This window comes from Nuphar pumila, chromosome 3 (assembly GCF_984573655.1).
Source record: "Nuphar pumila chromosome 3, dmNupPumi1.hap1.1, whole genome shotgun sequence".
Classification (NCBI taxonomy): Eukaryota; Viridiplantae; Streptophyta; class Magnoliopsida; order Nymphaeales; family Nymphaeaceae; genus Nuphar; species Nuphar pumila.
This window is the reverse complement of record NC_143251.1, coordinates 118,092,745-118,161,540: the sequence shown is the minus strand read 5'-3', so window position 1 is coordinate 118,161,540 and position 68,796 is coordinate 118,092,745. Positions and strand designations below refer to the sequence as shown.

At 40.0% G+C, this 68,796-nt stretch overlaps 2 protein-coding genes and 1 pseudogene across 2 annotated transcripts; 2 read left to right on the top strand and 1 right to left on the bottom strand.

Moving 5' to 3' along the window:
• Positions 1–29,356: 29,356 nt before the first annotated feature.
• Positions 29,357–39,156, top strand: LOC149843442 (wax ester synthase/diacylglycerol acyltransferase 11-like). Its single transcript, XM_090001835.1, has 8 exons — positions 29,357–29,667; positions 34,252–34,647; positions 35,220–35,393; positions 35,934–36,000; positions 36,879–36,982; positions 37,672–37,881; positions 37,989–38,126; positions 38,787–39,156. The coding sequence occupies exons 1-8, from the start codon at positions 29,482–29,484 to the stop codon at positions 38,952–38,954; spliced, it is 1,443 nt and encodes a 480-aa protein (XP_089857961.1). The 5' UTR covers positions 29,357–29,481; the 3' UTR covers positions 38,955–39,156.
• A 15,166-nt stretch (positions 39,157–54,322) lies between these two features.
• LOC149843441 (pathogenesis-related protein PR-1 pseudogene) lies at positions 54,323–54,892 on the top strand (annotated as a pseudogene).
• A 5,335-nt stretch (positions 54,893–60,227) lies between these two features.
• On the bottom strand, positions 60,228–60,770 carry LOC149843440 (uncharacterized). Its single transcript, XM_090001834.1, has one exon. The coding sequence runs from the start codon at positions 60,768–60,770 to the stop codon at positions 60,228–60,230; it is 543 nt and encodes a 180-aa protein (XP_089857960.1).
• Positions 60,771–68,796: the final 8,026 nt, after the last annotated feature.

Sequence of the window (68,796 nt, the reverse complement as noted above, 5' to 3'; positions counted from 1 at the left end):
TTAAATGAAAATGCAACGGTAAGTGCACAGTGACCCAATGATGGACTCGTTTCGTGCCAAGATGCACGAGTATGCAAACATGTGTATGAAATTGAAAATATCCATCACATGTTATTAGAAATGTGATATGCATGCAAAAGAAATACATGAATGAATGATATGATAATACATAATGTTGAAACATGCATATAAATGTTGTTTGATTATGCTTAGGCATGATAAGGTGGTATGTATGACATGGTTGAATAATGAAATGCATATTGAATGATGTATGCATGTATTGCATAATGTTTATGATGAAAATCATGTTAAGCAATTGTTATTTTGTGATGATCGAGCCCAAACAGGTGGGTGGCTTATGACCTTGAGTATGTTCAACTGAACTGTGATATGTTTAGTGCCCCAAATGGGTGGCCAAAAACCTTTTTGCAAGGTTAATTAAAAAGTATGTGTGCTTAGTCCTGGTGAAAGCTATTGAATTTATAAAAAATCAATTATGATTTAAAAGCATGTATGCTAAGAGAATTAATCAAATGATAAAGAATGTATATGGTAATTCTCTTATAGCTTATAATCAGAAAGTAAGTGGTACATAAAGCTCTGCGAGATATTGTTAAACACGGATGGCTCTAGGGTTGCAGTGGACTATGGTGTTGGGAGAGACTCTTATTTCTCCAATGAAGTTTTATCTAAATGTGATTTATGTTTAATCTCGTCGAGTGGTGAAGCAATCTTGAAGGAGGAACACACATGTCCTGGTGTAATAACCGAAAAAAAAATAATCATCTCGGACCCAGGTCGGATCCGGATCCGACCCGGATCCGAGCCCCATGAGGGGACGGCTATCGGTAGATCGTTAGGGCCTACCGAGCGGCGCCTGCTCCCCCTTTTCCTGCTTATAAATGAAGTAGGCGGGAGGAGAGGAAAGCATCGAAGGCTTTCCCCTCCCTATCGCCTCTCCCCGACGGCCCTTTTCCCCCCTTCCTTCCCCATCGCCTCTCCTCTCCCCGACGCACCTGCCATCGCCGACACCCGCTACCCACCTTCGTCTAGCACCGTCTCCCTCCGCCGGCGACCTCCAGGTGAGTCCCCCTCTCCCTCTTTTTCCTGTTTTTGCGTGAAAGCAGAGAGCACACCCCTCCGCCTGCGGCATCGACAGGAGGGGGTGGTGCGTTCCGGCAGGGGGCGAGCCCCCTTCCTTTTGGTGGGTTCCGGCAGGAGGCGAGCCCCCCTGCCTTTTTGTGGGTTTCGGCAGGGGGCGAGTCGCCCTACCTTTTTGTGGTTTTCGGCAAGGGGGCTTCGCCCCCCCCTACTCTGCTTTTTTCGGCAGGGGGCGTACCCCCTGCCTGTTGGCGGTTCTCGACAGCGGGTTTCGCCTCCCCTGCCTTGCGTTTTCCGGCAGGGGGCGAGCCCTCTACCCTTTGGTGTCCTTCGGCGGGGGGTTCCGCCGCCTGCCTTGTGTCTTCCAGCAGGGGGCGAACCCCCTGCCTTGTGTTTTTTGGCAGGGGGCGAGCCCCCCTGCCTTTTGGTGATGTCCTGCAGGGGGTTTCCCCCCCTGCCTTGCGAGTTTTTGGCATGGAACAAGCCCCCTGCCTTTTGGTGGTTTCCGGCAGGGGGGTCGCCCTCCTGCCTTGCGTTTTCCGGCAGGGGGCGAGCCCCCTGCCCTCTCATGTTTTCAACAAAGGGCGAGCCCCTGCCTTCTTGGGTTTCTGGCAGGGGGCGTGCCCCCCCTGCCTTATGTTTTTTTGGCAGGGGGGCGAGCCCCTGCCTTCTTGGGTTTCTGGCAGGGGGCGTGCCCCCCCTGCCTTATGTTTTTTTGGCAGGGGGGCGAGCCCCTGCCTTCTTATGTGCTTCGGCAAGGGGCAAGCCCCCTGACTTGTGTTTTCCGGCAAGGGGCGAGCTCCCCCTGCCTTCTTGCGTTTCTGGTAGGGGGCAAGCCCACCCTGCCTTCTTGGGTTTCCTGGCAGGGGGCGAGCCCCCCTGGCTTATGTTTTTCGGCAGGTGGGCGAGCCCCTCTGCCTTACATTCTCTGGCAAGGGAGCGAGGCCCCTGCCTTGCTGCCTCTATCTTTCCTGTGCAGAAAGCTGAGCTCCCTGCCTCCCTTAGTTTTAGGGGTCCGGTACCATTGTAGGTCTTACCGGACCCATTCCTTGAGGTATTATGGTGTTTTGACCTGTTTAGCCTTGCAGGTTGCACCACAGAGCCTTCTCGTGCTACGCGGCTCGAGACAATGATCACTTATGCTCGCAAGCGTATAGGCCCTCGCACACCTGCTAGGTAGGGGTTTGCGTAAAAAGAAACATGAACAATGAACTTCTAAAAACAAAGGACTTAACTAATAAATTAAAACATTCATATATAGTATATATGTACGTCTTTTCCTGCACTTTACTTTTCCTGAACTTTACTTTTCCTGCACTTTACTTTTCGTTGCCGTCGCGCTATATGTGCCAAGGCTTTCCTTTTTGTGTACCTTTCTTTATTGTTTTTTACTTCCAGGACGCAGTTTCGCGATCATGGTCCCGTTTCATTTCTGCACTTTACTTTTCGTTGTCGTCGCGCTATATGTGCCAAGGCTTTTCTTTTTGCACTTTAATGTCTTGTCTTTTACTTCCAGGATGCGGTTTCGCGATCCTGATCCCTGTTAATTTTATTTGTTGTTGTTTCTGCTATTTTATACACATATATGTCACTCTTCTTTTTATTGTCGTGGTTTCAACCCTGTCATGGATTGGTAGAGATTCGACAGCAGAGCTTAGCCTTGCGGGAGAACGCAAGTATCAACGTTCGAACTCTGCAGTGAGTTACGAAATAAAATACTGGATTTCCTAACTCGAGACAAGACCCTCGTTGCACGAAGGGGTGCTGTTTCCTGAGTTTGGGCAAACGTTTGGTTTTTGGGTACTATTGCAGTGCTAACATAGTTGGCACGGTGCAAGGAGTACCGCGAGGCAGATTAGGCCTCGATTGTGCAATGATACTGATTAAGAATACATCTAAAAGGGTCTCAGTCGCCTTCACAGGCAAGATGCTCATTTGGGTTCAATGGATCAGGGCATGAAGCATGAGGCGGCGGTTAAGAAACCCCCATCGCGCTCGATTCGACTTAGCTTCGCCAAGAGAGAGGACGAAGGGTACCAACTCCGATGGACAAGCCATTAATGGCTATTTACGGGCAAAAGACTCGGATTCCCCAGTCATCGAAGGTTAGGGGAAAGAGGCTGCACTAGATAGCCTAACACTTCTGCAAAAGTTGGATACATCCCTTCTGGGCCTTTGAGGGCTTGATCTCTCGACCACCGGTCCTCCCCTTAGGATAGGATTCAGTGAGCCAACCGAGGTATTTTAAGATACATGACTTAATGAACTCTCGGATTGGTCTCGACTGTTTCGGCTCGTGTGACATGTACGTACCCACATGGTCGGTTAACAAGTGATAACCAAATTAAGCATGATCACCCTTCAGTTGTTGTTTTTGCATACTTGTGGTATTACGTGCTAGCATACGGGTGAGTTTTCCTGTGCAATATATCTTTTCTCATTATTGTTGTTATGATATGCTTAATTGCTTTACCTGCTAGTTGTTCTTGTTCTTTTTACACTCCTACTAGTTTTTCGCGAGACTGACCCATTTTTATGGGCAGGTGTTGAGTAGCGGCGACAGGAAGTCAACGGTGTATGCGACGTGGCTCGAGGCTATACTTTTCCTTCCAGACTTCTGGCTGTCGTTGCAGGGTTTTGAGTTTTGGGTTTTTGTTTTAAAACTGGGGGGGCTGGGTCTACTGTTGATTTTCCTTGTACAATGACTGTTTATCAAGGATTTAGTACTCTTTTCAACTGTCTGCTATTCATCGCCGTAGTCATGTTTGGATTGTCGAGCTAACGTGCTTGGGATTTGTAAAAAACTTGATTTTCAAAATAGAAAGATACTTTTGAAGGGTTTTCGGAACAACAAAGTTCAAACTTTCAGTGATTTTCCTCAAAAAAAAAAACTTTAATTGTCAAGTTAAGAAATTTCGGGGCGTTACAAAACTGGTATCAGAGCCAGAGGTTGTGAAGAGTAAAGTCTCGACTACCGAGCATCATGTTGCACTGTGAGTAGTTGTGCCCTTTTTCCTTATTATTGTAGTTTTTGCCTAATTGGGGTAAGTTTTTATTCTTTGTGCTAGTTGTAAGATGGACGCATCCGGTAACCCTACTAGTAGTCCTGGCGGGTCCTCGTGTACATCTCACACTCACTTTTCTTCGGAGGGTGGCCCCTCTTTGAGTCAGAGTCGACCCGAGGGTTTTGCGACCGAGTTTGGGTCCTGTTGCTCTTCGTTGCTTGCTTTCACGGATGAGTGGTGCACCCCGCTACCTTTGGCCTTCCATGTTCCATTAGTGACAGCTTGGGCCGAGGTTTTTTCACGGGTATGCGGGAGGGTGCCTTCCTTCGTCCAGGTTCATCAGCGGGTTGTTGTGGTGGATTCTGGGGAGCCTAACCCTCGGGAGACAGAGTATAGTTGCGATCATTGCGGCGTGCTCAGGCACCTCTCAAATCAGTGCTTTCGTCAGATTGAGCATATAGTCGCTCAAGGTTTAGTCGATCCCGTTCCTCCTGCTGCTGCCGCTGTGGCCTTCCCCACCCCAGCAAACAGAGGAGCGTCTCCTCCTCCATCGCCTCAGGTCGAGCCAACAGTTTTAGGCAAGACCCCAACTTCGTTAGAGTTTCATGCACCAGCCTCTGTAATGTCGATTGTTGTGCCCGAGTCTCCGACCATTTATGTTTCAGACTCGGATGTGTTGTATTCTCCAGAATACACACCTGCTACTCCTCTTTACGGGGAATATCCTTCGAAGGATGACGATGATCTCCCATTTACCCCCAAGCGCAGATTTAGACGCACATGAAATAAGAGGGAATATCTTCGTCAATTCTTTGGTCCCGTCTGAAGGGAGTCTTGGATGTTAAGAGTTGGTCTGGGTCTATATACTTTTTGTATTAGACTACTCTCATTTTGATGTTTTTGTATCGGCATTGCCGAAATTTTTGGATACCTTGTATAAAAAGGGACAATGAAATATAATATGTTGCTTGTTGTTTTAGTCCTAAGCTTAACTTACTTGGTTGTATTATTTTCAAGGATGAGGAGAAGTTCGAATAAAGATTCCGCCGACGAATGGTCTGAGCAAAGGGGATTCATGATAGATACCCTCAGCACTTTGGCCGAGGCGATCAAAAGTCAGGTCGCCACACAAAGAGAGTGTGTTCCTACAGATTCGGGGGTCACTTATGAGAAATTCTTAAAGCTAGACCCTCCAACTTTCTCCGGCAAGGTAGATCCCGACGCCGCAGAGCAGTGGATCCAAGAAATCGAAAGGGTGTTTCTGGTCCTTTCGGTTTCCGATGAAAAGAAAACTTTATTTGGGTCCTTCCGATTGAAGGACAATGCTAGAGTTTGGTGGGACGCGACTCGAAAAAGGCATTTTCTGAATGCAGATGTCATCCCATGGGACATTTTTAGGCATGTGTTTTACGAAAATTACTTTCCTCCTCATGCGAGGGAAAAGAAAAAGGTGGAATTCTTGGAGCTGTGTCAAAGCAGCTTATCGTTGGGCGATTACATTGCCACGTTTCAGCAATTGGAATAGTACTACCCTACCCTTTTTTAAAATTAACGTGAGCGAGCAGGCAAATTTGTCTGTGGCCTAAAGGAAGGACTCAGGTACCTGGTTCTTTCAAGCATGCTCGTGACCTTCTCAGCAGCAGTTGAAGCAGCGACCCTCTTAAACGAGGATTGGGAACGTTCGAGAGTGGCACAGGTTAAAAATCCACCTGTATCTGGAAGTGACTAGAAGAAAGCACAGTCTCATGGTCAGGTGCGGCGACCACCTTTTCCCGTTAAGTCCAAAGGAGGGAAGCAACAAGGACCACCTGAAAAGAGGCAACGCCAGCAAAATCGCCCACCGCCTCGACGACCCGCAGAGAATGGATGTACTAGGTGCAAGAGATCTCACGTCGGACAGCTATGCCCCTTGGATACAGGGGTTGTTTGTATTGCAATAAGATGGGTCACTACACTCGTGATTGTCGCAAAAAGGCGACCGATGAATTCAGGCAGTCGGGTGGAGTACCTTAGCCTCCTCATCAGCAACTGCCCCAACCAACGTACCACCAGCAGCAACAACTGCAGAGCAACAGAGTGAATAAAGTCTCAGGGCTAGTCTACACCACTACCGTCGAGCAGTTGACCAAGGGAGAACTCGTACAAGGTACTCTCTTAGTTGTCGACCATGTTTCTTTCATTTTTTTTTATTGTGGTGCTATGCACACCTTCATTTCGGCAAAATTTGCGGCCCAGTTGCAATCGTCTGTTCTGCGCTTGCATACAACTTTAGAAGTATATAATCCGTTGTGGGAGAATGCTAGTTGTGCGACGTTTATTCCTGATCTCGATGTGGTAATTGTGGATCGCCTTTTGCCTGCATGCGCCATCTTGTTGAATATGTCAGAATTTGACCTCATTTTGGGCATGGATTGGTTGTCCCAGCATCATGCCAAGATCGTTTGTCGCCAGGGCAAGATCACCTTCTTCCCTCCGGATTCTCCGAAGGTGTAATTTCAAATTCCTCGACCCATGCAAGCAAGCCAGATGATTTCAGCCCTTAAGGCTCATAGCTTCATTCGCAAGGGTTGTCCAGCTTTCCTCATCAGTGTCATTAAGTCGGACCCTACGTCTACGCTTATTGATACCCTAGATGTGGTTAGAGAGTTTTCAAATATCTTTTCTCAAAAGTTGCATGGCCTTCCTCTGCCTCGCGAGGTGGAGTTCGACATCGAATTGTTGCCTGGAACTATCGCCATATCCAAGGCCCCATATCAGATGGCACCTGCCGAGCTCGAAGAACTCAAAAGGCAGTTACAGGAGCTTTTAGATCAAGGATTCATTCGTCCAAGCGTATCACCCTGGGGAGCTTCTGTACTCTTTGTGAAGAAGAAGGATGGAACCTTGAGGTTGTGCATAGATTATAGAATGCTCAATCAGGTGACGATTAAAAATAAGTACCCTTTGTCGCGTATTGAAGACCTTTTTGACCAATTGCAGAAGGACAAGATCTTCTCCAAGATGGATTTGAGATCCGGATACCATCAGCTCAGGATCAAGGACAACGATATCTCCAAAACAGCTTTTCGCACCCGGTATGGGCATTATAAGTTTACAGTTATGCCCTTCGGTCTTACGAATGCTCCTGCTGCATTCATGGACCTTATGAATCAAGTGTTTAGACCGTTCTTGGACATTTTCGTGAGTGTTCATTGATGATATTCTCGTCTACTCAGAAAGTCAGGAGCAGCATCGTGGGCACTTGTGTATCGTTTTAGAGACCTTAAGGGAAGAGCAACTCTTTGCGAAGTTTTCCAAGTGCGAGTTTTGGCTCGAGGAAGTAATGTTCTTGGGCCACATCATTTCTAGCAAGGGTGTTTTTGTAGACCCTTTAAAGGTTGAAGTTGTGCTAGACTAGTCGCAGTCGCGGAATGTCCGTGACATTTGAGGTTTTCTTGGGTTAGCAAGATATTATAGGCGTTTTATCCAGGTTTTTTCAAAAATCGCTTTGCCTATGACTCGGTTGCTGAAAAAGGAAGCCAAATTTATATGGGATGATCGTTGTGAGGCCAGTTTTCAACTATTGAAGGAGCGCCTTATGACTGCCCCTATCTTGGCTTTGCCGTCCGGTAAGGGCGGCTTCGTAATTTATACCAACACTTGCGGATCGGACTTGGGAGACGTTCTTATGCAGAATGGAAGGGTAATCGCGTATGCCTCTCGCCAGCTTAAGCTTCACGAGAAGAACTACCCGACGCATGATCTCGAATTAGCCGCCGTTGTTTTTGCTTTAAAGATTTGGCGTCATTATCTATATGGAGAACAATTCGAAGCATTTACCGACCACAAGAGCCTTAAGTACCGCTTCTCCCAAAAAGAATTGAATATGCGACAACGTTGCTAACTTGAATTTTTGAAGGACTACGATTTTTCCCTTTCTTACCACTCGGGCAAGACAAATGTGCTTGCTGACGCCCTCAGTCGCAAGTCGTCAGGGGTTCTCGCCAATGTATTATCGACAGGTTGGAAGTTGCTCGAAGACCTTGTATCCTGGAATCTGTTTTCTATAGCACCCAGTTCGGTGAGGTTGTCGAATTTGGTAATTCGACCTGACATGTTCCTCAGGATCGTTGCCAGCCAAAAGGGCGACTCTCGCTTTGAAGAATTGAGATCGCAAGCTTTGTGTGATGGTTCTTTCCGCATGGGGGAAGGCGACAATGTTTGGCTTGAGCAGCACCTTTGGGTCCCAAATGACCCCACTCTAAGGAGTGAAATTTTAACCGAAGCCCATAAGTCGAGATATACTGTGCACCCTGGGAGCACAAAGATGCTGAAAGCCCTACAAAGGAATTTTTGGTGGAATGACATGAAGAAGGATGTGGCTGATTTCGTCTCAAGATGCCTCACCTATCAGCAGGTAAAGATCGAGCATCAATGGCCAGGAGGAATGTTGCAACCCTTGGATATCCCAGAATGGAAGTGGGAGGGAATCACCATGGACTTTGTAGTTGGCCTTCCTAGGACTCGACACAAGCACGACGCAATTTGGGTGATCGTAGATAGACTCACCAAATCAGTGCATTTTCTACCTATCCGCCTCGACCAGTCTCTTGACAGCCTGTCCAATCTTTATATCCGCAAGATTGTAAGTCTACACGGTGTTTCGGTTTCTATTGTTTTTGACCGTGATCTCAGATTCACGTCGAGATTCTGGGGGCAGCTTCAGCAGGCTCTAGGCACCAAGCTGAGTTTTAGCTCGACTTTCCACCGTCAAACTGATGGTCAGTCTGAGCGGACTATTCAAACCCTGGAGGATATGTTGCAGGCCTGCATGTTGGAGTGGAAGGGTGAATGGGATTCCCATCTCAGTTTAGCGGAGTTTGCGTATAATAATAGTTTTCACGCTAGTATCAGCATGGATCCCTATGAAGCTTTATACGGAAGGTTGTGCCGATCGCCCGTGTATTGGGATGAAGTAGGAGAAAGAAGACAGAAGGATCCTCTTGTGCTTCAGCATTATTCGGAACAGGTGCGAATGATTCAGGATCGTCTCTATTCAGCTCAGAGCCGACAGAAAAATTATGTCGATCGTCGTCGTCGAGAGCCCATTTTTCTAATAAGAGACATGGTGTTCATCAATGTTTCTCAAAACCAAAGGGGTTTTTCGTTTTGGAAAGAAAGAGAAGCTAAGTCCCCTGTTCGTTGGCCCTTTTGAGATTTTGGATCGCATCGGCGAAGCGGCTTATCGCGTAGCGTTGCCTCCCCAATATGCACAGATTCATAATGTCTTAAATGTATCTATGTTAAGAAAGTACGTTCACGATCCTTCCCACATCACCAAGTTTGACGATATTCAGATTAATGAGGATATGAATTTCGAGAAAAGACCGATAGAAGTCATCGATCGTCGTGATCGGGTGTTGAGATCGAGGACAATACCTTTTGTAAAGATCCAATGGCAACATCATGGAATCGACGAATGTACTTGGGAACCTAAAGCAGATATCCGGGAAAAATACCCAGAGTTGTATATTAAAAAATCATATTAATGAAAATTTCGCGGACGAAATTTGTTTAAGGGGATTAGGATTTAATAACTGAAAAAAAAATTAATCATCCCAGACCCGGGTCGGATCCGGATCCGACCCGAATCCCAGCCCCGTGAGGGGACGGCTATCGGTAGGCCGTAACGGCCTACCAAGCGGCGCTCGCTCCCGCTTTTCCTGCTTATAAATGAAGCAGGCGGGAGGGGGGGGGGGGGGGGGGTGGGGGGGGAAGCATCGAAGGCTTTCCCCTCCCCGTTGCCTCCCCTCTCCCCGACGCCCCTTTTCCCCCCTTCCTTCCCCATCGCCTCTCCTCTCCCCGACGCACCTGCCATTGTCGTCACCCGTCGTCGTCGACACCCGCTACCCACCTCCGTCCGGCATCGTCTGCCTCCGCTGGTGACCTGTAGGTGAGTCCCCCTCTCCCTCTTTTTCCTGTTTCCATGCGAAAGCAGGGAGCACACCCCTCCGCCTGCGGCATCGGCAGGAGGGGGTGGTGCGTTCAGGTAGGGGGCGAGCCCCCCTCCTTTTTGTGGGTTCCGACAAGGAGTGAGCCTCTCTGCCTTTTGTGGTTTCCAGTAGGGGGCGAGCCCTCAGCCCTTTGGTGTCCTTCGGCAGGGGGTTCTGCCCCCTGCCTTGTGTTTTTCGGCACGGGGCGAGCCCCCCTGCCTTTTGGTGATGTTCGACAGGGGGATTTCAGCCCCCCCCCCCTTACCTTGCGAGTTTTCGGCAAAGGGGTTTCGCCCCCCTGCCTTGTGTTTTCCGGCAGGGGGCGAGCCCCTGCCTTCTTGGGTTTCTGGCAGGGGGCGAGCCCCCCTGCCTTATGTTTTTCCGGCAAGGGGGTGAGCCGCTGCCTTCTTATGTGCTTCGGCAAGGGGCGATCCCCCTGCCTTGTGTTTTCCGGCAGGGGGTGAGCCCCCCTGCCTTCTTGCGTTTCTGGCAGGGGGGCAAGCCCCCCCTGCCTTACGTGATCTGGCAAGGGAGCGAGGCCCCTACCTTGCTGCCTCTGTCCTTCCTGTGCAGAGAGCTGAGCTCCCTGCCTCCCTTAGTTTTAGGGGTCCGGTACCACTGTAGGTCTTACTGGACCCATTCCTCGAGGTTTTATGGCGTTTTGACCTGTTTAGCCTTGCAGGTTGCATCACAGAGCCTTCTCGTGCTACGCGGCCCGAGACAGTGATCACTTACGCTCGCAAGCGTATAGGCCCTCGCACCCCTGCTAGGTAGGGGTTTGCGTAAAAAAAACAGGAACAATGAACTGCTAAAAACAAAGGACTTAACTAATAAATTAAAACATTCATATATAGTATATATGTACGTCTTTTCTTGCACTTTACTTTTCCTTAACTTTACTTTTCCTACACTTTACTTTTCATTACCGTCACGCTATATGTGCTAAGACTTTCCTTTTTTTGTACCTTTTTTTATTGTCTTTTACTTTCAAGACGCGGTTTTGCGATCCTGGTCCCGTTTCTTTTTTGCACTTTACTTTTCGTTGTCGTCGCGCTATATGTGTCAAGGCTTTTCTTTTTGCACTTTTCTTTCTTGTCTTTTACTTTCCGGACGCGGTTTCGCGATCCTGGTCTCTGTTGATTTCATTTGTTGTTGTTTCTTCTATTTCATACATATATATGTCACTCTTCTTTTTATTGTCGTGGTCTCAACCCTGCCATGGATTGGTAGAGATTCGACAGCAGAGCTTAGCCTTACGGGAGAACGCAAGTATCAACGTTCAAACTCTGCAGTGAGTTACGAAATAAGATACTGGATTTCCTAACTCGAGACAAGACCCTCGTTGCACGAAGGGCTACTGTTTCTTGAGTTTGGGCAAACGTTTGGTTTTTGGGTACTATTGCAGTGCTAACACAGTTGGCACGATGCAAGGAGTACCGCGAGGCAAATTAGGCCTCGATTGTGCAATGATACTGATTAAGAATACACCTAAAAGGGTCTCAGGTGCCTTCACAGACAAGATGCTCATTTGGGTCCAATGAACCAGGGCATGAAGAATGAAGCGGCGGTTAAGAAACCTCCGTCGCGCTCGATTCGATTTAGCTTCGCCAAGAGAGAGGACGAAGGGTACCAACTCCGATGGACAAGCCATTAATGGCTATTTATGGGCAAAAGACTCGGTTTCCCCGGTCATCGGAGGTTAGGGGAAAGAGGCTGCACTAGATAGCCTAACACTTCTGCAGAAGTTGGATGCATCCCTACTGGGCCTTTGGGGGCTTGCTCTCTCGACCATCGGTCGTCCCCTTATGATAAAATTCAGTCAGCCAACCGAGGTATTTTAAGATACATGACATAATGAACCCTCGGATTGGTCTCGACTGTTTCGGCTCGTGTGCCATGTACGTACCCACATGGCTGGTTAACAAGTGATAACCAAATTAAGCATGTTCACCCTTCAGCTGTTGTTTTTGCATACTTGTGGTATTACGTGCTAGCATACGGGTGAGTTTTCCTGTGCAATATATCTTTTCTCATTATTGTTGTTATGATATGCTTAATTGCTTTACCTGCTAGTTGTTCTTGTTCTTTTTACACTCCTACTAGTTTTTCGCGAGACTGACCCATTTTTATGGGCAGGTGTTGAGTAGCGGCGACAGGAAGTCAACGATGTATGCGACGTGGCTCGAGGCTATACTTTTCCTTCCAGACTTCTGGCTGTCGTTGCAGGGTTTTGAGTTTTGGGTTTTTGTTTTAAATCTAGGGGGGGACTGGGCTTTCTGTTGATTTTTCTTGTACAGTGACTTTTTGTTAAGGATTTAGTACTCTTTTCAGCTGTCTGCTATTCATCGCCGTGGTCATGTTTGGATTGTCGAGCTAACGTGCCTGAGATTTGCAAAAAACTTGATTTTCAAAATAAAAAGATACTTTTGAAGGGTTTTCAGAACAACAAAGTTCAAACTTTCAAGGATTTTCCTAAAAAAAAAAACTTCAATTGTCAAGTTAAGAAATTTCGGGGCGTTACACCTGGTCGTGCAGATGACAACATATGTTGATTTAATGAAAACAATATTATATCATACTACAATATATAGAATTGAATCCTACAAGAATATTCATATTTAACGACCACATATATCATCGTTAAAGATAATTTATAACAATGACATTTATTAATCGTCGTTAGAGACATATCTTTAATGATGATATATAAAATTACCATTATTGCGGCAATTCAACTCCACCAATCGCGGCAACTTTTTGTGTCGCCTCTATTGACCCTCATTCTAGTAGTGGTAATTTAGATTGTTTGTCCACCGATTGGGGTGTTATAACGTAACTGATGACCTCAAGAATGGGATTTAGTCTTTCTTTGTTTTCTATGAATGAAAGATTTAATATTTTGATTCAAACGATTGGGGATCGAGGGTTGCAATTTAGATCGTTCTATTAGTTGAGATCTTGGACATACTGTTATAATCAATTTAGAATGCTGAATTATTTGAAATGCATTTGGACCATTAGTATAAACCTGAAAAGGCTATGTTTGTGTCAGCATACCTGTGGGCCGTGCCTACAAGTAGGGGTGGCAATCGGGTCGGGTTGGCGGGTTGGCGTGTCAGCATACCTCAACCCGAACCCGAACCCGACCCGTTTAATAAACGGGTAACCCGACACGACCTGCCAACCCATTTAATAAATGGGTTGGGTCGGGTAAACAGGTTTTCAGGTTCGCGGGTCAGGTTGGCGGGTTGACCCACCCGCCTAACCCGTTTATTAAACGGGTCAGCCGGGTTGGCGAGTTGGCATACCCCCAACCCGAACCCGACCTGTTTAATAAATGGGTTACGCGGGTCGACCCATTTATTAAACGGGTTGGCTTAAGCCCAACCCGAACCCGCCTAAGAGGCGGGTTGGCGGGTCGGGTTGGCGGGTCGTGTCAGAAATTGCCACCCCTACCTACAGGTAACCTACCCGACCTTAGACCTGCTTTATTAGTGGCGGTGATGTCAACGGCTCTGATCTAATCCAACATCTGCACCGAATTATCGGATTTGATAGGCAAATTAGAATTCGATTAATAATCAGATCTGGATTCGGTATTTACTTTTACATCCGAATCCGACAAATATGTGTAAATATCTGATTTTAGTCTAATTGGATTCAGATTTGGTTTTATCTGATCCAAATCTAAATCAGATCGGTAATGGCTAAATTGGGCTTGTTCACATCCCTACTTGAAAATCACTGTACATTTGAGTGTTGTGGATCTTTGAGGAGATCTATAGTCATGCAGCCAGACAGCCACTGCACTCCCTCCCTCATCAAATCTAGTGATTTAAAGTCCGATGCAACAGGGTAGAGGGGAGTAGAGGCACAATATTAAGGTAAGGGTAAACACAGTACACCCTGACCCAAACCCTCTTATTGGGGCCCACCCTGGCATCCACCTATGACCACTAGGGAGCACACCAGCTTCGACCTTGCGGCAAGGTGGGTTTTGAACTTGTGACATCAGGTCAACTTGATGACTTTCATAAATTGCCCCTATCAGATGAGTGAGAATTGCCCTTGTGAGCCCTCCAAATAGCTGTATCGATTTTTCTTTTGAGTTTTACATGGAGAAGCTGCCCCAGGCGCATAGACCTAGCCGCACTGGCTCAGCCTGCCATACTACGGTCTCTGTCCATGTCGGCGTAAAACTCCAAGGGCTTACCCCTCGACCCCAGGGAGTTTTCAAGCTTCCGCTTATGCAGGGGGGTGACGCCCATGGGATTTGAACCTAGACTGCCCGTCTAACAGTTTAGGTCCCATCCCATTAAGCCAAAACCCATGGGTCTAAATAGCTGTATGGATTTGGTTAAACCATACAAACTGTAAATTCCTCATTTGCATCCCAGCTACCAATTCCCAAACAGAGCTTAGTGTCGGCAAAGCCAAATCCGTTATAGTTTCCAGATTTCAACTACACCCTTTGATATTATTGCATCCCATCGCTCTCTACGCATTACCGTTTTCTTCTTCTCATGTCCTCAAAACCAGCTGTTAATTCAAGGTTTCAAACGGTTTGCTTTTCGCCAGAATATGGGTGGTTTTATTTCATTTTCAAGACTTTTTTTTTATATGCAAGTTGGAGTTAGGCAGACCCCACCAGTTACCCAACATACCATTGGGTTTTGAACTTGCAACGTCCCGACACATGGTGACTTGCACTAACCCTCCTATCAAACAAGTTGAGCCCTTGGTGTTGGGAAAAGGCTTTTCCCATCTTTGAATGAAACAAATAGAAATACAAAGAAAACGGAATGGAATGAGCTAATTGCTTTTTCTTAGCCACCCTTTTTTTTGTCATTTTTCAGCCATACCTCCATCTAGGGGTGGCAATAGGGTCGGGTTGGCGGGTCAGCATACCTCAACACGAACCCGACCCATTTATTAAATGGGTCGGCTGTGGCAAACACGAACCCGACCCAATTATTAAACGAGTAACCCAAATGGGTCGGGTTGGGTAAACGGGTTGGCGGATTAGCGGGCGGTTCGGGTAAACGGGTTGGCATATCTGGTTCGGGTAAACGGGTTGACCTGCCTGCCTAACCAGTTTATTAACGGGTCAGCCAGGTTGGCGGGTTGGCATACCCCTAACACGAACCCGACCCGTTTTAATAAACGGGTTAGGCGGGTCAACCCATTTACGACACGATCCCATTTAAGCCAAACCTGAACCCGGCTAAGAAGCGGGTTGGCGGGTCGTGTCAGATTTTGCCACCCCTACCTCCATCCCATGAGAAAACATTTACTCATCTCTGCTTCATTGTGACAGTTGTGTGGGCGAGGCTGGTAAATGAACCAATTGAACATGTTTAGGCTTGGCTCATTTACCAGTGGATTGAGCTGGTAGCTCAGCTCACATTCGTATTTAGCCAAGCTGAGCTCAAGCTCGGCTAGTCCCTGAATGAGACAAGTTGAACACTAGCTGGCTCCTGTAAAAACGTTCAATGTAGTTTATACATGGAATATATACATATATATATATATTTATGTATTATAATTAATATATATATATATATATATATTCATATATTTTACTTAATAGTTCATATTTTATGTATATAATTTTCATTCATGCTTCTTTTTTTATATATATTTTATGCATTTTTTTATATATTACACTTAAAATATATGTTATATATATAAAAATGGTATGGTGCTCCTGGAGCATCTACTCCCTCTTATTACCCCTTAGATCTTTTGAGATCCAACGGCTATGATGCATGCAAAAATATGACTGCATGCACTTTAATTATAAAGTGCATGCTTTCCAAATTTCAAACAGCTACCTTAAATAATTCTCTCTCTCTCTCTCTCTCTCTCATACACACACAAATAAATGCATACGTGATTTTTTTTCTCTCTCTCACGCGCATAAATGATGGCATGTGAGCACATGCATCCATATCTAACGACCGTTTTTTTTTTTGGTTTTAACCTTAGTTGTTCAATGATCTCTCTTTTGTGCATCATTGTTTTCAAGAAACCGAGTGAGTCACCACTTGGGTCATGTTGTTGAAGACTGGGGTTCCCTAACCCTAAAAAAAAAGAAAGCAAATCAGGTCTACTGAACATGAGCTTTTTGCTCATCGTGGCTGTCTGTTTGCATTTTGGATGAATGCCACATAGCATATAATTATTCTGTTGACAATTTAACTTTTCAAAATGCAAAACAAACGGACACTATGTTGGCATGAGCCAAAAAGCTCATGTTCATCTGCTTTCTTTTTTTTCTAGTCACTATAAGAAAAATGCGAATTAACGACAGACGTTATCCATCGCTAACGTGTTTAACGATGGATTAGCGACGAAAAGGGTTCGTCACAAAATCCTGATCGCTAAAAAGTGACAAAACTAATATGTCGCTATTTCATCGCTAATTAAATATGAATTATGGCCATCGCTAATCTATCGCTAAATAATGTCTGATTTCGTTTTGCGACGGAATGTAATCCGTCGTTAAACTTTAACGATGAATACGTATCTGCCGCTAATGTTCGTCACCAATTTAACGAGGGATTAGCGACAGATTAAATTATGTAGCAAAATATCGGCCGATTTAAATTGGCGACGGATATTAACGATGGATAATATCTGTCATAATTTTTTAAAAAAATTTTAAAAAAAAATTTAAAATATGAATATCGAGAAAAATTTCGTATTATACAATTTATATAACCTGTGTATAAAAAACAAAGTACACAAAAAAATACATATATAAAGCAGGTGAAACAAATTTAACATAAGTTATAAGTGAAACAAATTTAACACAAGTTATAAGTGAAACAAATTTAACACAAGTTATAAGTGAAACAAATTTAACAACCCAGTACAATCCTTGCCAAGTTCTAATTAGTTACAAGTATGTGAAACAAATTAAACACATGAAGCTAATCCTCACCAAGATTCGAGGCATCATCCTCCTCATTTTCTCAATCGGCCCCTCTATTCATGCCTCTATCAGCTCCTCTACGTTGATCATCTCCATCATCCTACAAGAGAACCGAATGTCAGTATTGATAAACAAAATATAATATAATAAATTATATACAATGCACCTAATCTAATGCAATCAAAGTAAATGGCTAAATGACACATAAACTAGCAATAAAGTGAAGGACAATAACAGAATTCACATATGTCTTCTAAGACTAACAAAAAAAATTCATAGTGATTCAATCATGCAGATATGTGTACTAAGGTTGTAAAAAAATGTCACAGTAATTCACACATGCATATATGGTTTATAAGGCTGTCAAATAAATGTGTTATGTATCACAATCATGCATATATGTGTTCTAAGGTTGTAAAAAAACCTTCATAGTGATGAAATCATGCTTATATGTATTTTAAGGTTGTAAAAAAAAATTCATAGTGATTCAATCATGCATATATGTGTTCTAAGGCAATCAAATTTTTTTGTAGTGATTCAATCATGCATATATGTGTTATAAGCCAGTAAAACAATTTCATAGTGATGAAATCATGCTTATATGTGTTCTAAGGTTGTAAAAAAACTTTCATAGTGATTCAATCATGCATATATGTGTTCTAAGGTTGTTAAAAAACTTTTATATTGATTCAATCATGCATATATATGTTATAAGTCAGTTAAAAAACTTTCATATATGTTAATATCATGCTCATATGTGTTCTAAGGATGTTAAAAAACTTTTATAGTGATTCAATCATGCATATATATGTTCTAAGGCAGTCAAAAAACTTTCAGAGTGATTCAATCATGCATATATGTGTTCTAAGATTGTCAAAAGACTTTCATATTGATTCAATCATGCATATATGTGTTATAAAGCAGTAAAAAAACTTTCATATATGCTAATATCATGCTCATATATGTTCTAAGGTTGTTGTAGTGATGAAAGAATGCATGTATGTGTTCTAAGGTTGTCAAAAAACTTTCATAGTGATTCAATCATGCATATATGTGTTATAAGGCATTCAAAAAATTTTATAGTGATGAAATCATGCTTATATGTGTTGTAAGGTTGTCAAAAAACTTTCACAGTGATTCAATCATGCGTATATGTGTTATCAGAGTGTCATAAAAATTGTATAGTGATTCGATCATGCATATATGTATTCTAAAGGTTTTAAAAAAATCATAGTGATTCAATCTTGTATATATGTATTCATTCATGCATATACTAGCTTGAAATCTAACGACATGAAACAAATTACACAACCCATTATGGACAAGGTTGGGAATGACTTCATGTAAAAATTCATGCATTTTATCCTCAAGACGCTCACAGACACCATCTCAATACATAGCAGGGTCAATTAGACGGTGGAAGTTGATGCTGGCGGGAGAACTCTGAGAGTCTTGGCTGCAGGAAGCAATGACTGGTGTGGTATTCATGTTACTCTCAAATCTGAACACACGACCCTTTTTGGGTTCACCGGTTGCAGAATCAAAAGGCGGATGCTGAGTGAAGTCATCGCCATATCGCCCTACCATCTGATGCTCGTATGACTCCTACAAAGTAATGATTACATTATGGATTAATAATTAAGAATTACAATATTCATGGTAACTTGTCTATTATAATATTTATTAATATAATAAATATATATTGTTGTCGCTCTTGCCTTCTTTGATATGAACTCTCTCGTGCTCTTACGTTTATGTGTTTCAACAAACACATCCTTGTAAGGCACAATGCCTCCTTTTTTTGCTTCCTGCGAGGTTAAATAAAAAAAATCAATTAAAAAGTATGCAACAATACTTATAAATTTGATAATATATATTAATGAGTTACCATTTTCTTCTAGTGGCTCTCAAAAGTCTTAGATCCACCTGTGTGTACATTGACATCGGTCATCTTCGCTCAGTTTTGTGCAGTCTTTGCTGAGCAATTTTGAAATTCATTGCTCGCTCACTTATCGTACATTCCCTCCCAATAGTCTCTCATAATAGTAGAAGGGTCATGGCCCTTCCACTACAGTGGATCATCTATCCCACCAGCTGCTTTTATTGCTGCAGTCTTCATATTGTGTAGCATGTCAGCAAATCGATTGGCAGCCACCTTCTGCCACACTATCCTCGCATCCTTCTTCTTGTTCGCAGTTGCGAAGTGATGCGAAGCTTACAAATACTTTCAGAAAGTTAGCACACATGACTATACAAAAATTTTAATATGAAACATATTAGTTATGATAAACGATTGCATACCATGAATGAGGACAATAATCTGTCCAACACCTCCTTCGAGTACTCTTTCCATTAAGCGATTGGTCCTAGGAGATGCTAAAGTAGTAACTTCCTAATTTCTCATATTATTTCTTGTGGCTCGAACCTCGCACTGTACATGAATTGATACACATTAACAATCGACTGCCAATATACATTATTTATAAGATAAGTATTAGACAAGTGACAATGAAATGTTTACGGTCGACTATCAATATACACTATTTGAATGAGTCATCATGTATCAGACTAAGAAGATCCTGCATCCGGTGTTGTCTCGTGATGTGTATGACTAGCTGGTGTAGGTGGGTCATGTGTAGGTGAAACATCACTTACATAACAATGAGTTAAAAATTCACACAATGCATATTTAAACTAATCAAGTATATAATTATTTAAATGATATACCTATCGAAGCATTACGTGAAGACGATGGCTGAGACTGGCTATCACTGAGCTGGAATCCTATAAAGATGATTAACAAGTAACAATTTTTATATCAACATATAAGCAAAAACATAATGAATGCCTATATTTAAATATAACACAAAGACATTTGTCTAATGATGTCCCACGACCTCCACTTGGTTCTCGACCACTAGGTACTCGACCACTGTTACCTCCATGAACCATATTCTAACAAATAAAAATGTTATTTGGATCAGTTACATGATACGCAATTCCATGGATACATAATCAAATCGAAAACAACTTCTTGCAAGCATGAATACAATCACATCAAACATGACAATATATTCAAATCATTCATAACACATCAATATCATACATTACAAGAAAAATGCATATTAGCGATGGACGTTATCCGTCGCTAATACGTCACAAAATTCGTCGCTAACGTGTTTAGCGATGGATAGCATCCGTCGCATAATCCTAGTCGCTAAACTGTGACAAAATTTATCTATCATTAATTAGTGATAGATTAGGGGCGGATCATGTCTGCCGCTAATCTGCCACTAAATAGAGACTGATTTGGTTATGCGACAGAATTTAATCTGTCGCTAAACTGTAACGAGGGATACGTATCCGTCGCCAAATTGGCGATGGACATTAGCGATGACTTAAATTCCATCATAAACCATTGAATGATTTAAATTGGCAACGGATAATATCTATCTCTAATTCGTTGCTAATTTAAAAAAAATTTAATTTTTTTTTGAAATATGAAACTCGAGAAAAATTTCTCGTTATACAATTCATATAACCTCTTGTAAAAAACAAAGTACACATAAAAAATACATATATAAGTGAAACAAATTTAACACAAATTCTAAGTTAAACAACTTTAACAACCAAATACAGTCCTTGCCAAGTTATAATTAGTTACAAGTACGTCAACAAAATTAAACACAAGAATCTAATCCTCGCCAAGATTCGGGGCATCATCCTCTTCATTTTTTCGATCTGCTCCTCCCTCCATGCCTCCATCAACTCTTCTATACTAATCATCTCCAACATCCAACAAGAGAACCAAAATGTTAGTATTTATAAACAAAATATAATGAAATAAATTATATGCAATGGACCTAATCTAATGCAACAAAATAAATAGTTGAATGACATATAGACTAGCAATAAACTGAGGAACATTAACATAATTCAGATATGTGTTCTAAGACTGAAAAAAAATTATATTGATTCAATCATGTAAATATTGTTCTAAGGTTGTCAAAGAATGTCACAGTGATTCATGCATGCATATATGGTTTATAAGGCTGTCAAATTAATGTGTTATGTATCACAATCATGCATATATGTGTTACAAGGCAGTAAAAAAACTTTCATAGTGATGAAATCATGCTTATATATGTTCTATGGTTGTCAAAAAACTTTTATAGTGATTCAATCATGCTCATATGTGTTCTAAGGCAATAAAAAAACTTTCATATTAATTCAATCATGCATATATATGTTCTAAGGAAAATTTTATAGTAATTCAATCATGCATATGCGTGTTCTAAGGCAGTAAAATAATTTCATAGTAATAAAAGCATGCTTGTATGTGTTCTAAGGTTGTCAAAAAACTTTCATAGTGATTCAATCATGCATATATGTGTTTTATGGTTGCCAAAAAACTTTCATATTGATTCAATCATGCATATATGTGTTATAAGGTTGTCAAAAAACTTTCATATATGTGTTATAAGGCAGTCAAAAAACTTTCATAGTGATTCAATCATGCTCATATGTGTTTTAAGGCAGTAAAAAAACTTTATATGTGATTTAATCATGCATATCATGTTCTAAGGCAGTCAATTTTTTTTATAGTGATTCAATCATGCATATATGTGTTATAAGGAATTAAAAAACTTTCATATATGCTAATATCAAGTTCATATTTGTTCTAAAGTTGTCATAGTGATGAAAGCATGCTTGTATGTGTTTTAAGGTTGTCAAAAAACTTTCATAGTAATTCAATCATGCATATATGTGTTATAAGGCACTAAAAAATTTTTATAGTGATGAAATCTTGCATATATGTGTTGTAAGGTTGTAAAAAAATATTCATAGTGATTCAACCATGAGTATATGTGTTATAAGGGTGTCATAAAAATTGTATAGTGAATCAATCATGCATATATATGTTCTAGAGGTGTCAAAAAAATTCATAGTGAGGCAATCAGGCATATATGTATTCAATTATGCATATACTAGCTTGAAATCTAATGACATGAAACAAATGACATTAATCTTTCTACCTAACGGGCACCAGAGCTCATGTTGAATGCAGACGAAGTTCTTCTGTCCCGAAAAAAGTTGCACAACTTATTATGGACAAGGTTGTGAATGACTTCATTTAAAAAGTACTGCATTTTGTCCTCAAGATGTTGACATACACTATCCCAAGACATAGCCGGGTCAATCGAACGTTGGGAGTTGATGCTAGTGAGAGAACTCTGAGAGTCATGGCTAAAAGAGGCAACGACTGCTGTGGTGTTCATGTTACTCCCAAGTTCGAACATACAACCCTTTTTGGTTCACTGGTTGTAGTCACCCATGTTGCAGGATAAAAAAGCGAATGCTGAATGGAGTCATCGCCATATCGCTCTATCATTTGTTGCTCGTATGACTTTTACAAAGTAACGATTACAATATAAATTAATAATTAAGAATTACAATGTTTATGATAGCGTAATTCATAGTAACTTATATATTACAATATTTATTAATACAATAAATACATACCGATATCGCTCTTGCCTTCTCTGATACAAAATCTCCCGTGCTCTTACGTTTATGTGTTTCAATAAATACATCCTTGTAAGGCACAATGTGTCTTTTTTCTGCTTCCTGTAATGTTAAATGATAAAAAATCAATTAATAAGTATGCATAAATACTTACAAATTTGACAATATATATATATATATATTGATGAGTTACCATTTTTTTTTGGTGGCTCCCAAAAGTCCTAGATCCACTTGTGTGTAGATGGGCAGCGGCCTCTTCGCTCGATTTTGTGCAGCCTTTGCTGAGTAGTTTCAAAATTTATTACTCGCCCACTTGTCGCACATGCCCTCCCATAAATCTCTCCTGATAGTAGATGGCCCATGACTCTTCCACTACAGCGGATTATCTATCCTACTAGTTGTTTTTTTTTATACAGTCTTAATATTGTGCAGTATGTTGGCAAATCGATTGGCAACCACCTTCTGCCACACTACCCTCGAGTCTTTCTCCTCGTTCGCAGTCGCGAAGCAATGAAAAGCCTACAAATACTTTTAGATGGTTAGCACACACGAGTATAACAAAAAATTAAATATGAAACACATTAGTTATGATAAACGATTGCATACCATGAATGAGGACATTAATCTATCCTATACCTCTATCGGGTACTCTTTCCATTGCCCGACCGGTTCTGAAAGATGCTGGAGTAGTGACTTTCTAATTTCTTGTATTACTTCTTACTGCTCGAACCTCACACTGCATATGAATTGGTACACATTAACAATCGACTGTCGATATACATTATTTATAAGATAAGTATTAGACAAGTGACAATAAAATACTTACGGTCGACTATCGATATACACTATTTGAATAAGTCATCGTGTGTCACTCATAGAAGACCCTGCATCCAGCATTGTCTCGTGATGTGTATGAGTAGCTGGTGTAGGTGGGTCATGTGTAGGTGAAACATGACCTACAGAACAATGAGTTAAAAATTCACACAATGCACATGTAAACTAATCAAGTATACAATTATTTAAATGATATACCTATCGAAGCATTGCGTGAAGGCGAAGGCTGAGACTGCCTATCACTGAGTTGGGATCCTATAAAGACGATTATCAAGTAACAATGTTTATATCAACATATAAGCAAAAATATAATGAATGCCTATATTTAAATATAACACAAAGACATTTACCTAATGATGTCCCACGACCTCCACTTGGTTCTCGACCACTGTGACCTCCACGAACCATATTCTAACAAATAAAAATGTTTTTTTGTTTTAGATAATGCTTAAATTTTCTTTGCCTCTATACCACAAACATGCTTAACATAAAATGCAATTTCTTGAACTATTATGCATGCATTGATAATTCAATATTTTCATGTGTAACACCATCACATCATATTTATACACATCACGAGGATATTTAGAAATATGAAATCACATTCCATAAAATGATACATTCATTTGAAGCATGTTTTCATGATACAATTTCACATGGAAGACATAATCAAATGGAAAATAACTTCATGCAAGTATGTATACAGACACATCAAACATTGCAATACATTTAAGTCATTCATATCAAAACAATGCCAAACATGTACCTACAACAAACACACTCTAATATCTCGCTAACTACTACCATGCCTCGCAAGAAATCTGAACTCAAAAAATAAAAACACTTCTATTTTCATATATTAAAATCATGCCCAGCATGATCTCCAAACTCCATCAAAGCAGTCCTAGATATAAACAGCTAAGTGAGTGTGTAAACAAAAAAATGTTGCATCTAAGAAATTAATCAACATGTGATGCACTTGCATCACTTACTCACCACGGGTATTTACCCGATTTGCATTGCTTTTGCCTTTGCATTTTTTTTTATTTCTTTTTGCATTGCATTTTTAGCCGCATGCGATGCTTAGCACTAAGCATCGCGTAATTAGCTAAGCAACGTACCTATAAAGCATAAATAAACAAAACAATACAGGGAGGAGGCTCGACCCCTCCCTGGCGAAAAAAAAGCAGGGAGAGGTCAGAGTCCCTCCCTCGCATCCCGTAAGACAGGGAGGGGACTCAGCCTCTCCCTGGCGAAAAAAATAGGGAGGGGGCTCGGCCTCTCCCTGGCGAAAAAAAAACAAGGAGGGGGCTCGACCCCTCCCTGGCAAAAAAAAAAAACAGGGGATGGAGGCCGAGCCCCTCCCTCGCATCCCGTAAGATAGGGAGAGAGGGAGGGGGCTCGACCCCTTTCTAGAGAAAAAAAATAGGTAGGGGGCTCAGACCCTCCCTGGCAAAAAAAAAAAAAAAAATAGAGGAGGGGGGTGAGCCCCTCCCGCGCATCCCGTAAGACAGGGAGACAGGGAGGGGTCTCGGCCCCTCCTCGGCCAAAAAAGCACAAGAAGGGGGTCGAGCCCCTCTCTCGCATCCCGTAAGACAGGGAGGCTTGGCCCCTCCCTGGCGAAAAAGGAAACGGTCGACAAAAAAGGAAAGAGAGAGGGGATTCAGGGGTTACTTGAGCCGAAGGGGGAGGTCGGCGGGCATCAAGCGACGGGCGTCGAGTGGTGGGCGATGGGTGACAGGCGTCGGGTGGTGGGAAATGGGCGATGTGCGGCGGAGACGAAACAGAAAGGGAAAGAAAGGGACTCGAATTAGGAATTTACGGGAAAATTAGCGACAGAAAAATTCTGTTGTTACTTGGCGACGGGGTAACGATAGAAAATTTCTACCATTGATCTGTCGCTAAGTTACGACAGATCGTGAGACAAAATAAATTTCATCGCTAATCTGTCACTAATTTCATAAATAAGTAAAATTTTTGTGATGAATAGCTTTCTCTCGCCAATTCATCATAAATTTGCAAACAGAAAAATACGTCACAAATTTTCGTCGCTAATTAGCATTTTTCTTGTAGTGCTATGATGTTACATATATTATCCTAACTAGTTAAAAGAGAATCATAAGAATGTTATGGTGAAGAAAATATCTATTTTATCATGCATTCATAGTGGATGTAATGATTTGATATATCACACACACACACACACACACATATATATATATATATATATATATATATATATATATATATATATATATATATATATATATAATGTCATTCAATCACAAGAACTATGATGCATGTATTGATAACTTAATATTTTTATGTGCAAAACCATTCATTTGAAGCATTGATAACTTATCATTCATTTTCATGTGCAAACCCATTCATAACATGATACATTCATTTGAAGCATGTTTTCATGATATAATTTCACATGGAAGGCATAATCAAATTGAAAATAACTTCATGCAAGCATGGATACAGTCACATCAAACATTATAATACATTAAAATCATTTATATCAAAACAATGTCAAACATGTACCTGCAACAAATACACTCTAATATCCCGCTAACTACTACCATGACTAGCATGAAATCCGAACTCCAAAAATAAGAACACTTCTATTTTCATATATTAAAACCATGCTCAGCATGATCTTCGAACTCCATCAAAGCAGTCCTAGATATCCACAACCAAGTGAGTGTGTGAACCGAAAAGTACTGCATCCAAAAAATTAAATAACCTGTGATGCACTTGCATCACTTACTCACCACAGGTATTTACCCAATTTGCATTGCTTTTGCCTTTGTATTTTTTTCTTATTTTTTTTTTTTGCATTGCATTTTTAACCGCATGCGATGCTTAGCACTAAGCATCGTGCAATTAGCTAAACTACGTACCTGCAAAGTATAAATATACAAAACAATACAATACAATGCAATCCACTGGCGAGAGGGAGACGGTAAGACAGGCAAACAGAGAGAGAGGGCTCGACCCCTCCCTGGCGAAAAAAGAACAGGGAGGAGGCCGAGCCGACAGGGAGGGGGCTCGGCCTCTCCCTGGCGAAAAAAGAATAAGGAGGGGGCCGAGCCCCTCCCTCGCATCCCGTAAAACAAGGAGACAGGGAGGGGGCTCAGCCCCTCCCTGGCAAAAAAATCCCAGGGAGGGGGCCGAGCCCTTCCATCACATTCTGTAAGATAGGGAGACAGGGAGGGGACTCAATCCCCCTTGGCGAAAATAGAACAGGGAGGGGGCTGAGCCCCTGCCTCGCATCCCGTAAGACAGGGAGACAGGGAGGAGGCTCAGCCATTCCTTGGCGAAAAAAGAACAGAGAGGGGGCTGAGCCTCTCCCTCGCATCACGTAGGGGGCGAGCTCCTCCCTCGCATCTCGTAAGACCGAGAGTCGGGGAAGGGGATCATCCTCTCTCTGACGAAAAAGGAAACGGAGGGAAAGAAAGGGGCTCGCCAACCGACAAAAAAGGAAAGAGAGAGGGGAGTCGGGGGTTACCTGAAAGGAGTCTACGTTGGTGTCGGCAGACAAGAGAGACCAGAGTCGGGAGAGGAAGACATGGTGCGATTGGAAGGGGGTTGCCGAACCGGGCTCACCGACCGAAAAATGATGAGAGCGAAAGAGAGGGGGATTGAGTCAAAGAGGGAGGTCGACAGGTGGCGGGTGACAAACGACGAGCGACCGACGACAGGCGAGGGATGAAACAGAAAGAAAAAGAAAGGGGCTCACATTAGGGTTTTACGGGAAAAATTAGCGTCGAAAAAAATTTCATCGCGAATCCGTCGCCAAGTAGCGATGGAGTAGCGATGAAAAATTTCTGCCGCTGATCCGTCGCTAAGTTGCGACAGAGTCCTTTGGTAAGTTTGGATTCAATAAATGTGTGGCCCCCGACTTTCTCTTTCTTGAGAAGTTGCATTCTTGCAACATTGACAAAAATGCCTTAAAATTTAGAAGGTGTTTGCTTTGGTCGCAGGTGGTGACTAACAATCACAGCTGAGAAAGTAGTTGTGATTGTTGGTGGCAAGCTCAATCTTGTGACCAACTTTCACAAGACTCAAGGCAAAAACAATCACAACTTATAGTTTTCTCATATAAGTTTATAAAAAAGTTTCAATTTTTTTTTTACAATTTTGTTGGGTTATCATAAAATTCTTTTAAAATTATCATTTGATAAGTGACAACATGGTCGGGTTTCAACATATGTTCATGAGATGACTCAATGTGTGTGGTTATGTATCCTACAAGAATGAATTAAAGTGGATCGTGTAACCTATGAACCAATCTTCACAGAAGGGCCAAGAACAAGTTATAATGGATCTACTTAGGATCATCCACTTTCATATCCATCCTGGATCCTAATGGGATGCAAATGGAAATGATTCAGTGAAAGGATAATCACATTTATCTTCACTCGTATCCATTTTCAATGCATAATCAGATCAAAACCTATGTATGATATATTTTGGAACATTTATTCATCTTAATAAGATCAATCCATATACCACTTATATTTTGGAGCATTTATTTGCTTAATCGTGTGCATCTTAATTTACGTTTGGCCATTTTGTTCGAGAACTGTATCAACATTAATTTGGAATTGGATACTGCACCAAATATACCTCTATAAAAATGCTGGTATGATAATCATATTCATAGAAACAAGGACCACAACCATTTATGATAGCTATTTGTGATAGAATGCAAAGAAACAAGACTCGCAACCAAAAGAGATCCACGCATGCATCTATTTGTGTGTGAGAGGGAGAGTCATTTAAGGTGTCAGTTGAGAATTAGGAAAGGTAGTTGCATTCTTATTTAAAGTGCATGCCACCATATTTCTGAATGCATCACAGCCATTAGATCTCAAAAGATCCAAGGACTAATAAAAAGGAGTCCGAGAATGTATCAAAATTTCATGACTTAAAAAGATCTTATTTTTATATCAACAAACATAATCCAAAACATAATTTCTATCAAATAAACTATATTGATTACATGGATAACGTTTGCCTGAGAAGATACAACCTACCACCATAATTTCTAGCATGTGGGAGTAGGTACTTGCGGAGCACCGTATCAATACTATATATATATACTCTCTCTCGAACCAAGCCGACCTGAACACCTTGTATTTGGACTCGACTCGTTTAAGCTAAACGAGCTGCTCATGGATCTGTTGGTTACCAGCTAAACCAAAGCTAGTCACGAGCTGGTCAGTTTGTTTTAGCAGCCTCAGTTATGACAACACATGAAATGGTAAATAACACAACAGCTGAAAAGTAAAACTTCAAAAGTATTGCCATTCACGATTTCTCTCTATATTAACATGAAGAAGTATAGTTATTTAAAAAGGCAAAGCCTTTACACGAAAATAGAAAACCTAAGCTAAAAGTTAGGAAACAAACAACTCACATATACCATTTTTGGAGACTCTACCAACAAAAACAAATCCCTATAAACTAGGATACTACAATGAGTGGGCTTTGAGTGCTCAAGTCAGACATGGGCATTGGATGCTCTACTCACTTTCTTTTACCTTGAGCACTAAGTCAAACCTTGGCATTGGATGCTCTTGCCCACGACCTTGAACATTAACCAAAAAGTTAAGCCCCAAAGATGGGAAAAATGCCTTTTTTTCATTCCCATCCTCAACGTAAAATAAATGGAGCACCAGGAATCCTGTTGTAGGGGAAAATCTGGGGAACGGGCTATGCATGGTTCTTGCAAGTTCTACCTAGAATTCCAGGGAAATCACTTTCCGACGTTCCATAAGGGGTCCAGTGCAGGTCTCGGCGAGCGATGACGCACATGACACGTACACCATCAACGTGAGCGACGTGTTTTCCTCAGAATCCAACCAAACAAAGAAAAATAAATCGCTCCATCTGATTGACCAGCAAGCGGGCATTCTCTCTCTCCCTCTCTCTCAAATATCTAAATCAAGACCCCGGGTCATCACTCAGAGGCTAGTACGTAGCAACCAAACAGGACCCTCTCTCTCTCTCTCTCTCTCTCTGTAATTCATTTGAGGAGGACACCAAAGTGTCCGAACCGGCCTCTCAGGGAAGAGTTCCCCGCCAGAAGAAGAAGATGGGAGAGAGGGAAGTGGAGGTGGAAGATCAGCCGCTGAGCCCAGCCGCCCGCCTTTTCACCCAACCCAACTTCGACACCTACATTCTCACTATCGTCGGCGCCGGGTGCCCCATCGACGTCGACGCCGTCCGCTCCGGCCTCCTCCGCACCTTCGTTCGCCACCCACGCTTCTCAAGCATCCTGGTTCCTCACTTACTATCTAGTTCCTGATTCTCCCTTTTGCTTTTTTTTTTTTACTTTTTTGAGATGCCACATACTATGTGTTTCGGGGCAGGCCGCAGATCAGGTCATGCTGAACATGAGCGTTTTTGCTCATGCGGACATCGTGGCCGTCTGTTTGCATTTTGGATGAATGCCACGTCGTTTTGTTGACTTTTAAGCTTTTTAGAATGCAAATCGGACGGCCATGATGTCAGCATGAGCAAAAACGCTCATATTCAGCATGACCTGATCCGCTTCCTGTGTTTCGTGTAAAACCAGTAAAACAAACGTCATTTTGTTTGTTCCTCTGTGTCCGCTCTTCAGAAATTGTTGCTATTATTATTTTAGTGATGTTATTATATTATTACTGTTAACATTTTTTGAAATGAGGTTTAGTGAAGTGCTTATTTTTTGATTAGGGGTGGGCAAGGGCCAGGGCGGCCCCCATGGGCTAAGCCGACCCTGCCCGTCGTGGTTCAGGTTTGAGTTAAGGTTTTAGGCTTGAGCGGGGTACCGGGCTGACTTGACCAACTTGAGCTAAGTATTTATTTTTAATGATATAAAATTTTTAATTACTTAATGATTATTATTATTTACCTAATTAACAGTATACAACAACAACTGCGCCTTCATTCCAAAACAATTGGGGTCGGCGATATGAACAAAAAAAGAAAATCATTCTGGGTCTTCCACATGAATCCTTCTCCTCCAGTCATTTCTATCCAATGCCATGTCCTCGGTGAGGTTCAAAGCATTCATATCCTTTCCTATCACCTCCATCCATGTCTTCTTAGGCCTACCCGGACCTCTTTTAACTAATATATTTTATGAAAATTAAAAAGATAATTAGTTTGGTACTCAAGAACTTGTTAATTATTTATTATTTACCTAACTAGTTGGGTTTTGGCCGGGCAAAGCCGGGTCAGACCAGCTTCACATTGACGCATTGGGCTGGGTTATGGGCTGCTCTTCAAAACTAAACCCGTTAAGAACCAGGCCAGCCCGTTGTTCACCCTTAATTTTGACTGACATCACTGGATTTTTTTTCTTTTTTTTTAATTGGAAAAGTTTTGTTATACCATTGGTGTTGCGTGGAAATGCCTTATGTGTCCACCTAGTTCGGTTTGACCAGCTAGCCCACCGGTCAAAGGATGGTGTCTATCATAGTGCCAAATATCGGTGATGTTTTTGAAAATACAATGAAAAAAATGTTGATATTTTGGTCACCGTTTTAAAAACGGCTAAATTATCGTGTTACTTGTTTTTACAAAAATTCCATGATTCTATTAATTTGTACTTTTTTGTTTCTTTTTAAAAAAATTTAATTAATATATTTTTGTATTTTGCTGATAAAAACACAAGAAATTAAATATTCCATTTTCTTTAGAGAATTTCCCTGCCACTTTTCTGATTTAAACTTTTGTCATTGTGTTTTCTGCCTATAGATGGTGGACCTAGCTGGTACACCCAAATAGACAATATGGACCAGGCTGAGTATAACTAGGACGCAAACGGGCCAGAATTCCAATCCGGTTCCAACTCATATTGTTGGATCTAGATAATCCACATCTCAGTCCCGGTTGGATTAGGAACAGAGAATGCAGGGTTTAGTCAGATCTTGAATGGAATTAGATGAATAAACAGGTTTAGAACCGGATTGAAAATGTACCTGAACAGACCCGCTTTATCCATTTCACATAAAAAGTAATATACTTGACCCATTTTCTATGGATTCAGTAGCTGAAGGGTCATGGTCTTATCAGCTTTGGGAATTCTGTAATGTGTTGTGAGTCAGATCGGGATCTAGAACCAGACACACTTATTGTAAGTCGGATCTAGTGTTGGATCGATCCTATATCATATCCGACTCATTTACAATCTTACCCTAGTAGGTAAGTGCTCATTGTCAATTAGATAGAAAATAATCACAATTTTAAATTAAAAAGACTGAAACCTATATAAAAAAGGCTGAGTGGTCGTGTCCTCAATTAACCCAAAGTTTTGCTTTGCATGTAGGTGAGCTGACCCGATTCTCTCTAAGGGTTACATCGTCATAAACAACAAGAAACTATAACGAAATTGCATGACAATCAAATATTTTTTGTTTTGACATATTTGCTTGACTTTGTTTATGATTGTTGGTTATGATTAGATGTTTGTTCTTATTTGTAATTGTCTATTGTTTAAAATTTGATTTATTTAGATAAATTTAGATATTTTAATTGATTATTTATGATCATATATATTAATTTAAAATATTATTTTGATCATGACAATTTTATATTTACATTGACATGTATATCTAAAAAATAGATTTATTTATTTTTTATAAAAATAAAGTAATAACATTTTATACTTAATTGCAAACATATAATACTCTTATTGATACTCGATTGATAATATTCTTTATAATATTTAATTTTTATAAAGCTTATAGGTTATTTTGTAGATCTTGTCCTACCATATTTTTCAACAACCCCAACTTGCAAAAAAAAAATATAAAACTGTTCATACGAGACAATAGGAAACAATTTGTAGAGCCCATCTAAGAATCAACCTATCCATCCATGGTGTTCTGGCTTCTTTTTATCGTATGAATGAACGGCATCCAAAGCAGCATCTGATGTGATGCGCTCTGACTGAAATCACCAACATTGGTCAGCTGATCTTGGTCACCAATGTTGGATTCGAGAAAAGATGACATTTGTTGGACACCAACTTGGTCAGCTGATCTTGACTGAGTTCTTAAACTAAAGATTTTTACCAATAGATATAGTTAGTGATTTTAGTCAGCTTTTCAAGCCTCAAGACACGCAAAAACCGGATCCAAAATAAATGTTTCATTAATTTAAAAGTTTTTTTTTTGTAATTATCAACTAAAAATGACCAAGAAAAAAATTCTATTTTTTTTTACAATAATTATTCCTTGCGTCCAGCCTCGTCTTTCCTTTGTTTCTTTTCAATTTTCAATCTCGTCATCCCTTAAGATCATAAATTCTTTCTGTTTCGTGCTGCCAAATGACGCTGGTGGGGAGTGGGATCCACAGAGTAAAGATCTTAAAAAATAGTTAATTTATTTTCTTTCCTAATCTTTGGCCGGCCGTTGGGTGAGAGTGAGACCCCCCCCCATTTAATGTTGTCTATTTACTTTTAAGTTGTGAGAGATCTATTTTGGGCACTTTTGGAAGCAAGAAAACTTTTCATAGGAAAAATAAAAATTGTCTATGAAAGTTTTGATATGATAATCTTTTAAAATGAATTTTTTTCACTTGTTTGTATGCACGAGAAAAATAAAATAAAAACAAATTTAGAAAAATGAGAGAGAGGAGGAGGGTGGAGCTGTCGCCCACCGACTAAGGCATGGAGAAGGCGATCCTAGTGGAAACAGTCGCAAAAAGGGTAGCACCATTGATGACAGAAAGGGTGCCGGTGATGCCTGGTACCCTTCCAAAATCGAAAGCCTTATGAATGGGTGGGAGGAAGATGAAGATGAGCGAGTGAGTGTGGTGAGAAGGTGGGTGGTGGTGGTGGTGGTGGTGAGTGAAAGGGAGGGTCTCAAACAAAAGAGAGAAAAAGATGATAGTGATGGTCACAAAATTTTCTTTTTCTTGAAAATATCAAAATACATACTTTAAAAAAAAAAAAAAACTCTCCTAGAGAGAAATTTTCTCGCGTTGAGAAGAGTTGAAAAATCCATTTTGATTCTCATTTTGCATCACTTTTTTGCCATTTATGTCGAATGTCCATTATATCAAATATCAATAGTATTAATCAGCCGGGTGCGCCGAATGTCCATTATATAAAAAGTGATGGCCTAGCTATAAAGTCGGTTGAGGGAAGTTGCAATAACTCCTCATCACCAACTTCACATGGGCTGATCTCTGGTTGGTAAAACCCTTGAGGTCCCCCTATCAACCAGGGAGTGAGCCTAGCCTCGACCCGACGGCAAGGGCAGTCACTGTGAGTTTCAAACTTGTGACGTCCTGTTAACTTGGTGACATTCACAATTCACCCTTACCAGATGAGCGGAGCCTTTTGTAGGCAGGAATTTGTGAGATGAACCTGACAGTTGAATTAATCCTCACCGTTGAATCTCGAATCATCCTCTAAGTGAAATGGAACAGGAACTGATTTGGGTATTTAGAAAATGGGCCTTTTGCCATTCAGTCGGTGTTGGAGTCCTTCCCCGATCAGGTTAGTTAGATGGATAGTTTTGCCATTTAAGTGCGGCTCACAAACAATTTCGGTTCCAACATAGACACTACTTGGATCTGAGTTTATCTGATCTGGCTTAATTGGATTTGGAGTCAGATTCGGATGCGGACGGGAAGAGGTTATTAGTTATACTGAATCTGGATCTGTTTAGCTATTTAAGCTAATTGGATACACTTCTAACCCTAAACCTGAATCTGACCCGTTAAGTTCATTGGATATGGAATCCTCTTCCGAGTCTGATCAAATAGTTAATAGAGCATTTGAATCCGAACCAAACCCCAATACTTAAAAAAAAAGAAAAAAAAAAAGGAAAATCCCAATACCGAGATTTATGACGTTGCATTTGCTCAGGTTGAAGGGGAAGTGGGCCCACCGAAGTGGGTCCGGACCCGAGTATCCATCGACGACCATATCGTGATACCGCAGTTGGAGGAGGGAGAGGAATTGCCGGAGGACTTCCTGGAGAGGTACGTTGCGAGACTCACCGGAATACCGCTCGACAGATCGAAACCGCTGTGGGAAATCCACCTTCTCAACGTCAAAACCAAAGAAGCCGAGTCCACGGCGGTTTTTCGAATCCACCATTCCCTGGGCGACGGCATCTCGCTCATGTCGCTCTTCCTTGCCTGCACCAGGAAGGTCTCCGATCCCGAGTCGCTCCCCACCTTACCGGAAGCCAAACCCAGAGTCTCGGAGAAGAAACCCGGTTTCTTCTCATTCCTGGCGACTCTGCGGATGTTTCTGCTGGTACGTTCTGTTTATTTATTTTAATGCAGTTTTTCTTTGTGCACAACCTTGACCCAACACCGGATCCGATGTTTGTGGAGTTTGTGTCCCAGTGCATTGGGATCCAACTTCGATCTAGTATTGGAAATTCTGGATCTAGTTATGGTTTGAGTCTAGGAATGAAAACGTGGGTTGGATATGTAATTGGCCATGTTTGATCCAATAATAGATCCAGATTTGAATAACTCTTTTATTTTTGGATCCGGATCTGACCCAGTTCTCATGCTATGATTCTGGATCTGGATATGATGCGAGGATTCAGTAAAAGCTAATATTCAGCCGATATATAATGCTAAAAAAATGTGTTATTTTCATTGTGCCTTCTGTTTCCAAAATATCAAGTTTTTATCACGGTGATGAGTCAAATAAAAAAAAAAACTTTTGCAATGATTTTTATGTTGCTAATATTTGTATTTATATTTTTGTTTTATAATTTATGCTGATATTTTCCCTGAAAAATAAATTATTGCAAAATATCACGAGAATTTCTGAGAACGATATTTGGGTGACTTGGTTTTGGTTGGTGATTGCAGGTGATATGGTATAGCTTGATTGATATATTGCTATTTGGAGCAACCGCTCTGTTTTATAAGGACTGTGAGAGCCCAATCAAAGGCTCAAGTGGAGTAGGACGCAGGCCAAAGCGTATAGTCCATACAACACTCAGTTTGGATGACATCAAGCTGGTGAAGAATGCTGTCTCTGGGGTAATAAATAACTTGAAAATTTTCAATAAAAAAAAATGTGAAAAAGATAGCCGTATCTAGGGGTGGCAATCGTGTCGGGTTGTCGGGTTAGCGGGTCGACCTGACGGGTTGGCAGGTCAGCATACCTCAACCCGAACCCGACCTGTTTATTAAACGGGTCGGCTGTGGCAAACACGAACCCGGCCCGTTTAATAAACGGGTAACCCGACATGACCCGTCAATCGGGTAAACGGGTTCTCAGGTTCACGGGTCAGGTTGGTGGGTCGGGTTGACGGGTTGACCCGCCCACCTAACCCGTTTATTAAATGGGTCAGCCGGGTTGGCATACCCCCAACCCGAACCCGACCCGTTTAATAAACGGGTTACGTGGGTCGACCCGTTTATTAAACGGGTTGGCTTAAGCCCAACCCGAACCTGCCTAAGAGGCGGGTTGGCGGGTCCTGTCAGGTTTTGCCACCCCTAGCCGTATCTTATGATAAGGCATGTATCGTTATGATACAGTACAAACCTGATTTCTTTGCTTCTGATTGGTTTATGCAGACGGTTAATGACGTCATGTTAGGAATAACTTCTGCAGGACTTGTTCGGTACTTAAGTAGAAGATATGGTGAGTATAGACAATAAGGAAGCTTGAATGCACTAGGACTGGCCCGGGGCTCAACCCAATTTGGCCAAGGTTTTAGTATTTGAGCCATGGTTCCAAGCTTGGATATGGGGAAATTGGAATATGTAAACCAGCAAAATATGTAAACTAGTATAAACCGAGATTTTCATAGTTTTTTTTTTTGCAAATCTAACCCTGCAGATGCATTCGGCATGGTCCATTTGCTTGGAATCAACTATTGGTTCATTATAATCGAACCAAAATGTGATTTTGTATGCTTGAATATTTACAAAAAAAATTAACCGTTGATTTTCAAGCCTTAAAAGATCCTTCTTATACAAGGATGAACTAAGAGTCTGTTTCTATTTAACCAAGCATCTAGATAGAGTCCGACGGTGAAATTTTAGAAAAAAACTAAAAAAAATCTATGAAAACCTCAGTTTTCATATTTTGCTGGTTTACATATTCCAGTTACCCCTGGATCTGTATCCAACTTGTATATATTTAAGATGTTGGCCAATGAGCTCACTTACCTGCCTGAATTGGACTACTCAAATTAAGATTCAGACCTTTTATATCTTTAGTTTTTCTAATGACCAGGGCTACAGCCAGATCTGGTCAGAACCAAATTAGCCTGCCCAGATCCCCTTCGGATCCCAGTGACCCAATCTATGTCCTGGTGATTTAGACCCGGGCCAATTACATTGTTTGTGATTCCTTCATCGACTTGTCCAAATTGACATGGCTCTCAAACAATGTCAAGCCAACTTGAGCTCATTAGCAGCTGAGCCTTGGCTTACAGAATCTTTGAATTCACTTAGTTCCTATTCTGAGAACATAGTTGAAGAAAATCTTAATTCAAAATTTCATTTTGAATCTAGCAAAGAAGAATGGTGTGGTGGATGATGAAAAAACAAGCATTCCTGCAAATATTCGGATCCGTTCTTCTGTGCTCTTCAATACCAGGCCAACACCAGGGCTCCATGTAAGTGTCGCATTTTATTTACTTATTTAATTTATTACAGCACATTCTGCTGAAGCATCAACGCATCCAGCATCTAGACCACCAAACTTGAACATGCACTGCTTGCTTCAAGTATGAATTGTGAAACGGATGCATAACCGTTTGCGATTTTTGATAAATAGGAACCATCAGATCTTTGTGGATCATTGATCCTATATATGAGCAGAGAGCACATTAATGCTACCAGTCTGATCCACTTAAACAGATCAGACATAGAGCCAATAGATGCACAACTTGCAGACCCAGGGCAACTTGGTCAAGTTGTCACTTGGTCCAAGTCGGCCAGGGGAGCAAAATGAGTCGGATTTATCAGGTTGCAGGAGGGTTTTGCTAGAACACTTTGTGAAATGAAGTTGGTCAGGGAAGTGAGCTATATATGTAACATGGATTCTCCACTTTGACTACTGTTCAGTATCTGTTTACATGTCATATTGGAAACTTCATAAAAATGATCATATCCTTTATCCTCACCCCGTGTCCATGTGACATGAAGCGAATGAATCTAAGGCCATTAGATCGAGTTTTGAGTTTGGAATACTTCTAGTGGTTCAACATAGGACTTGGCTAAGGCAGTTTTATCAGGAACCGAGTTGAACAAACAAATGGTTCAATGTGAAAGACTAATGATGAACAGGGAACTTGATATGTAGGAGCTGGCTGAGATGATGAAGGGGAACGAGAAAGGACAGTGGGGAAATCGACTGGGCTACGTGATCATGCCCGTCTCAATGAAGAGATATGAGCACCCTCTAGATTACGTCCGAGAGGCCAAAGCCATAGCTGACAGAAAGAAACTGTCCCTTGAAGCTCCCTTCACATATGTTGGTGGTGTTCTAATATCTAGACTCTTTGGCTTTAAGGTCTCTCTCTCTCTCTCTCTCTCTCTCTCTCCACATCACACACGAAAACATACACGGAAACATGCAATGCATCAGTCAAACCTTAATTGTGTGATTTTGATAAACAGATGGTAACTGCTCTATCTCACCGAGTAGTCTCCAACACAACATTTTCCTTCTCAAGTATTGTTGGTCCAGTTGAGGATGTTGAGATCTTTGGCCATCCAATCGTCTATCTTGCTCCCACTTCACATGGGCACCCTCATGTAAGTAAATTTGTTCTTTGATGCAAAGTTTCATAGTTCTTAGAAGTCAGAGCCAAACAAACCTCAGGGGCGTAATCTTCTGCTTTAAGAAATTTGCCTGCTGAGTTTCATGGTTACTACTAATGGTACTACCTTCGAGACATGAATATGCAGGAATAGCTCCTCTTTGGAGCCAGCATAAGTAGTCCTTCATGCTTTTATAGAGAAACATTTTAAGCTAACGAGTAGGCTGTAACTCAGCATTAATGCAGGAAACAACCAATTTGGGAACTTGATTAAACGATCAATTGTCTGGTTCTCAACCAACAATAATTAGACTAATCATTGTTATATAAATAAAAGTATTATACAATTAGCATTAACAATCAAATCAATCGATATCTAAGCTAATGTTGGTCTGTTTTAACTTTAACACAATTAGATTATTTCTATGCATTCCTTTTTTTGAAGCTTTAACTTGAAATGTTGGTCATTTTAACCAGATAGACACAGGCATCTCATCATAGTCATTATGAAAATTGAATAGGATGTTCTTCCCAAGATTAAAGCTTAAGCTTCAGAAATATGATCATACTTTTAAACACAGAAACAGAAACCTTTCATTCATTATGAAATAGAAGGAAACCCTTTTTTATCTGATCTCCAATCAATCTTTCACAGGCATTGACCATTCACTTCCAGAGCTATGTGAACAAGGTGAAGTTGGTTGTTTCAGTAGATGAAGAAGCTATCCCGGACCCTCAACAATTGTGCTCAGACATGGTAGATGCCCTCAAACTAATCAAGGATTCTCTGGACAAAATATCAGAAGATAAGATATGGGTATGAGAATACAAAGGTGATTTCAAAGTGATCAGGTAGCAGGAATTGGTAGGGAGTACTACTCTTAACAGAGTGGCCTTGGCTCCTTAGTCCCACGGGGGCTATCACCAAGCTTAGCTATTAAGCAGAGGTGGTGGCTTAGCGGCAAACATTAGAACACAAAGATGAAATGTATCTAAATCCATTTATCAAGAGCAAATGTTTCCATCATCCCTTATAGCAGATGTTAAAATTCCAACATCCATGCTCTAAATTCTACTGTGTCAGTTATGCACACACACACACACACACACACACACATATATATATATATATATATAAAACATATACGTACATCCAATAATGCTTGCACACACATATACACAAAATTTAAAGGGTTTATTTAGAATTCAAAAATAGTGGATAGGTAAACTTCATTGTGTTGCACATGGCAGCAGTCTACGTATGGCAGGATTTTTTTTTTTAATGCAAGGAAGCTTTGCAGTGGATTGAAACTGTGTATGATCAATTCTATCTTACACCAATGTAGACTAACTAGGGATCTCTAGAAAACCAATTACTTAATGTGGAAGCTAGTTTTAATCTGAGCTCTCTGTCTTTCTCTCTTATTTTATATATATCTGGAACTAATAGTAGTGCAATACTATCTAGTAGCAAGTCTTAATTGTATTAGTTAATTAATTAATCACTATGAAACTATTGAGCTGAAAATCATAGGTTTAAGCTTTATAGACTCAGTCTGACCATATAGATGTATTCAGCATACTTTGTTTGCTAAGGATCAAACCTTGAATCATGTAATTTTGATTAAAAAATATGATTTTTTGAGTCTTGAAACTTTAGTACATTGTGGGCCATTGATTTTTGAAGCCCTGAAAAAACCTGTTTACATGTCATAATCAAATTATTCAAAAATAGAAGCAAAACTTGTAGATCACATCCTTAAAAATAGATCTATTAAAAATGGGAAATTTTCGGACACCCCCAAAACGTTTCAGAGTTTGCAAATGCCCACCAAAGGTTTTAACTGGGTTTAATCAAATCACCCCAATTTAATTACCTCTAATTAATTCGCTTATATTTTTTTTAAATGACTATGCTACCTGTATGTCTTGCTACATCAAAGAGCCTAGTTTTTAGTAAACTTTCTTTTTGTCACTTATCACAAGTTAGGAGTCCCTCTCTCTCTCGCTCTCTCTCTCTAGGTGGCTAAGTGTGTATTTATTGGTTAAAGTTGTAACACCCCAAAATTTTAACCCAAATTTAAGAGGATTTTTTTTTATAATAGCGGAAACAAGTAATATTATGGGGTTAAACATTCTGGAACATTACAGTGGAGAGAAAGCCAAAACGTTTATTTCATTACGCTATCAAAGAATAATGACATCAGAGTTTTAAAAAACATAAAAGAAACTCAAACTATCCCCGGAACAATAAATCCAAAAATCTTGATTCGATGCCTCATCCCGCAACCGCTCATAAACCCTATTCTTTACCTGTAAAATAGTAAATTGAATGAAATTAGACTACAATTGTCTAAGTAGGATTTACTGTATTTTTTCTTGCAGGTATATCATGTGTCAAGTATGTGATGTGGGTGTGGTGTGTGATTTTCAGCCTATACAGAAGCACGTAATAAAGTCTATGCAACAACAATGACAGACATATATCTAAGCAGGTAAGTAGATTATGCAATAGTTATAATTAAACAAGTAAAACATTTTATGCGACCACAAAATTAAGCAAGTAAGGCATTAAGCAATTAAAGCATATTCTGCAACAACAATAACACTAACATGCATAACATCCATGTAACATTCACAACATGAATTCAATTATCTCATATCTACATATTTCAGGATTTCGTTTCATCACAAGCTCAAAATATAAAACATGCTGAAAGAGTATGAAAATGTCTCTCTAGTATCTCCAGTCACTGTGATACCTAACTGTTCTAAATAGTGTTTATATTATCTTATCCCGCGGGTACACACGGGGCAAGGCAACCATCACAGAAGAAAACGTTCGGAGGTATATTATTTAAGGATATTTTATTAACCCGAACATTCTAACTGATACTGAGATCCCAAGGGAGCTGCCAATGACCGAGAGAACCTCTCAAAGGCCAAAACCAAAACATGATGCATCTCTAACTTCTGCAGAAGAACACTCAGCTACCACCTAGGACATATTGGTAGTCTGGGTCCCTCCTAACTCCGAGGACTGTGGACCAACGAGTGACTTTAGCTCGAAACAGTTAAACACATGTCCCCGGAGTTTTGTACCACCTACCCTTTCCAAGGTAAGCCCGAATATGAGTGGGTTAGTCTTTTCATTTAATTATTTCCCCGAAGTATGGGGGTGTTTCCCCATCTACCTTCTACTAACATAGTAGTAAGTTCCCAACCTTAGTCATTTTGCCAAGGTACACATACATCCATTTTTTTTCATATTCATTGCACAAACCCACTCAGAGTGCTTCAGTGTCTTTAAATCGGTCAAGCACACAAGCCTTGGTACCTTTAAACCACTCAGGCACAAAATTTAAATTTAAGTTTTTCATCAATATTATGGTTATTACCTAGAGTGCTTCAGTACCTTTTAAAGTGTGAAGCACCGATGCCCCGGTACCTTTAAACCAGTCGGGCAACAATATACGTGTGTGTTATAACCCATGTGTACACACTTTATAATTTGCATCTTTAAATTTTATATGGTAAAATGCCACATCATAGAATTAGTCTTTAAGCTTTCAACGTCCCAACATAGGGTGACGTGTACTGGAAGTTCTTATCAAGCAACCAAAAACCATTTGTTTCCATGAGAGAGTATGCAGTGCAATTTAGGAGGTTTTGTGGCCTAGTTGTATATACCTTCCTCCGTAACCACACGCATTTAGACTTTCCAGAAATTATACAACTTATCCGATATTTGAGCATGTCAGAAAATATGTAGTCTAATAGGCTATTGAACCTCATAATATGCACAGATTATCATATATTGGGACATTTGAGATCTTGCAAGTTAATAGGCATTTGAATATAAGGAAACTGTACAACTTTGCTAGGCATGTGAGCATTCCATCCATTTTCATTTAAATATCATTTTTTTGTTTATTCAATCGATAAACACCTGAACATCTTGTAAAGTAAATGTTTTAATATAATAAATTTTACAGCTTAATTGGTAGAAATATCGCAAGCCTGAATAGTCTTTCGAAATCAAATGTAGCTCTAGCTCAAGTCAGTATGAAAATGCAGAAACTGTAAGCATGCTGACATGTGCGACTATATGTTTAGAACCCATTAACAACTAGAGTTATTAAGATTGAATTAACCCAGTATATATATATTGATTTTACATGAATTAAAACTTTATGAAAGCAAATTATCGTGTCAGCAACTTGCATTCTCATTTGCAGAAAAATAAAAGATGTGTTTTACACGCTTAATCTAAATATCAATACACCCACCCACAACATCACTTATGTTAAATGACAATACTGCTGAAATAAATATTTCTCGGAAATTCATAACATAAATAATCACTATTTTATAAAGTCTATCATAGAAAGTGAAAGGTGTAATTGACAGCACGTATGTTTGTTTGTTTGTTTTTTTCTTAAGCATCTTTCCCAACTACCTGTGATGCATACACGCATTGAACCAAATGAGACTGAACGTATTATCTACCAACCAACGACATTGCATACAAAAGTTTCCTCGTTAAGCAATTGAATCCCAATATGCTCATAATATTAACAGTAGGAACTCATAAAGAAAACAATCGATAGACACCAACTCATCCAGTCGCATGTTCAACAAAATAACTTAATGTACACAACAATTATCTAACTTTATTAACAAAGTAAAGTAGGGTGAGTGATAGAACAAATTTTAAATGGTACACCTAATAGTAACTTTCCATTCAGAAATATATGTTTAGACAAGGAGAAATAGACATGCTTCGATCCACAACCTCACACCCAAATACACGACAGGATAAGCGCTCTTAACAGATTTCGAACTCCCTTGGCAAAGATCGAAAATAAACCCTTAACTGAAAATAAACCCTCTTTTTTTCAAAGCAGTCGGAACCCCCAAATCAGTCGATTTGGGTTTTCCGACAACCCACATATCCTTCTCTCATCCCCTTCATAAAAAAAAATCTAAAACCCCCAAATCAAGGATTTGGGGTTTTCGGCGTGGGATTTACTATGATCCCCAATTGTCACAAAACTCCCCCTCTCCTGATTTTAGGATTTTTGATCCCCCACAAACACACCCCGAGCATGCGAGCTACCTACGAAGAAGAATAGCAATAACCTACCTTTTTCCCAACGGTTGGTGGCTGCTGCTGCGAGTGGAATGGTCTGTCGGCCTTGGCTGCATCGCAACCTAGAGAGAGGGTAGGGTCAGCTATCGTGCAAGGTCGCCAGCAGCATCGACCGACGTCGGCGATGGTCGAGGTTGCCGCACGCAGGGAGACAGAGAGAAGAGAAAGAAATAGGGAGGCAGAGAGTGCAGGAGGAGAAGGAAGAGATGAGTGGGTGGGAGAGCAAGAGAAGAGGGGATTTATAAGAGGGTGGCTCGCGAAATGGAAGGGCCGTTACCCCCACCTTGGTGGTTGCGCTACCCTTTTCCCCCAGCTCCTTTCGCTTGCTACGTTAGGGTTCAGAAATGAGCCCTAACACAATTTTATCAAGTATGGTTTTTTTTTTCTATTACTTAACACACAGGGTATGCAAGGCGTGGATTGACCGGGTCCGTGACCCGTGATCCAGCCGCAGTTTGGATTTGTGACTCAACAACTGTTTGGGTCTGTAGGTTGGATCCATATGGGTCCAACTGTGGATCCAAATATATTTTATTGTTATATTTTTTATTATTTTATTTTATTTTCTAATACATGTGTATGATATTATGTATATATATATATATATATATATATATTTATATATACGGACCCCAATTGATATGGATCCTGGATCTAAAAAATTTCTCACGATGGAAACTATGGATCCAAATGATGGAATTTGGATCCAAACCTTCAGTAGATGAATATGGCTACAAAATAAACTATTATTGATTCTAATTAAGGTTTTTCTTAAGACGCGTTTTAAAATTCGTGGGTCTTGACAATTCTTCTAGGATCCAATATCAATTTTAACTTGGATAATGAGGATCCGCTATAGAAAATTCTTCACAAAAAGTCTGATTTAAACTTCGTTGATTCGCTTCATTCATCTTGGATCGAATATCAAATTTGATCCTCATAAACAGGATCCAATACCAGAAATACAAATCCATTTGACCTAATAATTATTAAATATCCATTTTGATGTTCGCGAATCAATATCTAAGATCCAAGTACGAATAAATAATTAAAACAATAAAATATTCTTGTATCACCTTAATGACTTAAAATCTAAGTTTATTTATCTGATAAAAATCACGGGTATTACATCCTTTCCCACTAAAAGAATTTCGTCCTCGAAATTTCATTGCAGGATTCCCATAGAGATCGTAGTCTGAGGGAATTGGTACCGACAAGGATGCACGTATGTGTGCGAACTCACTACATATAACCCACATATAAGTATCAGGACAACACACGATGAGTTTCTGAGAGAAGTTTGGAGTTTAAAGTTGGTCTCGGCAAAATTCACAATTGATTTCTTTGATGGCAAAATTTGTACTGGATCACGAGAAAGTCTTAACCTAAGGCAATTAGAGTGTATTTTCGCTAATTCCTAATGATGATAGACACAACCTAATATTCTTTTAGCTTGATCTTGATTATTGGATAGAGTTTTCTTTTATTTTATCATAATCACGTCGTTATTTTTGTCTTTGCTATTTCTAACAGACTTTTTATCCTGAATAACCTCCACTTATTCCTAATTCTCAAGGCTTTGCATGGTTAGTTATCTCCAGTCGAGATTTCGCTCAAGGCATAATTCTCTCACAGAATGACTCATCTATCCACGAAAGACATAAACATAACATTGTATCAAGATCTAAAATCAATAATGATCCAATTCTGCTATAACCAAAGCCAAATTTATTGATCTCTAACTGGCTATATCAATCAATCTCGGCAAATTCTCCTAATTTACCATAACTCTTTATTAATTAAAGATTATTAAGATCCACGTCGAGTCACATGGTCTGCAAAATGCTAAACCTCACACGGAATTACCGCCCTAGATGGTATACTCGGTCTTGGACAATACACTTCCTCATAGGAATTTACCGTCTTTGCGGCTGCCCGTTCTTGGATAATGTATTACCTCACGGAGATCTACCGCTCTAGCCGGATTACATGATCTTGGTCATACACACCCTCACAGATAATCATTTATAGAAAAGGTCATCAACAAGTGCCAAAATAGTGATATATGCATAACTACAAATGACCGCTCTCAAGGTCGGTAGCCACCAATATGGGCACAAGTATACATATCATTAATATGCATCATCACTTCATATGACACTAAAAATCATGAAAGCACACTTTTTCACCAATAAAGCTCCATGAATCATAGTTCACTAATGAACTTAAGCATATATCACATGCTTTCAAAATTTCAGATCATGTGGCATTTCAATCATTTCAGACAAAAGCATATGATCCTATACATCATATCATTGCCACCAAAAACATTGCATTTTCCAAATCTAACCTCAAAAAATGCATAACCAAAGCATGAGTTCTATACCATGTGATCCTGTATATATCAAGAATCAACTAAACCTCAAGATACGTAACTTCTAAGTAGTTCGAGTTATGCACACAAGATTCAAATCATATATGAATCTAAGACATTCAGATCATTTCACGTGCATTGATAATTCTTACATCATATCACATTCAATTATTTTGACGTGAAACACACACATATATCTACTAAGAAATTTAGTCAGACATCCATGATACACACATCAATCATGTCATGCACGTATGCTAGATCCATTCAGATAATCATAATACGGTCATCTACAATGAAACTATGTAGGCGTGGTACATCCACCTAGTAGGTTGACACTAATGATTTGTTGGCGTGATAAGTCAACAACCTAAACGCTAATCATTATAGGTGTGATGTATCATTCACCTAATAGGTCAAAATTAATCATGTGTAGGCGTGAATTCACCTATATACTATTATGAGCATCATAAAAGAACAAGTAATATGATCAATAAAATAAATTATACTCACAGAGCGCTTGTAGGGTGTGGCATGCCCGTGATCTTTGATTTATTGTTCCCAGGCTCTAATACCATTTGTAATGCCCCAAAATTTTAACCCAAATTTAAGAGGATTTTTTTTTATAACAGCGGAAACAAGTAATATTATGGGGTTAAACATTCTGGAACATTACAGTGGAGAGAAAGCTAAAACGTTTATTTCATTTCGCTATCAATGAATAATGACACCAGAGTTTTAAAAAACATAAAAGAAACTCAAACTATCGTTAGAACAATAAATCCAAAAATCTCAATCTGATGCCTCATCCCGCAACCGCTCATAAATTCTATTCTTTACCTGTACAATAGTAAATTGATTGGAATTAGACTACAACTGTCTAAGTAGGACTTACTGTAATTTTTCTTGCAGGTATATCATGTGTTAAGTATGTGATGTGGGTGTCGTGTGTGATTTTTAGCCTATACAGAAGCACGTAATAAAGTCTATGCAACAACAATGACAGACATATATCTAAGCAGGTAAGTAGATTATGCAACAATTATAATTAAGCAAGTAAAGCATTTTATGCGACCACAACAATTAAGCAAGTAAGGTATTAAGCAATTAAAGCATATTCTGCAACAACAATAACAACAACATGCATAACATCCATGTAACATCCACAACATGAATTCAATTATCTCATATCTACATATTTTAGGATTTCGTTTCATCACAAGCTCAAAATATAAAACATGCTGAAAGAGTATGAAAATGTCTCTCTAGTATCTCCAATCACTATGATACCTAACTGTTCTAAATAGTGTTTATATTATCTTATCCCGCGGGTACACACGGGGCAAGACAACCATCACAGAAGAAAACGTTCGGGGGTATATTATTAAAGGGTATTTTATTAACCCGAACATTCTAACTGAGTCTGAAATCCCAAGGGAGCGACCAGTGACCGAGAGAACCTCTCAAAGGCCAAAACCAAAACAAGATGCATCCCTAACTTCTGCAGAAGAACAAAGAGCTATCACCTAGGACATATTGGTAGTTCGGGTCTCTCCCAACTCCGAGGACAGGGGACCAACGAGTCACTTTAGCTCAAAACAGTTAAACACATGTCCCAAGAGTTTTGTACCACCAACCCTCTCCAAGGTAAACCTGAATCTGAGTGGGTTAATCTTTTCATTTAATTATTTTTTCGAAGTATGGGGGTGTTTCCCCATCTACCTCCTACTACCATAGTAGTAAGTTCCCAACCTTAGTCATTTTGCCAAGGTACACATACATCCATTTTTTTTTCATATTCATTACACAAACCCACTCAGAGTGCTCCAGTGTCTTTAAACCAGTCAAGCACACAAGCCTCGGTACCTTTAAACCAGTCAGGCACAAAATTTAAATTTAAGTTTTTCATCAGTATTATGGTTATTACCTTGAGTGCTTCGGTACCTTTTAAACTGTCAAGCATCGATGCCCCGGTACCTTTAAATCAGTCGGGCAACAATATACGTGTGTGTTATAACCCATGTGTACACACTTTATAATTTGCATCTTTAAATTTTATATGGTAAAATGCCACATCATAGAATTAGTCTTTAAGCTTTCAACGTCCCAACACAGAGTGACGTGTACTGGAAGTTCTTATCAAGCAACCAAAACCCATTTGTTTCCATGAGAGAGTATGCAGTGCAATTTAGGAGGTTTTGTGACCTAGTTGTATATACCTTTCTCCGTAACCACACGCATTTAGACTTTCCAGAAATTATACAACTTATCCGATATTTGAGCATGTCAGAAAATATGTAGTCTAATAGGCTATTGAACCTCATAATATGCACAAATTATCATATATTGGGACATTTGAGATCTTGCAAGTTAATAGGCATTTGAATATAAGGAAACTGTACAACTTTGCTAGGCATGTGAGCATTCCATCCATTTTCATTTAAATATCATTTTTTTGTTTATTTAATCGATAAATACCTGAACATCTTGTAAAGTAAACATTTTACAACAACAACAAACAACAACAACAAACAACAACAACTACGCCTTCATCCCAAAACAATGGGAGTCAGCGATATGAACCAAAAAAGAAATTCATTTCGGGTCTTCCACATGAATCCTTTTCCTCCAATCATTTCTATCCAATGCCATGTCCTCAGTGAGGTTCAAAGCATTCATATCCTTTCCTATCATCTCCATCCAAGTCTTCCTAGGCCTTCCCCGACCTCTTTTAACTAATATATTTTCCCATTTCTCCAACCTTCTAACTGGAGCATCATTAGGCCTTCGCCGAATATGTCCAAACCACCGTAAACGATTCTCTCGCATCTTATTTTCAATGGGTGCAACACCTACCTTCTTACGTATCTCCTCGTTCCGAATCTTATCTTTTATTGTATTTCCACACATCCATCTAAGCATCCGCATCTCAGCTACACTCGTTTTTTGAATATGATGTCTTTTGGCAGCCCAACATTCCGTACCATATAGTAAAGCGGGTCTAATAGTCGTCCTATAAAACTTTTCCTTCAACCGCAATGGCATTCTACGATCGCACAGCACTCCAGTTGCACTTTTCTATTTCATCCACCCAACCTTTATCCTATGATTTACATCTCCATCAATTTCTCCATACTTTTGAATGATGGATCCCAAATATTTGAAATAATCATTCACCGATATTTCTTGCTCACCAAGCTTCACTACACTCCCATCACTACTTCGTTGCTTACTAAACCGACATTCCATATATTCAGTCTTACTCTTACTCAACTTAAAACCTCTAGCTTTCAATGTCTGTCTCCATAATTCTAACTTAGCATTAACCCCAGCTCTAGACTCATCAATCAAAACAATATCATCAACAAACAACATACACCATGATACATTTTCTTGAATTGATCTCGTAAGCTCATCCATCACTATCGCAAATAGGAAAGGGCTTAAAGCAGATCCTTGATGTAACCCAACCGTTATCGGAAAATTGGTTGTCACCCCTCCACAAGTGCGGACATTGGTTACTACTCCTTTATACATATCTTTAATTATACTAATGTACTTGAGAGAAACACCTTTCTTCATCATTGTAAAGTAAACATTTTAATATAATAAATTTTGCAGCTTAATTGGAAGAAATATCGCAGGCCTGAACAGTCTTTCAGAATCAAATGTAGCTCTAGCTCAAGTCAGTATGAAAATGCAGAAACTGTAAGCATGCTGACATGTGCGACTATATGTTTAGAACCCATTAACAACTAGAGTTATTAAGATTGAATTAACCCAGTATATATATATATATATATATATATATATATATATATATATATATGTCCTATACATGCTTATAAGCTCTTATATGCAATATGTAATAACTTGAGCATTCCAATATCGGAACATGCTATATATATTGATTTTACATGAATTAAAACTTTATGAAAGCAAATTATCGTGTCAGCAACTTGCATTCTCATTTGCAGAAAAATAAAAGATGTGGTTTATGTGCTTAATCTAAATATCAATACACCCACCCACAACATCACTTATGTTAAATGACAATACTGCTGAAATAAATATTTCTCGGAAATTCACAGCATAAATAATCGCTATTTTATAAAGTCTATCATAGAAAGTGAAAGTTGTAATTGATAGCACGTATGTTTGTTTGTTTGTTTTTTTCTTAAGCATCTTTCTCAACTACCTGTGATGCATACACACATTGAACCAAATGGGACTGCACGTATTATCTACCAACCAACGATATTGCATACAAAAGTTTCCTTGTTAAGCAATTGAATCCCAATATGCTCATAATATTAACAGTAGGAACTCATAAAGAAAACAATCGATAGACACCAACTCATCCAGTCGCATATTCAATAAAATAACTTAATGTACACAACAATTATCTAACTTTATTAACAGAGTAAAGAAGGGTGAGTGATGAAACAAATTTTAAATGGTACATCTAATAGTAACTTTCCATTTAGAAATATAAGTTTAGACAAGGAGAAATAGACATGCTTCGGTCCACAACCTCACACCCAAATATACGACAGGATAAGCGCTCTTAACAGAAATCGAACTCCCTTGGCAAAGATCGAAAATAAACCCTTAACTGAAAATAAAACCTCTTTTTTTCAAAGCAGTCGGAACCCCCAAATCAGTCGATTTGGGTTTTCTGACAACCCACATATCCTTCTCTCATCCCCTTCATAAAAAAAAAAAAATCTGAAACCCCCAAATCAAGGATTTGGGGTTTTCGGTGTGGGATTTACTGTGATCCCCAATTGTCACAAAACTCCCCCTCTCCTGATTTGGGGATTTTTGATCCCCCACAAACACACCCCGAGCATGCGAGCTACCTACGGAGAAGAATAACAGTAACCTACCTTTTTCCCAACGGTTGGTGGCTGCTGCTGCGAGGGGAATGGTCTGTCGGCCTCGGCTGCACCGCAACCTGGAGAGAGGGCAGGGTCGGCTATCATGCAAGGTCGCCGGCAACATCGACCGGCATCGGCGATGGTCGAGGTTGCCACACGCAGGGAGACAGAGAGAAGAGAAAGAAATAGGGAGGCAGAGAGTGCAGGAGGAGAAGGAAGAGATGAGTGGGTGGGAGAGCGAGAGAAGAGGGGATTTATAAGAGGGTGGCTCGCAAAATGGAAGGGCCGTTACCCCCACCCCGGTGGTTGCGCTACCCTTTTCCCCCAGCTCCTTTCGCTTGCTACGTTAGGGTTCAGAAATGAGCCCTAACGCAATTTTATCGAGTATGGTTTTTTTTTTTCTATTACTTAACACACAGGGTATGCAAGTCGTGGATTGACCGGGTTTGTGACCCGTGATCCAGCCGTAGTTTGGATCCGTGACTCAACAACTGTTTGGGTCTGTAGGTTGGATCCATATGGGTCCAACTGTGGATCCAAATATATTTTATTGTTATATTATTTATTATTTTATTTTCTAATACATGTGTATGATATTATATATATATATATATATATATATATATATATATATATATATATATATATATATATATATATATATATATATATATATATATGGACCCCCAATTGATATGGATCCTGGTTCCAAAAAATTTCTCTTTATTACACGATGGAAACTATGGATCCAAATGATGTAATTTGAATCCAAACCTTCAGTAGATGAATATGTCTACAAAATAAACTATTATTGATTCTAATTAAGGTTTTTCTTAAGACCCGTTTTAAAATTCGTGGGTCCCGACAATTCTTCTAGGATCCAATATCAATTAACCTAGATATTGATGATCCACTATAGAAAATTCTTCACAAAAAGTCTGATTTAAACTTCGTTGATCCGCTTCATTCATCTTGGATCCAATATCAAATTTGATCCTCATAAACATGATCCAATACCAGAGATACAAATCCATTTGACCTAATAATTATTAAATATCCATTTTGATGTTCGCGAATCAATATCTAAGATCCAAGTACGAATAAATAATTAAAACAATAAAATATTCTTGTATCACCTTAATGACTTAAAATCTAAGTTTATTTATCTGATAAAAATCATGGATATTACAAAAGTACATATATTAATTTAGAATGGATCATGATAAACCCAAATCCAAATTAATATTTCAAAATGTGAATTCAGATCTGAATTGAATCTAATCAGGCAAGTTTGAATTTGAATCCATAATATACATGAAAATATTAGATCTAGTAGAAAAAGAGTAAAAACAGGTTTTTTATATGTGAAAATTCAATTGGATTAGATTTTAATCCCAATCTGATTTGGATCTGATTCAGGTCTGTGACTGGCACAGGTTTGGTTTGGATTTAAGTTAGATATAAAAAAGGTTTGAGTACAAAACATGTTTGGGTTGGGTCAGATGTGAAATGGGTTGGGCATGAAAATAGATTTGGGTATACATTGGGTTTTAGTGTTGTTTTCATAAAACTATTTCGGTCGGGTATAAAATGGATCAGGTCCAATTGAATCAGGATTTATATTGTTCACACTCAATAACTGACCCAGTTTACCTAGATCGATGAGCCTGTTAACACCGGCTTGGGTCCTATAGGTTCAAAACAATGATTGGGTTTTGGTAACCCGACCTGATCACATTCCTAGGTGAAACGGTTTGGTTGGCTTCTTAAGAGAAATAGAGAGAGAAGAGATAGTGAGTGGCCTGTTAAATGACTTTAAGATTCAAAGAAACTATTTAACCAGTTATAGTGGTAAAACGATAACCTCAAAATATGAGTTAGTGTTAAACCCAAGAACAATCCAACGTCAGTTTATGATTGGGGTAATTGGATTAAACAATAATTAAACTTTAGTGGGCATTTGCAAACTCTGAAACGTTTGGTGTGTGCAAAAATGAAATAGGTAAAAAAGTTTGGGAGCTATTTGAAAAATTTCCTAAAAAAAATTTAAAAATTATGAAAAAGTTTATCTATACTCAATAGTTAGGCTCCTTCAATAGAACCAATATATATATAATAATAATAATAATAATAATAATAATAATAATAATAATAATGCTTGGATACACATATGCACAAAATTTCGAGGGTTTATTTAGAATTGGAAAAAAGTGGATAGGTAAACTTCATTGTTGCACATGGCAGCGGTTCAAATACGGCAGTTTTTTTTAATGCAAGGACGGTTTTGCGGCGGATTAAAACTGTATGATCTATGATATCTTACACCAATGTAGACTAACTAGGGATCTCTAGAAAATATGCACAAAGCCAAAGAAATAACTTATAAATTCAAATCATTCATCCTTCAAAAATATCTACAAATGAGTACTTATAGAGAAAATATCCTTATTTCTGATTTGGATGACTTTATCATTATCTTTCTTTTATTAGGAAACACGCTTTAGTTGAATATGTTTCAATATAAAAACATTTACTGTTTTTAATCGTTAAGTTTAAAGGTGCTATAGGATGTTACTTTTTTGCTCCTTCTAAGATCTGTCTAAATATCAAAATTTCTTCTTTCACTAAATAAACAATGAAGATCACATGCTTACTTGATATCTAGATGTTATTAATAGTATTAAACATAGCATCACATGTGTGGACACACAGGGTTAATATTTGGTGCTATTGAAGGTATGAAACTATTGAGTTGAAAATCAACGGTTTAAGCTTTATGAACTCAATCTGACCATATAGATATAGATGTATTCAACATGTTTGCCCTTACGCTTTCTCCCGCCCTGCCCGTCTCACATCCCGATCCCCACCTTGCCCGGTCTCCAATCTTTCTTTAGGGATGCAGTTGACTGAGGGAAAATGGGGCCCCATCCTGCCTTGCCTCGTTTGGACCGGGGATGGAGGACATGAAACGGAGATGGAGGTTAAAATCAAAACCCGTGTGGGGATGGAAGCTGGGATGGAGGGTAGGATTTTGAGACGGGGCGGGGGTGGAGACCTTGTCCCCCGCCCCCGCCACGGTCCACTGCCATCTCTATGTTTATCTTTCCTCTTTTTGCCAATGCAAGTCTCACCATGTTCAATATGCCTAATATCAAAAATGTTTTTTGTACACAACCCTAATTCAAAGCTAAAGGTGTACTCTAAATTTATTTTAGAAAAGTTTGTTTTTCACTAAAATAAAGAGAAAATTATGGATGGAGAGGTTCCTTCTTTTCGATTGGTACGGTTAAAATGTTGAAGAAAAGTGTCAAGCTGCAGTTTAGGGTGTCTGTTGGAATGTCCCAAAAAATTGATCACTAAATTACCAGAAGATTCCTTATAACTAGACAAAACTAATGGTCTACCATAGACATCCCAACCACTTTTTCCCTCTAAAACGTTCTCCTAATTTAAGCAAAACAGGCCATTCTCCTGGATGTCTCCCTGTTCTGTCAAATTTCACCAAAAAAAAAACAAACTCTCATTCCAAACCACAATCAACTCTTGAAAAATAGCAATTAGGAGAGAGAAAGGGAGACAAAGTTACTTAATTTCACCACAAGGCCTATGAAGACTCAGTCCCATTTTGAATTTGCTGGTCCTATACTTAGAGGTTACTTAATTTAGCTTAAAAAAAGGATTCTTAGGTGAATTTCACAGCAACAAGGGCCACTTGATTGAGCTTAATTCAAATAGAGCCTGCTGGTTCTCTCTTCTTCCTCTTTTGCCTCTACCCAGCGTTCATGGCAGGGCGGTCGACGACATTGCTGATCGCCATTGCCAATCTATGTGCATATGTCCTGTGTGTTCATGGACAACAAGTCCCTCTTTTAGGGGAAGCCTTGTCTAACATGAGCCATGACCAACCCTTGCCACTACCAGGAAAAGGACGTGGCTCATTGGCAAGGGAATTCCTTTTGCAACACAACATGGTCCGAACCCAGCTAGGTGAGCCCCCACTTGTTTGGAGCCATCGGCTAGCACGCTATGCTCGCTGGTTCGCCAACAAACGGCGCACGGATTGCGTAATGAAGCATTCACTTGGACCCTATGGGGAGAATGTGTTCCTTGGATCTGGGTCCACTTGGCAGCCCTCCGATGCCATCAATCTGTGGTTATCCGAGCACGAATACTATAATCCAGAAGATAATACTTGCTTGCCGGATAAGATCTGCGGCCATTATACCCAGATGGTGTGGAGGGAGACCCAGAGGCTTGGATGTGCACGTGTGGAGTGTGAAGGTGGGGGGATCTTCATAAGCTGCAACTATGATCCTCCTGGGAATTTCTTGGGGGAGAACCCCTTCCAATGAGAGCATGTTGGTGTGCACCAAACTTTGCATGCATGGCTCATGAACTTAGCATCATGACTGGATGAAGCACAAATTTGGAAAAAAAATTTGTTTATTTGATTTGGTTGAGTGTGTTTTGCATATGACTTCTTGGCTGTATCTCTAAATTTGTGTGCTGGGTGTTTTTTCACATTGCAATATTTGTAATTGTGATAGGCAATGGAGAAGATGATGCTAATGGTTATATTGATCAAGATAATGATGATACTAACACCATATGAGATGCACCCAAAACGGTTCTTTTTTTTTCTTTTTCCTTTTGTTTTTGCTAGACAAAATTGGGTTAGTGACTTTAATGACAAAACCAAAAACCCCTTTGGATTACTGTTTTAGAAGTATGTACCAATCCACAGCTTTCCAACAAAAAATAAAATGAAAACCCAGATTAATATATATATATATATATATATATATATATATATATATATATATATATATACAATTTTCTTCTTCTTCTTCTTCTTTGTTTTGAAATGCAGATCCCTACCAGATATCTCTTAAGACCCATGTGACAGAAGGATTCAAACCTGAGCCTTTCAGCCACTTACCACATGGGATACCACCTCGGTATGATTCCTACCAAACAAACTATGTTCAACATATCCATAGGATTAGATAGAGTGAGAGAGACACTCTTGACCTGGGGACACACAAAAGTTTTCTTGTGCTTTTGTTTTCGTGTGTCCCTGGGTCAAGAATGTCTATCCAACCCTACGGATATGTTGAACATAGTCTGTTTGCTAAGAATCATAACTTTTATTTTTTCAAAAAGAAAATATATGATTTTTAGTCATAAAGATTTAGTGCATTGTGAGTTGTTGATTCCTCTCAGTTATTTCATTAATATGATACAATTTTATATATATATATATATATATATATATATATATATATGCTATCACTTTTCTAGACTACCGTCACCTTACCGGGCTTTGGAAGATTTTTTTTTATTTTTTATAAAATCTGATTAAACATATGTGATCTACATGCTTGATTTTACAGGAACACTCTTGGATCATCCTACTCTGACATGCAGGTAGGTTTTTATAATATTTAAAAATCGGCAGTCAAGGCTTAATCCTTAGCAAACAAACCATGTTGAACACATCTGTGTGGATAGATTGAGTCAGTACAACCATAGTGACAAATATAGTAAGATTTATGAAAATCTTATGATAATATCATGAGAAATTACCTTAAAGTTAAAAACAGCATTTTCTCGTGATATTTTTAAAATATCATGATTTTCTGGCAAAACATAAATATAGTGATTTAAACGCCTATTTATCATGAAAAAATTGTGTGATTTTTATTTTTAAATAAATTTTGTTTATATTTTCTTACAAAATTTATTTTTTTATAATTTAAATTTAGTTTTTACTACCAAGATTTTGCCGAAAATGCGAGATTTTTAAACACCTTGGAAATAGACTACAAGGGGTTTGCAATTCAAAAGAATGAAAACAATGTTAAAGGTTTTGCCTTTATAATGGCTCGGTTGTAAAGCTTGTTTTGTTTTTTGTCAATATCCAATAAAAGCAAGATCCTAATGGGGCGGTGGCATTCGAAAGATTATCCAGTTGGGAAAAGCCAACTAAAACGTTAGCCAACAATACTATTGTAAATATATTCCTTCTTTTGAAACACTATTGTAAATATTTTCGGAATATTTTTAGCAAACAAAACTTTTTGGATTATATATATATATATATATATATATATATATAGATATATATATATATATATATATAGAGAGAGAGAGAGAGAGAGAGAGCACCAACAAGATCAACTTGACTTGTATGGCATGAATTTACATGTCTCTAGAAAAGCCAAAGGAACCGATCCACATAGACATAGGCCTCCTTTTGCCTCATCAAGAGGAGTGACCAGGGTGACTAGATAAGCAACCTGCCAGCATGCACCGTCCTGGATGAGTCAGAATTTCATCAATCACGATATAGCACCCACCTCTTGGGGCCCTTTTTTCTGCAAGAACTGCTTTGTCTGTCACAAAATAAAGGAACTGTTCGTTTTTTAGAGACTCATATTTGATCATGGTGCAACATTTGGGGGTAAGTTTGAATTATGGAAGCCCGTGGACAGGACACGCTGAGAAGTCCACGGAAAGGACAGGACGCACTGTCCTGCCTGTCCACCCACAAAAGAAAAACTTTCTTTTTTGGTGCGTCCGCCACTAGCTTCCCCTAATCTCAACTGAAATATGAATCTTAGATCTTCATTTTAGGAGGAGGGTTCCGAGATTAATCTGTGCTCGGCTCTTCCTTGATGCGGCCTCGTACAAAATTTGGTACACAGAACTGAGATTCGAGGTATTCAGGCGCACCCATTCAATATGGATATAGACGAGGCTTTGACTGGATACTAGTCCTAATCCACACAGAGAATTCACCACTTGAAACTTACATAGAGAATGAATGAGACCTGAACTGGATCATGGACTGAATCCAAATCCAAGATAGAGGTATCCAAAAACTAATGAGTGGATTATGTGGGACGTTGGGAGCTGGATAAGGCTTACTGGGTAATCCAAGTTTGTCCTTGAAAGCCTGCATATTTATTATTTACAACACAAGCACGCGGTTATGTGTTAACTTTTTCTCTTTCCCATTTAAATTTAAATAGGTTCGCTTTATATATCTTTGTTGGCAGCAATCAGTAGGGATGGCAGTGGACCGGGGCGGGGGTGAGGACAAGGTTTTCACCCCTGCCCCATCTCAAAATCCTGCCCACCATCTCCCCACGGGTTTTGATTTTAACCTCCATCTCTGCCTCCATTCCCGTTTCATGTCCTCCATCCCCGATCCAAACAAAGTGAGATAGGGCGGGGCACGTTTTCTCTCGGTCCATTACCATTCCTAAAGAAAGATTGGGGACTGGGCGGGGCGGGGCGGGGCGGGGCAAGGCGGAGATCAGGATGGGGACGGGGTAGGAAAAAGCTTAAGTCTATTTCCGCCTACATCCCCGCACAGGTTTAGATTTTAACTTCCATCCCCGTTTCATGTCCTCCATCTCCTGTCCGGGGTGGGCGGCGTTACACGAGGTCCCTTTTTAGAAATTTCAAATAAGCGGCCTCTTTTTTCCTTGAATTTCAGATGCATACCTATCTTTCTCAAAACCCCAACCCCAGGCCCAGCATTTTCTTCAAATGGTCAAATTCAACAAGGAATTATGTAGACAGAAAGCATCAAGTTGTGAGTGTAATATTCTTTTTACATTAACATTAATCAGACTGGGAAACCAATCTGGAGGTTAATCTTTCCAGAATCTATCCTCCCAACTAATTTCCATCATAATTAAAGTCCTGACAACATAATTGCTCTCTTTAGAAATCAAAATACATGAAAAAAATGATCCTCTTGAATTTCTTTGCGGACCCAAGCTCTACCTCAACCATGAACATTAGTGTTTGGAGAAACAGCAAGAGAGTTATGCGTACCCTCTCTACTCACGAGCTCACTGCTATCCTGCTTGTTCCCTTGAAAAAAAAAATCACAGAATTCTAGAATCTAAATTCCCACCCTTTTGAATGTGGCTTTCAATAGCTTCAGCCATTTTCCTAACCTTGGAAATAGCTTTGGATTTCTTGTCTCCTTTAGATGCTTCTTTACATGACCAGGGTCCAGCTCCATTAGGATAAAACTTGGAGCTGTGTTCCATTTTGACTTGTTTTAAACATGAAGAAAACCTCATAATGAGTCTCATAGCTTCTTCTCTAGCGAGTTTTATCAAGAACAGCCTATTCTTGCCTTGAGTGAATTTGATGTCGTTGATGCTGGCCCACATATGCTGTAGATTATCCAAATCGAAATCCATGGAATCCGTTCTCTTGTGCTTCTCTTCTCCTGCAAAACCAGCAATGAGTGTCCATTGCCATGGATCTATCATTCCCTTGTAGCTAGTCTTAGGAATGACCACCTTATTGGCTAAGACTATGAGAATACACATCAAATTCAATTTTCAAATACATCATCCTAACTTTCCTCTACCATCAAATCAACTCCTCTTTTTATTTAGATACCAGGGAAAAACTGTCTTGATCACCAAGTTCATTGGCCTCAAAACTCCATGTTTTATTTGCTCATGAAGAGTACACCCTGGGTTGGAAGCTCATGACATCCCATCACCCTCACATCAATTTATCCAAAATTGCAAAGCTAATTAAAACGACCATCTTATTTAAAATGTTCAATTTCGTTTAATTTCAGGACCAACTTATAATCATATTGTAGACATCATAATTCCAAATTCAAAATGCTCTTTAAATTTTATGGAGTCCTCCAAACCGAAACAACACTCTTAGTGTCAAGCCTCTTTTTAGAATGGAACATTAATATAATAGGTTGCTTACCAGTTATATTATATAAGACAGAAAGAGAAATGAAAGCAAGTCCAATGTTATATATACAAATTGCCAACAGAAATAGATTGATCGTAGCTTTTGACACATCTTTGTCAATACTTCATCTGGTCATCTTCATCTCAAACAAAATATATATTTTATCAAAATATGCAAAGCCTTATACAATGCTTTCAATACTCCTTGAACTGCACACCTAATTTACTTCCTAATAATCTTAAAAGTAAAACCTCACAGAACTACAAGAATGCACCTCCTCGCCATTGGCAGCAAATTGCATCCAAAATGTTCAGTAATAGAAAAGTTGCATCAAGATAAACTGCATCATATCAAACCTTCTACAACCCGTTTGCTAATTCCACATAACCATTACAAAAAAAAAAAACTCAAAACCCACAAAAATGCCATCAAGATTTCCCATATATTGCCACCAAAATTCACAGCCCAAAATAGGTTTGATTAGCAAAAATTACGCAGATCACCGCACCAATATAGTCCTTATGATAATATTATTACTAGTTTGACAACAATAATTACAACCAATCTGTCAATTCTCAAGGAAAAATTACAGTGATCATCCATCTCCATTTCATGGTAAAGAAAACTTACATCAAGCTCTGATCCATCAATCTCTCTTCTACACTCCAAAACCCCCAAGCCCAGAGAGAGAGATCTGTCAACCATTCAGCTAGCATCTCAAGACAATGCAAGTATTTGATCCCCTCCCCCCCGCCCCCCCCCCCCCCCCCCCCGCCCAAAGATCTCTGCAACCATTTGCCCCCCCAAAGATATCTGCACCATTTCCACCACCAGACAGGGGAAACCCACCCCCAAAAAAGCTGTTCCAAATCCCTCACCTACCCATCTGATGCAGCAATAGAAAAACCCCATAGCTGCCCCCACCTACTCCCTCTCCCTCTAGCAATGGAACCCCAAAACCGTGCCATCCCTGGCGTCCACGGCGACCCTGCAGTCCACCGTCGACTCGGCGTGGTGGGTGAAGAAGTGCAACACCTTCACCCTCCCGCTCATCCTCATCCTCGGCTCCACCTCCATGGTGGTGGCGGTGGACGGCATGGTTCTCAAGCCCCCCGCCGCCGCCGCCGCTCCGAGAGGGAATCCCCTGACGGAGAAGGTGATGGTCATGAGCTGGGTGCGGTGGGCGTCGATCTTCCCGGCGGGAATGAACATGAAGCCCAGCTGGTTGCCGGCGTAGAGCAGCTGGGCGGTGCTGTCGTAGTGGTCGAAGCTGCTGGCCCTGTTGGGGTTGACGACGGAGGCGAAGATGGAGAAGGTGAAGGAGAGGGTGGGGGTGGCGTTGTTGGAGATGGAGAATGTGGGGATCTGGAAGGCGCTGATGGTGATGGAGGGGTTCTGCGGCCTGAAGAGGGTGAAGAACACCACCAGCAGCACCAGGATGAAGAAGATGAGAAAGATGGTCGCCACCAGGCAGGACGCCATGTTCGCTCCCGACCCTCGCGCTTCCTTCATGGTTGGGTGGGGTTTCAGGTTTGTGTATCAGGTGTGTGTGTGTGTGTGTGTGTGTTTGGGGAGTGGAGGACTGGAGGGCGAGTGCTTGTTTTAGATGTCCGTGTGTGTCTGTGCACGCGTGAGTGGGAATTGTTGGTGATACAAAGTGGGGGGGGGGGGGGAGGAAGAGGAGAGAGAAGGATGTTGGGGTTTGGGCTTTGGCCGGTCTTACTTTTGGTACATGTGTGTTGTCTGCAAAGGTGGATCTGTAAAAGTAAATGGGAAATTGGTGATAGGAGTTTTTTACCACAAGGATTACTCTCTCTCTCTCTCTCTCTCTGAAATTGGTGATAGGAGTTTTTTACCACAAGGATTACTCTCTCTCTCTCTCTCTCTCTCTCTCTCTCTCTCTCTCTCTCTCTCTCTCTCTATATATATATATATATATATATATATATATATATATATATGCACAAGCATATTAGGATCTCTCTCCATATGTATATATTTAAGGATTTAGGGTAGGTTGAAGTCAGTGACATTTTAGCAAACCCTAACCGCAAACCTACTACAAGACGCATCGTTCGGTGGAGTCTACAGTTTGGTGTCTCTTGAGATATTGAACCACGGAACTTTGTTTCTGTACAGTGTTGATTTGTGTATGTCTAATCATCAGTTAAAACTAGCTTTTTTTCGTATATGTTTTAACATAATAATTACTTATTTTCTATATGCTATTTTGAGTCTAATATGACATCTTGTGCAATGTCTTGACTATAAAGCATTTTTAGCAATAATGAATATAAGTAAAAAATTGTCTTGATAAATTGCTTAAGGTAATCTAAAAATAAAAAGATGTTTGGGTGCTGATAGATAAAAAGATTTAGATTGGGGTTCCTAGGTAGACCTACAGTAAAATTGGTTGGGATCCTAGGAAAGTTAAACCTAGATGAGGTTTGAGTTAGGTCCACTATTTGGAACCAAAGGTACCAATTTCAATAGGATGGATACTCTTTAGACCCATGTGAACAAGATATGGACCATGATCCTGTTGTGAACTAACTTGTTTATTTTGTCTTTCTTATAAATGATGAAAGATGATCATTTCCTTCATGCACTAGAATCTAGGGTCAAACTATGCATCCATGGAGAATATAAAGAACAAGAATAAGAGACCACAATCTTGATTAGGCATTAGTTTGAAGGGAAGGTATATTTGCTATCAGTGTACAAATTTTATATTAAACTTAAGTAGCTTGACTTGGATGTGATTTGCATCTCGATTAACCCCAGTTAGAGCAGAATGCATACCAGAGATCAGACATGTGTTTGATCTATGTGAATTCAAGTCCAGGCTTTTTGCGTTTATGTTGGATTTGGTTTACAAATCTAGGGGTCCAATTTAGATCAATGAAGGATCCAAGTTTATTAACCAAGGTCCTACTGAGAATCTATATATAATCCATAACGACCCACGAACAGATTCAATCCATGCACCTAAGTGGGCTGGGTTTGAACCATGTAATAACTATCTGATTCCTACTAAAGTTCAAATATAAGCAGCTAGCTCAAATTTAATTTGTTTTACAGTATTAGTAAGATAATCTGTTTCTTGTTTATGATATTTTCAAGGGTGATTTAAGAATACAAAGAGAGAGAGAGAGAGAGAGAGAGAGAGAGAGAGAGAGAGAGAGAGAGAGAGAGTTTTTAGGTCAAGGGACACCCCAACAACGACTGCGCATGGACAGACAACTGCGGGCTCGTCGCACATGTGGCCAGGGGATGGTTATGGAGACGTTGAGATAAAGGCACCTGATCAAGGAAGCAGATCAGTTCATGCTGAACATGAGCTTTTTGCTCATGCCAACATCGTGGCCGTTTGTTTGCATTTTGGATGAATGCCACGTAGCATATAACTGTTCTGTTGACTTTTTAACTTTTCAAAATACAAAACGGACGGCCACGATGTATGAGCAAAAAAGCTCATGTTCAGCATGACCTGATCATCTGCTTCCCCTGATCAAAACCCACTAGTGCACGGGTGTGTTCATAGCTTTCGAAAGTAGCCCTTGTAAAAGCATGGTATGGTGGTCATGGCCCCACCTCGGGTTTGCCACGCTGAGCTGTTTTCGCATGTCATGAAAAGTGAGCTGTTTTCTCAAAAACGAATCAAGGGAGTTGTTTTTTGTGGTGCCTACAGTGACAACACAAACGGTAGAAAGTGCCATTTTCTGAGGAAAACCCTCGACCAGAGTGCCATTTTACACGCTGGACGTGGTTTTTTGAGAAAACGGTTCCCATGAGGGGGATCTGATTCCATTTCTGCGGCAGATGAATCCGCGGAAGGGGGTGTGGCGGCACCCCATTCCGTGACATACAAACGCCCCCTAAGTGTCTTGGTTCTGGGTGAGTCATTAAAAAATACTGCAGATTGACAGGCCTCCATTGGTAAAAACATCAAGGTCTCCCTAGCCCACCCAGTATCCATCAAGCTTCGACCGTGGGCCAAAGGATGCCCTCCGTGGAGTTTCGAACCGTAGTTGTCTCATGTCAGGCAACAAATTCAAGTTGCCTCTATCCAGGAATGTGGAGCTTCTCGGGCAAGAGCGAGACTTCTTAATGGTTAAGAAGTTTCCCTCTTAAGAAACAAAAGAGGCATTTCCTATCCTAAATGAGTCAGCGAGTGAACTAACTTCAATTTTTCACTTACTATGAGCAGCCCAATCAACTTTTTTCACCCTTCGGTTAAAACTAGAGATTGGTTGGGGCACTAGACATGCCTAGTTATGGATTGTCTACCAATAATATGAATAAGTTCACACGAGCTAGGGATGGCAGTGGACCGGGGGACAACGGGGCTCCGCCCTGCCTCATCCCGTTTGGACCCGGGATGGAAGCGAGGATGAAGGTTAAAATCTATGCCCGTGCGGGGATGGAGGCGGGGATAGACTTATGCTTTTATCCGCCCCGCCCCATCCCCATCCCCATCCCAATCCTCGCCCCTCTCCCAATCCTTAAGGGATGACTATAAACTAAGGGGAAACGGGGCTCCGCCCTGCCCCGCCCCCGTTTGAACCGAGGATGGAGGACATGAAACAGGGATGGAGGTAGAGGTGGAGTTTAAAATCCATCCCCGTGCGGGGATGGAGGTTCGGATTTTGAAAAGGGGTGGGGGTGGAGACCTTGTCCCCTGCCCCCCGCCCCAGTCCACTGCCATCCCTAACATGAACATGTAACTCTTCCACATGTGCAATGCCAGCGACAACTAAGAAATCAACAAAAAAAAGTTTTTAGGTCTAAAAAAATAGCTACCCATCTAGACGTGGCAGTAGTGAATCTTTGTCAATTTTTCCGGCAAGGTTTATCTTCTCATATATATATATATATATATATAGAGAGAGAGAGAGAGAGAGAGAGAGAGAGAAATTCAACACTACCACTCATGGAGATCAACAAAATGTTGAACCCATGAACTGAACAAGAGCAAAGTCAAAACAAATAAAGAAAGCAGAAGAGAAAAAAAACATCAAACATAAAACAGGCTCACGCCGGAGCCGCTTGCCCAGATTGCGGCAAAAGAGAGGTAGCGTCAGCAGGAGGGAGCGGAAGATCACTAAGATGCATACGCAAGATCGCATAAACATCTACCAATATTTTATGCACCAGGTTTTGAATGTTAACCGGAATTTGACGAAAATGAGCATTGTTTCGTGCCATCCAAACAAACCACCAAGAAGTAAGCAACCACGTTCGCCAGATGAACCTCCACCTCGTGTTGCACCTAATACAAATCAGGCCCAAGATCAGATCTAGCTCAAAAGACTCCTCCTTAACAAATACTTCCGGATGCCTCCAGGTCCTGCTAAAGAGCTCCACAAATAGTGGGCAAGACCAGAACAAGTGAAACGCAGATTCTTCTGCAGCTTGACAAAGCACGCACCAACTTGGGAGCTGAATGCCCCACTTCTTTAAATTACTTTGGGTCTGGATCCTATCGTGCAAAATTAACCAAGCCAGAACTCGAGAACGGGGAGAAGGACCTTTCACCCAAAGCACATCCTCGGGCAACCAATCAGCCCCCGGGGGGAACAACGATCTATAGACCTTTTTGGTGAGGAACTCTCCGCTTGGCGCCAACGCCCACTGCAACCACTGACCAAAATTTTCGAAGTCTTCAAAATGGTCTCTAAAGCAGGCTAAATCCCTCAACCACGATTTATGCAAGTGCGAGAGCACCAAACCCAGGGTTCCCAGACGAACCGGGATAAGAGCAGAAGCCCCATATTTAGCAAGAAGCAAACAAGCACAAGGGTTATCCGGTTGGTGGGCCAACCAACATTGCTTGGCGACAAGAACAATGCTCCACAGTCTGGGCGCAGGAATGCCTAAACCAGCCATACGCCTAGGTAAGAGCACCGAACGCCAACCAATCAAGTGACACTTACCCTTGAGTTGACACCCATACCATAAAAAACCTGCCATCAAGCATGTCAGCTACTTCTCTACTCCCACAGGCATCACAAACATATACATGAAAAATTCTGGACTAGTTGAAAGAACATGTCTGACTAAGGTTAGACGACCGACGATGGAGAGATAAGACGATTGCTACGAAAGCAATTTGCGCTTCACTTTTTAAAGTGTCGGAACCCAAGCAGCAGAAGAGAGGTGCTTCACTTGTAACGGCAAGCCCAGGTACATAATAAACATGCCAGAAATAATGCAATTAAGAGAGAGAGAACTGAACATATTAGGCCCTCTTTTCTCGTTCTGCTGTGCTAGACCCCATAGTTTGAAGTGTTTTATGATAGATCTGAACCGTTGGACGTGTTTAACATGCTCTATTTAGTGGGAATCGACTTTTGATCTTGTTTTTTTGACGAAAAAAGTAAAAGTACTTTTATGAGCAAAAAAATTGATGCCTCGTAGCCATTGATTTTGGATCACCCAAAAAACCTGTATACATATCAGATTTCGGTGATCCAAAATCCGATTCCCACTAGATAAAACCTATAGATCACATCTATGGTGTTAGATGTGAGAAAAATATAAAAAACTATGATTTTTGAATGAGCAGGACGAGTGCATTACTTTTTTGTTTTGAAGAAAAAATATTCAGATTGATACGATAAAAGATATAACGTTAATATCCAATACAAAAGAAAAGTGACGAGTTGTCACCCAAATCAGAGATGCAGCTTACATATCATCACAGAAAATTAGGTACGTCATTTCCCTTGAAGGAAAGACAGAGAAGCAGCTAGCACTTGACCACTTCATAAGTATGCAAATGCTGATTGGAGTCTCTGAGTAACGTCAGTTGTTCTGATGGAGCCACACACATCGCCAAAAGATTAGCACGAAACAGAGCCATATGAAGCACATTACCCTCTCTCTCTCACTATATATATGTGACGTACGTGCATGAAGTCAAATGTTCAGATTTTCTTTTCTTGTTGCATCCACATTTGATGAAAGTTGAGGAAACTATATATGTCCACACTAAGTGACCCTCTCCCAGACTATTTACTCCAGAGCAGCTTATTGGTATGTTTAATGCATCGGATATCCTTTCAGTGCTCTACCATGTTTATATACCATAAAGTTATTCAACAGGAAGCCTTGAATGACCCTTCAAAGGTGTTGTGGTTGTGGTGTGGACCAAAAAGGCAAGACAAGGCTTTGGTGGATGGTGAACAGACGAAGGTTGATTGCCAATCAACAGCTTGTGATGAAACAACGTCTATTTTATCACAAAGCATAAGGTTTGTAGCATTTTCTGACGCCACGAGATATTCTTTAAACTTCTTCCTGCTTATAGAATGAAAGATCAAGACAACATTTTAATAAATTAGTTTTGTACTATAACTTTTTATATAATCGGTAACACTAGAAGGCTTCCATGAAAATGAGATGCTTGTAAACATACAGTTGCTATTCTTTGTACAGTATTCAAGAAATGAGTTTGGTAAAAGATGTATTAGAAACAAGTTTCTGTTAAACATGTCCAAACATTGTCAAATGTTTGGTAAACTTGTTAGTGGTTTTTGGGACGATTTTGTGGCAGTAGCTGGTACTAATGCACCTGATTTACAGTACAATGGTGGTGTGAAATGCACATTCAACAATCCTCATGATTTTTTGGATTTATTGCTATTTTCCACCAAGAACTGAAATGCATGAAAATCTAGAAAATTGTAAGAAATTCAAAATAGTTCATGTTTTTAAGATATTGCAATACTGTCACGATGTTAATGCAATATAATCATGATTTTAAGTATTTTTATTTTAAATTTTTATTCAAATTTGAAAATTTTCAATTAAAAAAGTACAGTTTTATCGTAATCTTCTGAAAAAACAAAATTTTTAATTGTCACGAGATTTTCCAACCTGAGAAAATCCTGAGAACGGGATTTGCAATTATGGTATCAAGTAGTAATGCAACTGCAGTAGAAAAATATCCTTACCTGTGGAATGAACCTGTTGATGTCATACCTGATACCTGCCTTTAAACCACTAATAATCCATAGACAATATGATGGTTGGTATTTGCACTGTAGTGTTTATCCTTATGGTAATGCAGCGATGCCTAGAGCATAGAATTAACAGACCGTCCTGTTGTTTGCAGAAAGCAACACCAAAATCCGGCTGCCACACTTTCTCACTTGCTATTCAGGGCAGAGTTACCAGAAGCTTCTTAGATAAGTGAGAAGCTTACTTCCCGAAAACTTGCATCAGAAGCATGATATTCTTCACTTCCAAAACTTGATTAGAATCTAGATTCTCCCACGCTTCTCCTATGCTTTCGACACTTCATATATTTTTCTTACATGTTCTCTCACTCTACTTTCCATGTTTTTTATGTGTTGCTCTCATGCTTCCCACTCACTTCCATGTGCTTTCTCTAAATTGGCAGTCATCATTTTTAGATTTTGTTAAAAAATTAATTCTTACATTAAAAAATCATGAAATTTAACATAATCTCTTTTATTTTAGTTTTTATTTGTATTCCATTTCAATTCTCACATTACTTTTTATGTATTCTTCACTTCCCGCTTCCTATACATTTTAAAATGCATCACTTCTCACTTCTGCTTCTTGTATCGTTTCTTGCTTCCTAGTCTGGCAACCTTGGTTCAGGGTGGAACGAGATAATTGGATGGTTAGGTTACGCTCTCATAATTAAGGGGTCTCGAGTTCAAATCCTACAGAGGACATCCCTTTGAGGTAGCCAAAAGGGATTGACCTGGTGTTCAAACTTTTTCTTTTTGGACAAGCAACCTGGGGGATAACCCCCATGAGATTCAAACTCATGACACCTAGGTTATTTTAGCGCCACCTAACCATCCAGCTATCTCATTCGATGCTGGTATCAACATTCTGCATCTCGAGTGCCAGAAGCTCTGCATCTGATCAAGGAAATAGCTCTATCTCAGATTCTTGAATTTAACATCTGACTTCAAAACCGAAACTGGATCACACTTCTGTTTCCTACTGTCTTTCCTTTTTCTATAATCATAAAAAACAATCCATACTTGCAGCCTAGCAAGACATCTCATATGGGTGTCAAATAGAGTCTTTTGTTAATGCAAACAAATGCAACTTCTTTTCCAATCAACATCTAATTTAATCCCGTAAAGCATAACTGCATGAGTTGCACACCAGCATCTTTTTTGTTATACTTTATTCTTCTCCCTAATGAGCTTTTGGCCTCTTGAAAACTTACTGTATCCAAAGCCTTAAGAGTCATGGATGATCTGCAAGGACTTATGTTTATTCCCTTGGTTGATTGACATAGTAACATACTTGACAATTAACACAAGCAAATGATTCTGCCAGTGAAAAGAATTTCTGTAATGAAGATTTATCCATAATCTATAGGTTTCATAGTAACGCAGGTAACCAAAACTAGGCTTGGTTGGAAGCATTGCAGCAGACCTTAGTAGTACCAAATTAGCATGTTCCTGCGCTCAGTTGATAATCCTTCCATGACATCTGAAGTTTAAGGTATTCCCAT

Coding starts and splice junctions, on each gene's coding strand:
- LOC149843442 (XM_090001835.1), top strand. CDS start 29,482: ATGGGAGAGAGGGAAGTGGAGGTGGAAGATCAGCCGCTGAGCCCAGCC. Junction 35,394..35,933: donor TGAAGAATGCTGTCTCTGGG/GTAATAAATAAC, acceptor TGGTTTATGCAG/ACGGTTAATGACGTCATGTT. Junction 36,983..37,671: donor GGCCAACACCAGGGCTCCAT/GTAAGTGTCGCA, acceptor CTTGATATGTAG/GAGCTGGCTGAGATGATGAA.
- LOC149843440 (XM_090001834.1), bottom strand. CDS start 60,770: ATGGCGTCCTGCCTGGTGGCGACCATCTTTCTCATCTTCTTCATCCTG.